Below are 72,089 nucleotides of genomic sequence, written 5' to 3' on the forward strand. Positions count from 1 at the left end.
TGATGCACCCATGTTTTATAAGAGGTCACTATCCCCCATTGGCGCACATGATGATGAACTTCATTTCTAAATTTGAACAAAAAATTGTTGCATTTGGGACAAGGACAACGTATTTGATTTTTCACACTAGGTTGAGAGAAGGCAATATCCAAAAATAATTCATCGAGGCACTTCCTAAACTCAAGAGTACGCCTATCAAAATTAACCCAATATTTCTGGTAATTGACCATTGGACTAATTTCTGCAGGAGACGAGAATGGATAGAAGGATGTAAAGAGTGAAAAAAAGAGAGCAGCATGGCATAACATAGCATCACAGCGACTATCACTTTCAAAATCACCAAAAAAAGTGAAAAAAATAGAATCAAAATAATAAAACCCAGAAACAAAAAATAGAACAAAAATATCAACTCTCCAAATAACCTAAAAATCAGATAATCAACCATGTTACACACCAATACTTTCAACCAAAACAATACCAACATAATCAACTAACAATATTTTCAACCACAATATCAGCAGAATCAAGGTTCAATATTTCAGCTAAGATTATCAACTAACAGCATATTTAACAATACTCAAATAAACTGAAGTTACCTTTAGCAGAAACGTAATCGAACCAAGCCAGACCAGCAAGAGAAGAAGGACAGCCAAATCAAACCAGCAGAGGCAAAGGACAACGCCGGATGAGCAGAGCAGCATAAACTATCATAAATCAATGCAATGTAAAATACACAAAATTATTAACAAAATTTAATCAATATCTCTATGTTACTAAGGATCAAATAGTTACCTACTTTACTCAATTCACAAACACAAAAGTATAAAAAAAGAATCGAAATCACTAAAAAGAAAGCAAAAGCTAATAACACTAATATAGTCAAACAGATATAAAACTAATATTTTAAGTCACAACATCAGCAGAATCAAGGTTCAATACTAAATTAAACTAGACTTACCTTCAGCAGAGGAGACGATCGGAGCAGACCGGCAGCAGACCAACGAAGCACAACAGAACCAGAAGAAATTAAAGACTGCTACACAACACCGGAAGAAGACCCTTTTATTAAATCTTCATCATTTCACTATCAAGCTAGGAGACAAAATTTTTAGTGCTAATAAAAATTTCTTCTGCTTTATTATGTAACTCAATTTTTTCAACTTTAGTATACAAGCCTCAAGAAAGGAAAAAGAACAAACAGAACAACATATTAAATCATTTAGTTTTACATACAGATACAGTTAGGAATTAGCATCAATTTTTCTCTTCTAAACCTACAATAAAACAGCAAGAATAAAGTCCACAAAATTAATATAGAATAACTACATATTAGAAAAAAACACCTCTACACTGAAGAATGTCAGAAGTAGAACCAAGCTCAACACTCAGCGACGGGTTGGGGCCGTTTCACCGTCGAAGACACAGGCCACCGGCGAGGAGAGGTGACCGAACGATCAGAGCTTCAGCATGAGCAGAGCTTTGACACGAACAGAGCACAGCCAGCAGAGGAGTCACCCAACAAGACGACCACAGAAACAGAGGTAGCAGATACAGAAGAGGCACGACGCGGAGGCAGAGAAGGTGGAACGCAGCGGAGCCAAGACGGCCAGGACAACACAGACGGAGGTGAGCAGTGACGCAGACGAAGCAGATTCGAAGAGCGAATGGAGGCATTTGCGACAGAACAGACACTAAGGAGGACCACGACGCTGCTGGAGACGTTTCCCAAGGGGCTACGCCGGTGACTCTTCCTTTGACAGCAGCTCCATTTTCCGTCGCAAATAGGGTTTGTAGACGGCGCGATGAGGGTTGAGAGTGACTGAGTGTGAGGCTTCGAGTGAGGTGGGGGAATGGGGGAGCCTTAGGATTTTTTTACCGTTTTACATTCACTAGCTATTAGCCCTTCGATTTTTACAGTGCATTTAGTTTTTTAAATTTTTTTTGGAATAATTTTAATTATTGTTATTTATATTTATAAGTTAATAAAAAAATTTAAATTTTACAAATTAGTTTTAAGTTATCTTAAAATTCTTATTATTAAAAATTATGTACTAATTTTCTAAAGGCATATAAATTAATATTTACATCATTTAAAAATTAATGAATATGTAAAAAATAATATATAAAATATATTTTAAAAGAATTATATAAACAATTTTTTTAATTTTTGAAACAAAATAAAATTATTTTAAAAAATTATATAGACAATTTTTTTAATTCTTAAAGTTTTTAACATTTTGAAAAAAAATTATAAATTATACATGTATTTTGGGACACACAAAAAAACTTGTTACAAACAATGTTAAATTTTGTGACAAATTGATTTTTTGTTACAAAATAATTTATGTTTTTTAGACAAAAGGATATTTTGTTACAAAACATTTGGAGTTTTTGAAACAAAAAACTATTTTGTTACAAAATACTACGAATTTTTGCAACTACTTTACTTTTTGTTACAAAATATTACAATATTTTGTAACAACACACCAGTGCGTTACAAAAACTACCATAATTTGTAAAATAATAAAATAGATTGTTACAAAATATCTGGATGTTTTGTAACAACTTGTAATGTTGTTACAAAACATAGTTTTTTTGTAACAATCAGCAACTATTATTACAAAAAAAATGGTTTTTTGTAACAATTTTAAATTTGATACAAAATTTTTGTTACAAATGTTCCATTTTCTTATAGTGTGAGCACTCTTTTGATTATCAACAACCACCACCATATGCCTATGAACCCCCTCATCAACATAGCTTTGAACCACCATACTCACAAGCCTCTTTCCACCATTTACCTCCATATGACTCTATCCCGTATCCACCATACCAACCACCTTATGAGCCAAATGAACCATACATAAAACCACCTCCATTCCAACACAATTACTCTCATGAACCACCACCTCAATATACACCATCTCCTTATCATTATCAAGATGAACCACCTTCCTACCATGAACCCTTTCTCCCAACAAATGAACCCTCCTATCCACCCCAAACCTCCCTGGAGAAAGCACTTACCGATCTAAACTCTGCTATACAAGCTCTCGTCGCCCAAATTGGACCACCGAATACCTTCAACAATCAACCCTCAAGCTCTATTGCACTTCCTTTTCAATCCTATAATGATCTCTCCATCCCATCATCACCCTCCATGGAAGAGCATCCACATCCATCAATCCAAGAGCAACATGATCCCAATGATGCTATTGACATGGAACAAGAAAGAAGGGATCATCTTCGCGAATCCATACTTCATAAGGAGCTAGAGGAGGCACTAAAGGTGAAGGTAGAAGAGACCTTTGTAGATGAAGGAGTAATTGAAGGGAGTTATCATAGAAAAGAAATCATCAATGAAGAGTACGATTTTATACTTAAACAACTGGACAAAGCAGCAATTATTAAAAAGGAAAAAGTGGTTGCAGACTTGGGAGATGTTGAACCTCCATGGGAAGGTCAAGTCATAGAGCCTCCTTCCAAGACGTTTGAAATTGATGTTGAGGAAGGTGTACAACCTCCAAGGCATATCATAGTTGAAGACTTGGAAGAGGTTGATCAAGAGATAGAGATTCAAGAAGAAGAGGTATAACCTCCCATGCCCTTGGTGAGCAATGAAGAAGAGATTGAATTGGAAGAAAGATACCAAGAGGAAGAGGTTGATATTGAAGAAGCTTGCAAAGAGGTGGTAGTTGTCAAAGAAGAACACAAGGGAGTGGAGCTTGCAAGATCATTAAAAACACCTCTCCCAAGGCCATTACCATCCAACACAACGTTCAAGTGGGTAAAAGTCTTATCCTTAACCTTTACTTTCCTACTTGAATATGGGCTTCTAGAGACGGATGGTCAACTTAGAGCTCTTTGTGGCATTAAGAGCAAGAGGAAAATGGTTAGTGGTTGGAGTTGTCCTGCAAGGTTCAATATGGTTGTATGCTCCAAGTTGAAATGCAAAGGTTGGTGTAGAGCTCGATTGAATAGGTCTAGGAAGCTGTTTGGATGCCGTAGTAATAATTCGGATTGCTTACCACCCGGATGGAATCATCATGTTCCACTTGAAGACGGGTACAGCAACAAGAATTGGGATCCAGGCATATATGAGGATCAAATTTGGGAGCTCAAAGCTTGTGAAGAACTCCATCAAAGCTTGAGAAATTTACTTGGTATTGATAGAGCTTATTGGAAGTCCAAGCATTGGTGGAAGTTTCAGGATGACTTCAAGCACAAGCCACCATGACAAGGAGCTCACCAAATATCCAACTTAAAGACTTTAACTAAAAGTGCTAGGTGGGAGACAACCCACCATGGTATGATCGTCCCTTTTTCAATTTTAATTCTAGTCTGTTTTGTTTGTATTTTAGTTTTGATTGGACCTGGAATCATGCATAACATTCATATTAGCATTACATTCTGCATACTGCATTATTAAAAAAAACAAAAATACAAGGCACACGACGCGTTCGCGTCATATGTGCCTCAAGGAAGAAAAGAGATTTTACAGAGAGTCACGCGAGAGCGTGGCTGGAGGCGTGCCACAGGCACAAACTCGCCCACGCGAATGTGTTCTTGACGCGTCCACGTCCTTTGCGAATCCAGCCATCCACGTGTGCGCGTCACCCACGCGCACGCGTGACCCCGCGAAATCGATGTAAATTGGTGCACGGCAGAGAGTTATGATGGAGTAGGGCTGGACTCGTGCTAGAAGCACAAGCCCTACCACGCGAACGCGTGCCTCACGCGTCCGCATCGTTTTTCAAGAATGGCCATTCACGCGATCACGTCACCCACGCGAATGCGTCACCCAGATTTTTGGCAAAATGAGTTTGAAACAGAGAGTTGCACGAACGCGAGGCTGCACTCGCGCCAATCGCACAAATCAGGCCACGCGATCACGTGACCCACGCGTCCGTGTCACCTGACCTTATCGCACACCACGCGACCGCGTCACTCATGCGTCCGCGTCACCTGCGCCGCACAACTTATCCAGATCAGTGCCAATTATGTTATCTTTTCTTTTCTAAGCCTAATTTCTTCTATCTTTTCTTCTTTCTTCTTTCTTTCTTACTTTATCTCTTTAACTTCTCATCCCTCTTCACTTCCATTCTATTTTACTTAATTTATTTGCATATTTTATTCATTGCATTTTTATTTTGTGCATATTTTTCTTTTTTTTCTAAATTTATTATTTTTCCATTGTTGTTACTTGTTCATATTCAACTATTGCATCTTTTCTTGTATTATTTTGGTCCTCAGTGACTTGTTTTACACTGTTGGGTAATATTATTTAAGTCAATGCTAATCTTTTACGATACTTGTATTAATTTTGCATTGACATGAATTTATATTGTCTTTCATTACCCACACTCCTCCCATTTGTTGCAAATTTTGCACTACTGGTATGCCATGTGCTTCTACTGTTTTTTCACTTGCATGTTGTAGCTACCATGTAATTGAGACCTTCATTACCTGGCATTAACCCACCCTTACTTTATTTGTTTTTCTATCTTTATTTCTAGGTTACTTTTTTTCTTGTTCCTCTTCTTTCAAGATGGCCACCGAGGAAGGGAAATGAGAAGCTTCTATATGGAGTAACAAACAAGTCCATCTGCACAATCTTTGGAGAAAAGCATCAGTTGTAGCAGCCCATCCACTTGCACATCTCAGCATGCACCGAGGACGGGGCAATCTTTAAGTGTGGAGAGGTCAATACTGATCTCTGTGGGTTAGTACCTTCCTGTCTCAACACCAATGTTTAAATTTTCTTTTATTAAAATAGTTGTTGCATTTGCATGTTTGTTTGATTTTGTGCATATTTTACCACTTGGTTGAAGTAATATTTTCTTTTTCAAGAAAATTTTTATAGCATTTCACTAATTTGAATTGAAATTTTTATTGAACTTGTTTGAAGAAATTTTATTTTAGAACATGGTTTAGAGCTCGAACACACAAAACCCGTGAGATTTTGAGCCTCTTTGATTGGTTGCATTTTATCAACCAATATTTTATTTTTGGTGTGTGTTGTTCTCTCTAAAATTGTGATCTTTGTCTTGCTTGATTCTATATTTCTATTGTTTAATGTATGCATATACTTATATGATTGAGGCCTTGTTTCACTCAGCTCCTTAACCTTTTCATTATCCTTTGCAAACCAATGTTGAGCCTATTTTACCCCTTTGTTCTTCACTTTAGCTCATCACTAACTCTAAGCAAAAAAAAATGATGTCCTTAATTTGAATCCTTGATTAACTTAGACTAGTGAAAGTGCTCATGAATTAAGTGTGGGGAAAGTGGGTTTGAAAACGTTTAGTTTGGGAATTGAGTATGTTAGACTTTGTGTGAAAATGTGAAAAATGTTCAGAACATGTTTATGCATTCAATACCTTAACCATATGCATTGAAAAAGGAAAAAATAGATTAAGAAAAGAAAAATAGAAATAAAAAATAAAAAATAAAAAGAGAAAAAGAAAAGAAAAAGAGCAAATAAACAAAAAGGGGACAAAATGCCCCAAGTTAAAGTAATAATATCAATGCATATGAGTTGTACTTAAATTTGGGATGCATGAATATGTGGCAAAACATAGTTAATGGGTAGTTAGGTTTTGTATTGTGATTACATGGATTGTCTTAAGTTAGATGGGAAAAGTTTAGGTTAATTAAGGATTCAGATTTTAGTCCACTTAACCAAATACAATCCTACATTGACCCTAACCCCATTACAACCCTCAAAAGACCTCTTGATTTGTGTATTTTGTGCATTAAATTTTTGTTGATTGTTAGATGAAAAGCAAGTCTTAGAAAGCAAGGTTAGTAAAGAATTGAGAGATCGAACCTTAAACACCTGAGCAATTAGAGTGCATACACTTCTAGTGAGGGTTCGATGCTCGATTCCTTGTTCCCTGCTTTCATGAGCTATTTTCTTCTTGCAAGTTATTTGTACTTTATTTTGTGATTTGAATTAGTGAAATCCAGTTCATATTTGTTCTTGAAATATTTATTTACTTTTTCACCAAGTAGGTAGAATCATTTTAGCATGTAGTTGCATTCACATTCATAGTTTGCATTGCATGAGTCTTGCTTTTCCCTACTCATTTCATTTAACTCCTTAAGCTAAGCATGAGGACATGCTAATGTTTAAGTGTGGGGAGGTTGATAAACCACTATTTTATGATTTATATTGTGTTTAATTGAGTGGTTTTTATCAAATTCTTGCCCACTTATTCATATGATTTGCATGATTTTACAATGCCTTCCCAAAATTATTCCATGGTTGAAAACCTGCTTCCTAGAGATCTTTTTATTGTGTATTTTAATTCTTCTTTATACCATTCAATACCGTGATCTGTGTGTTAAGTGTTTCAGGCTTCATAGGGCAAGAATGGCTTAGAGAATGGAGAGGAAGCTTGCAAAAAAGGAAGGAGCACAAGAAATAAAGGAGACAACCAGCGAACAGTGACGTGCACGCATGGCTGACGTGTGCGCGTGATTTGGACAAAATCACAGCGACGCGTACGCGTGCTTGGTGCGTACGCATGGATTGGTGTTCGCACAAACGATGCGAGCGCGTGCCTGACGTGCACGCGTGGAGAGGAAAATCGTCAAACGACGCGCACGCGTGACATGCGCGATCTGCAAAAAATTCAGGAAACGCTGGGGACGATTTTGGGCCGCGTTTTGACCCAGTTTTCGGCCCAAAAACACAAAATAAAGCCAGGGAACATGCAGAGACTCAAGGGATACTTATCATTCATTCATAATTCACAATTTTAGTTTTTAGATGTAGTTTTAGAGAGAGAGGGGCTCTCTCCTCTCTCTCTTAGGATTTAGGATTAGGATTAGGATTTAGGATTTCTATTAGGATTAGGCTAAGATTTCTACTTCTCAATTTTTAGGTTCAATTTTCCTTTAATTTATTTTCTACTTTTATTTGTTCTATTATTTTAATTGTTATTTATCTTTTCAATTTGGCTTATGAACCATTCATGTTAGGATTTTCTTAATTAATATAATTTGAGGTATTTCAGATTGATGATTGTCTTATTCTATTTATGATGCTTTTAATTTAATTTAAGATATTTTCCCCTTTTGGCTTTGGTTGAGTAATTAGAGACTCTTGAGTTATCAAACTTAGCTGATGATTGAAAATTGAAATTCTTTGCTGATTGATTTGAATTCCCCTAACTCTAGTCTTTTCTTAGGAATTGACTAGGACTTGAGGATTCATATTGATTTATCCACTTCACTTACCTTCATAGTTAAAGGTTGACTAAGTGGGAGCAACGAGCAATTCTTATCACAATTGATAAGGATAACTAGGATAGGACATCTAATTTTCATACCTTGCTAAGAGTTTTCTTAATTATTAATTTATTTTTCTTATCACTTAAATTACCTGTTCCTTATTTTAAAAATCCAAAATTATACTGTTTTCCATAACCAATAATAAAACACACCTCCCTGCAATTCCTTGAGAAGACGACCTGGGGTTTAAATACTTCGGTTATAAATTTTATTGGGTTTTGTTACTTGTTACAACCAAACTTTTGTACGAAAGGATTCTCTGGTGGTTTAGAAACTATACTTACAATGTGATTATATTTGTGAATTTCTTTACCATCAATTAATCCGATCGTCAAAAATGGCGTATCAATAGTGCACAAAGTGCAAAAATAGCGAACATATTTTTATATTTCTTTACCGATAGGAAATCAGTTCGTCGCTAATGTATGACCAGTCCTGGCCCAGCTACACGAAGATCCCTGCTGACACCAAGCAGCACTGGTTTGAGAACTAGACGGTAATTACTTTCATTATTTCTGTTTTAAACTTTTCTAACTAGTTTATATCCTCTATCATGTTTACCTAAAAAGTTTCTTTGTTGTAGCTGCACTTTATTTGGGATGCTGAGCACGCCCTAGCCATTTGGAAGATATTCGACTATAGGATGGGTTGGCGGCTCTAGCAGATGCTAGATAATGTTTGCCATGGGTGGGACCAACAGATGCGCTGGCTCCGACCGGAGGTAAAGAATGACCTATTGGCTCATAGGGAGACTGATGCGGGGTTCAAGCATCGACGTCTCACAAACCGAGCTAATAGGGCATCGACCAGGTCATCCAAGTACACCAGCGACTCGACAACCTTCAGAAGATGAAGGCCAGATAGGTATGTAGTTCCTTTAATATTGTTAATAACTTTGTTATGTTATCTGTTTTACATATCATTACTAGCCATTCTAATAATTTTGTATTTCAATACAACTGGTGTAGTCAAAGTCATTGAAATGCGAGGGCACATTGGCGGAGACATTCAAATACGATCACATGCTGAAGGAGAACAAAGCAAGATTTGTTGATCAGCAGTCTCAAGACCATTATGTGAGTAAACATACATCTGATTATCTTCTGCTACAAAATAATTTGAGATTAACTCTATATATATATATATATATATATATATATATATATATATATATATATATATATATATCTTACTAATCACAGTAACTTGTGTTGATTACACAAGAGTCCTACACACAAAAACTAGAGGTCACGACTCAGCAGTCTCAGCAAAGTAGGGAGGACGTCGCCGATGGATCTGCGTCCTCATTCGCCGACCCCATGCGGTTTGGCGCGAGACCGCCTGAGCCCCGTAAAAGAACCAAGTATACGGGATGGGGTCGTTCTTTGCTAGTAGCCTCTGCACCTCAACGTTGAGGCCGTCGTCAGGCTCCGCTACCAGTCGAGCCGTCCATCCTGAGGAAGGCGTGGATTTGTGGCTCCAGGTGCAGGAGCTCCAGCGTAGCCTTCACCAGTATGGATGCTCAGATGGAGGTGTACCAAGCCCAGATACGCACTGCTGGCATCGACCCTACTGGTGACACACAAACATCGTCACCGCCTTCTGCACCGCCAACTCAAGGCCACGGGACTGACGACGATGACGACTACCTAGATCTGTAGATATTAGCTTTTTGTTTTATTGTTTCATACATTTATTTAGTGTACTTGATTTTTATTTAATTTGTACATTGTATTTATTTATTTTAAATAAAAATTCTTCATTATTTATAAATTGACCACTAATTGTGTAAAAAGAATTTAAATATAAAATTAAAATCGACCATTTATTTCAAATTCCAAAAAAAATTGACATTACCATCGAAATTACCGTAGGAATAATCCGACGGTAACATAGTGCAAACAACATGTTTTGGTGCCAACATTACCGTTGGAAAAATCCGCCGGTAACCATTTAATTTCCTGAGCTGGTAATCCATCGTAAAATTCAACGGTAATTACCGTCGGATGAAATAAATCTGATGATAAATATTTATCGGTGATGTTTATACCGTCTGATTATTTTTTATGGTAAATTCGACAATAAATTGATTACCGTTATATATATTTAAAGAATCTGACGGTAAATTCAACAGTACTTAATGTTTTTTAGTGATATTTTGAAAAAAGTTTAGATAAGATTAGATATGATTCAATTATAAAGATATATTTTTTTGAAAGTAAAAGAACTCAACACATTAGAGTGGAGCAAGCAGTATGAAACAAACAACAAGACAGGCAGCTCCCACAAACTCCTTGAACAGAAAACAACATCCCCACATCATCTCCGGCATAGCCATCAACAACCCTAGGGATGCACACCTCTCCACTCTTCGCAGCTAAGGATGGTCAATGTGATGATATCTTCTACGCCTTTCCTTTGATTCTGAAATATCCTCCTGTTTTGCTCCAACTAAATATGACAAATGATCGCACAGAAACATATTAACCACTGCTTTTGATCTGCTTTCCTTCGCGGCTCATCTGTCCAACTTAGGAAATGGTCCTTCATTAACCCCGGGACAGCCCATAGTCGGACAACCATAGATAACCATGCACTCCACACCTGCCAAGCAAAATCACAGCCCAGAAACAAATGATGGACCTGCTCAACATCCTTATTACATAAAACACAACTATTGTCATCCTGGCTAATAATCCTGATCCGGCTTAGCCGTTCTTTGGTGTTCACCCTGCCTACCAGGACGAACCAAGCAAACAGCTCCACCCTTGGTGGAACCAAACCTTTCCAGATGGCCTTTGTGAAGCTGTAACTGGTTACCTCCTCTGATAGCATTCCTTCTTGTAGCACCTGCACAAAAGAGTTAGTCGAAAAAATACCAAGTTTATCATATTTCCACACAACTCTATCCTCCCTATTAAGCCTCACAGGTCTCAGAGCCTCATGTAACTGACTCAGAAGGTCTAACTCCCATTGAAAGAGCTCCCTAAATTCTAGACCCACTCTAGCCCATCCCAAAACCCACACTCCCCAATCACCGCCCCACATTGGTTTGAAACAGAGAAGAGCCTGGGGAATCGATCTTTTAAGGAACCACACTGCAACCAAACATCCTCCCAAAACCGGGTCCTTCGCCCGTCCCCAATCTCCATTGCCATACCTGTAATCATCTTATCCCACAGATGTTGCTCCTAAAAATCTATATGGCAAATATCCCTCCACGGGCCCCCTCTAGTAGGCAGCACTTGAGAAGATAGTAACTCATTCGGCCTCAAGTTATTACAAGAGCAGACCACCTTCTTCCACAGTGGGCACTCTTCCTTAGCAAAATGCCACCACCACTTAAACAACAGTGCTGAGTTCCGAATCATAGCATCCCCTACTCCCAGCCCACCGAATTTCTTCGGGGCCTGTACCAGTTCCCACTTCACCAACGCCATTCCTTGCCTCCCATCCTCCTTACTCCATAGAAACCTCCTCTGTAGAGAAATAAGCTTCTTAGCAACTGCCTTTGGCATCTTGTATAAGCTCAGATAATACACTGGCAAGCTATTCAAAACTGATTTAATAAACACCAACTTACTCGCTTTATTTAGCACCTTAGCTTTCCACAGGCTTAGTTTCTATTCCACCTTGTCGATTATCGGCTACCAAGTCTTAACCAACCTTGGATTAGCTCCTAAGGGGACTCTGAGGTATTTAACAGGGAGCGTACCTTCCTTGCAACCCCACAGAGTACACATATTATGCAACCACTGCTCTTCACAGTTGATTGGAATCAAGCTGGACTTATCAAAGTTGATACTGAGCCCTGACATCAACTCAAACCATCACAGTAGCCACTAATAATTCCGCATAGTCTCATCTTCTGGTGGGCAAAACAGAATGGTATCATCAGCAAACTGAAGGTGTGAAAGCTCCACACTGTCTCGACCAACCAGCAAAGGAGAAATACGCCCGTTCCTGACTGCCTCACCAATCATCCTATGTAGTACATCGACAACCAGCACAAACAAGAAAGGAGAAAGCGGGTCACCTTGTCTCAAGCCCTGTTCCATTTTAAATGGTTTAGATGGCGATCCATTAATCAAAACCGACATCGAAGATGTGGTCACACACTCCATAACCCAAGCCCTCCACCTGCGCCCAAACCCCATCTTCTCCAGCACAATATCCACAAAGCTCCACTTCACTCTGTCATATGCCTTTTGGAACTCCAACTTGATTATGGCTGCCTCCTCTTTTCTCCTTTTAAGCCAGTGCACCATTTCACATGCTATGAGAGCCCCGTCATGAATTTTTCTACCCTACACAAAGGCACACTGAGTCTCTTCTACTAGCCCAGGCATCACTGCTCTCATCATCCTAACAAGCACTTTCAAAATGACCTTATACACACACTCAACCATACTGATAGGTCTGAGGTCTTTGATTTCTTTCGCACCAGTGAACTTGGGGGCCAGCGCCACCCTCGTAATATTGAAATACGCAGGTAGCTTGGATGTCTGAAAGAACCCCATAACTGCTCCCGTAAATTCTTCCCCAATCTCCTCCCAGCACCGCTTAATGAAATTCATGTTGAACCCATCACACCCTGGTGCCTTCAAAGACTCACAATCCCACACTGCCTGCCTGATTTCCTCAACTTATGGCATCGCCTCCAGAGACACAGACTCTTCCTCAGCTATCTTAGCCACCAGACCATCTCTGAACCCCAGCAAAGGAGAACTCTCCTGATGATACAGATCTTTATAAAACTCTATTATAGCTATTTTTATTCTAGCTTGGTTCCTAACCAGTCTTCCGTTGACTACCAGAGCATCAATCTGATTATTTCGCCTTCTTACCGATGCTATATTGTGGAAGTATCTTATGTTTCTATCCATTTCCTTTGCTTGCGGAGATCGAGACATTTGCTTCCAGTGAATTTCTTTTTTCACATACCATCTCTCACAACAGATGACTAACGCCTTCTAGCCTTTATAGTTGCATCATACACTCCAGTACTTACCAAGTCATCAATCTTTTTTATCTCTTCCTCAAACTTTAATATCTTCTTGTCCATCTCACCAAAGTTGTTCTTGTGCCAACTTCTCAAAGGACCCGCTAACGCCTTTAATTTATCTATGAATTGCATCTCCCCTAGACCCCTCCATTCCTCCTAGACCATCCGGAGAAAGCCGTCATAGGTGAACCATGCGTCAAGGCTTCGAAAAGGCCGAGGACCTCCCTGCATCCGCTGCTCTACCACAATAATAGGGCAGTGATCCGATAAACCTCTTGGACCCCCTCTTAACCGAGTATCAGGGAACTCTTCTAACCATTCCACACTCACCAAAGCTCTATCTAGTCGACTGTAAGAACGACCTCGAAACCATGTGAACTTGCAATCTGTAAGCGGCAAGTCCACTAGGTGCATATCTTGAATCCACGTCTTGAAGTCCTCTGCTGACACAGTAAGCTAACAGTCCCTCTCCGTTCCTCGACATTCACTATCTCATTAAAATCCCCCAAAAAGCAACAAGGAACCTGACATAACCCACTAATGTAACTCAACTCCTCCCACACCTGTCTCTTCTCATCTCTATTATGTGCACCATAAATCAAGACAAAAGCATAGTTGAAGCTATTCTTTAGCAAAAAACCTTCAACACATAACCATCGTTCCCCCTTATAGCAGTTATTCATATTAAAAAACGTGTCATCCCAAATCATCAAAAGCCCCCCGGATGCACCGTCCGAGCCTACATATTCCCACCCTATCCTAGTACACCCCTGGATCCTTTCAACGTCAAACCTCGTCATAGTCCGTCTCTTAGTCTCAATCAAGCCTACCAAGCTCAAGTTATGTTTATATTTTAAATCCTTCACCATTCTCATCTTCCCATCACCACGTAACCCCCTAACATTCCAAGAAAATAAAGTCATTTAGAAATAATTTTACACACCTGGCTTTTACTTTTAGGTCTGCCTCGTCGCAGCTTCGCCTTTTGTTTCGCCAATTTCCTCTTTTGTGCTATTTCTTCATTTTGAGCCTGAAGGATTGCCATGATGTCATCTTCCTCGTTGCACAGCACCGCCCCTGATTCCAAAGCCAGCTCCAAGGTCTTTTTATTTTCCAACAATTGTTCCTCCAAGCACTGGTTATCCGTATCTCCCTGTTCACTTCGATTTTCGCCTGCGTCCCTTACCCCGGCACTCCCATCAGCCGCGCTCACCTCTTCCACAGTAGTGTGGTCGTCTCCATCATCCTCGGCTTCCACCGTCCTCAACGCAGCTTCATGACATTCCTTCTCAACCGGATCGTTGAGTGGAGGTGTTGCTTCGTCAATCTCAAGGCCAACCACCCCGTCATGGCTTGCACAAGCTCTGCCTCCGGTTCATGCCCAGTCGTCGTCATTGCTGCCCAGCCTTCTCCCTGGATTTGAGGCCAACCGTCGCTCTCCGTTCACAAGCTCTAATTTGGTGTCATGCTCCCCCTCAAGGCAGCGTAAGGAGTCCCCGAGGGAACCCTGTTGTGCATTCAGGAGCTCCTTGGAGGGTTGCCTACTGCGCTTCCCCTGACCCAGTTTAAGCCCAATGGCTGAAGGGATGAGGCCCAAACCGGTAGTGCCTCCTTCCATACCCGCATAGCTGTCCCTGGCCCAATGCTTAATGCAGCCCCCTTTTTTTGTTTTCTCCTTTCCCATAGAGCTATGCCTGGCCCAATGCCTAGTGAGACCCCCTTTTTTATTTTTTCCTTGTGATTAGACCGTAATGCAACGTACACAAGTCACCAGTCATGGTTCTATCTGAATCTGCTTCATAGCTGATACGGTTTTTACACTCAAAATTAGTAAGCCCTTGAATGCCACCGTTATATGGAGACGTTACTAATTTTCCGCGATTTTTTATTTTCACTACCCTTAATCCACTCATTTAAAATATCATCAGAAATTACTAATCTACCCTCCTCGTCTTCCCCTCCACAGTTCACCGCCATTAAAGAAGCTTCATCTTGCTCGACTCCCTTTGATGAAATCAGCCGCCTTTTCTGCTCCTTTTCTCCCTCCGTACTCGTACTTGCTATGCTACGATTCAAGATCCCACCGGGGTTGAACCCACTCTCCAAAAAACACTCACTGCCCTGCATGCACCCCATTCCATGTCCATATTCTTTTACCAAAACGTCAAATCCCCCGGATCCAACAGAGACATGGATCCTCTCCTGAATTACTTCCATAACACCCGTATCAACTAATACACAACCTACAGAGAAGGAAGTGCACAATTATGTCTCTTTTGCACAGCCTACTACTCCTCCCCATTGACCCCTATCAAATTAAACGTCTCGACTGACCATGCATGCAACGGGACTCCGTAACACTCGAGCCACACCCTTCTGGTCTCACTACGCTCCAACTCGTTCCACCTTCTCACCTTGTGAAAGATTTACAGGAGATAATTCAACTTAAAGGTGTAAGCTTCATCTGCACTCAGAACACTATCAAAGGTCAAGAGGACTTTAAAAGCTCCCATTTCTTGGATTTGGACTACAAAAGGAATATTCTTAGCTATCATATCCCTCAAGGAGTTAAAACTGATCGGCTTCGTCATAATCCCTATAAAGCTTCTCTGTAACCATCCAATATTTTCTGGCACCACGGCAGCTTCCAGCATCTTAGGCTCGCCAGTCCCATGGCGGGATTTTGCGATTTCCTTGGTCTGTCCCTCTTCCTCATTCAGCAAGGAGTCTTCGTCGCATATGATCCGATGTGGTTGCTGTGGCGATGCGTTTGGTGTACGATCTTCCCGTCGTCCCTTGTCACCATTCGTTGGTCCCGACTTTCTTCTGTACTTCGCCTCGCTTACATAGATGGTCTTACTTCTCAGCCTCAGGCGATTCATTTCCGCTATAGCTTTCAACGCCCCTCATTTCGTCGTGTATCGGATGAAAGCAAACATGTAAATGTTTCTGTTTTTCCATTCTCGAGACAGGTAAATATTATTGATGCGCCCAATCCAGTTAAACAACTGAAATAACTCTCTTTTTGATATATCTTCCGGAGTTCCGGTAAATTATCTACAAAAAATAGAAAAAAACTCATATTCTAGCGGTCGATTTTATTGGATTCAAGAGGAACTTCCGAAACATAAATATATACGTTATCGCTTTTTGATGTAGTTATACAGAATTATTGAGGTCTAGAAAGCAATTGATAAACCAAATTGATTGATTTATATAAAAGCTATTTGGTCAACTGTTTTAAATCAATCCAATCAGTTTTCTGGAAACCAATGAATTTAATATCGAGTGCAATTAGAGGTTAAATTTAAAATTAAAATAATTTAAAACATTAAATTATAATTAACAATAGTTTGTGCATGTTTTCTAGAACGACCTTGTGCATGGCAAGACGTTACCGGCCAAACAACTACAATAATCTCCAGTACATTGGATATGGTTGTTTGTGAACATCCAATTCAATTGTCCCTGTTGACTTGGTGGCTTCTCTTATGAAAAAGATATATTGTAACACATGGAATCCATGACCCACAAGAATCAAAATATAAAAGCCAAGTGTGGGGGCTTGACCAACGGCCCTTTAATTTGACCTCGTCAATTTTTCCCAAAGGTGGTGGCTCTGACCACAAAGGCACCACATAGTGACACTACAAGTCTTTAATATATTTTCTTATTAACATCGATCTTTGTTATTTTATATTAATTAATAAAGAATATCTTTGTCCACTAAATAATTAATAAGATAAATGGTCCATATGGAATCCTGCCTGGATGCGGTTTTTTTTTTTTTTATGCCTAAGAATAAATATAATAATGTTTCTTAAAAAAAACCCCGCGAAGATTGCTAGGGTTTGGCGCCACGTATTGCGTACAGACGCATCTGAGTCAAGAAGACTCGACTTGGGTTGAGTTGCAGTTTAGAAGTCGCAAAATCTTTCTACCGCGGTCCACGTAGACTCCGTTTATAACTGCTTTTTTACTTTAAAGTTTGATGAATAAAAGAATTTAAAATGTAAAATTTAAAATAAAAAATGTTATTTCAAAATTTTTTATTGATATTAACGAATATTTTAACTTCCTAATTGATTAAATTTTTTAAAATGTGTAATACTTTGTTCACAAAACAAATGATATTTTTATATGAATTTTATTAGGTAGATAATTTTTGTGAACAATATAAATAATAAATTCTAAAATTAGTCTAATAAAATAAAAATATAAATATTATCAAATTATTTATTTAAATTTTAATATTAAAATAATTATTTTTATACTTAATAAATTAAACATTTAATATATTTATTATCTTTATTATTTAATATTTTAATTGTCAACCCTTATATATATATATATATATATATATATATATATATATATATATATATATTACATTTTTTAATTCTTCGAAGGCGGCAACCATATTATATAATATATTGGTATTTATCTACATAGTAATATAATTATTTTTTTATTTATTGTTCATTTTTAAATAAAAACAAAATATCCGATTCCATTATTCAGTATTTATTACTGTAAAGATAAGATAGAGTGGACACCTGTCAGTTTAGCATATATATTAGAAATCTCCTTCTCTCAGTACTAGATACTCTTAATTATATGGAATCAAGATCCATGGCAGATAATGCTAAAAGTGTTGAAACCAATGACATGGTGGAGACCAATAATGCAACGCTCGTTATGCATGTTGCAAAAACCTCCAACACCAAACTGTTGAATATCCCATTGGCAGAAAATCTTCATGAAAGCCATTTTGCTACACTTTCCATCAGCGGACAAGAATTACAAGACCAGTTAGATAAACAGGAGATTCCCCAACGATTTGCAACCCCTGAAGATAATGAAAACATCCAAAAAGAGACAAAGAAATATAACCAGCGGCGTGTCGATGATTACAATGTCACATCTTGGTTATTTGCATCTATTCATGCCTTCTTCGAACACAGAGTCATCAGATGCCACTTTGCACATGAGGTATGGAGTCGAATTCATACATATTTTATGGCGATTTTGGTGAGACCCAAAAGCAAGAGAAGACGGAGAAGACGAAGCGGTCGCCGCCAAAGAAGAGGGAAGGGGAAGATATAGAAGCGGAGAGTGGAGGAGGAAGAGAAGTGTGTCTTCGTTGTGTCACTTGTCTGACTCGAGTTTTGGGGCACGCGTGCGCGTTTATTTTGAAGAGAAAATCGCTTCAATTCAAGATATATAATTTATTGTTGTTTAAATTGGGTTATTTTGGTTTTATTTTCAATCTATTCTAACTATAAATTAGTGTAGTTTAAATTAGATCGGTTTATTTAATTTTAAGAAATAAAATTTTAAAATTTTATTGTTTAATCGATCCAAATTAGTATATATTAATATGTTCATATTTAAACTAGAAATTTGGATTCTTTAAATTTTAAATTTGTACTTTAGAGGATAAAGTGTGATTTTTTATCCTTAAATAATTTCTCTCTCATATTTATTTTTGGTTTCACCTGTAAAATAAATGTTAAAAAATCATATTTTACTGTCTAAAGTGAAATTCAAACTTTAGAGAATCTAAATCGCTAAACCAGTATATAACTATATACGAATATACTCGTTGTTACCGGTTAAAATGATATAAAATAAATCGCGTGCTGAAAAGTCGAAGCTTAAGGGCTTATTTAGGAACTTTCAAAAAAAAATTTTTAGTTATTTTTTTAAACGACTTTTTAAAAAAATAAAAATAATTTTATATTTAAATATTTAATTTCATATAAAAAATATTTTTATCTATTAATTATGTTTAAATACAATATAAAAATAATTTTATTTATTTATTTATTATATGAAAAATAATTTTTAAAAAGAATTCTTTTTAAAAAAATTGTAAATATATAATTTCTTATTTTTTTAATATTTTTATTTTTACTACTAAAAATTTGTCAAATACTTTAAATAATAAAAAAATACTTTTTATTAAAAAAATATTTTTTTATTAACTTAGTAACATCCAAATAAATACTAAATAGACAACACAAGATTAAATTGAATTAACCAACTTCGATTTATGGATTTTTTATTTTTATAAATTAAATAAATATAATAATTATCGAAATAAATAATTTAAAAAATAATTATAGAAATAAATACTACTCTCTTATATCGTCGAGATAATTTTGCATGTATTTTGTTTACAGTGTAAACGAGATAAGAGAAGTGGATACGACACGTGTAAATTATCTCGTGTAAACGAGATACATGTATCTTTTTTTAAAAAAATTAAAAATAATAAAAAATATTAATAATATCAATAATCCAAACTATTAAGCATGCAAATGGTACATAAAAAGATTGATAGAAAGGATTAAAATAAATATATTTGATCAATTAGTGCTAAAAAAAGTACAAAAAATTTTTTAGATTAAATTATGATCCAATTAGATTGATTTAAATTTAAAAAATTAAAATAACCATTTGTCATTGTTAAGAGACGTTGATGAGATAATGGAAATAAAATTCAAACAACTATCGAGATAAGATAACTGTTTTTTTGTGTATTTTTTATTAGTAAACAATTTTAAACTTTTTATTTTAATAAATATATTAAAAATTTATTTTTTTATACTTTTTATAAAAAATTAATAGATAATCTTAACATACTAAATCATTTACAAAATTTCATAAAGAAATCGAGTGACGAGTTGGCTAAAAGAATTGTAAGAGTGAACTACCAATTTGACTCCTATCCATTTCTCAGAATGACAACGCGACCCCTTACCATAAAAACGACCCACTTCGATTTTTGTTGGTGTTTTTTCGTCAACTTTGAACGAAAAATGCTAACGTGTTAGGTTCAAAAATGGACAGGGTCCTAATTGTCTCTAAATTTAAATTGGTTAGGGGTATATTTGTCCCTATTCTTTAAATGATATTTTTTAAAAAAATTTATTTATTATATTAATATTTTTTTTAATAAATCATTGAATATATGGTATAATAAGTACAAACTAATTAATAAATTTTTAAATATATAAATAATAAATATTAAAATACGGTTAATACATTAATAATAATAATCCTATGATATAATATTAGTATTATAATCTAGATAATTTTCACAATAAAATAAAAAATAATAAACACATTATTTGATATATAATTTTTTTTGAGTTTTTCTCTCTTTAAATTAATTTAATAATTCTGTTCATACCATGCCCCAACACCAAGGCCCAGGACCAAATAAGATAAAAAGACCCAATCCATAGACTGGTCTCCCCTCGCAACCGACCTCCATTCAAGAGGTCGGACTCGATGAAAGCTCCACCACAAGAAAGTCGGGAACAGAGATTGGCTGGCAGATAATACCTATTTGAAAGGTAACTGCCCCTAAAATCTCTCAATCCACTTCTAGGAGTCAAATCTCAACTCCCCTGAGACAAAAGGACGGTTATCCACCTTGAAATGTGGAACCATCCCAACGGTGGTTATGAGTTCACCACTATAAGTACACTAACACCCCTCAGGTATCTCTAAGTTTCCATACTCTCAAAACTTGCTCAGACCCTTGCTTACTTAGGCATCAGAGTGTCTTTGCATGTACCACCCCCATTCCTTCACACACACAAGTTGGACGGAGGCCCCTAGACGGGAACCAGGACAAAGGGCCTCCCTCTTCAAACGATCGGGCCAACCTTACAAGTCCAGCCCACTAATCTCTGGTTACCTGTTGTAACATTGGCGCCGTTGCCGGGGACCCAAGAGATCGACCTTCGATGGCGGATAATTCGCCTGAACATGGCCACAAAACAACCGATTCAGAACAAGAAAATCTGAACACCGGAAATAACGACGCGGACATGACCCTTCACAAGGAAGCGAATGACCAGCACAGAGAAGGTACCTCTGGGTTAAAAAACCCAAAGGTAAACTCTTCGGAGGGACGCGAATCAGGAAAAGAAGGACCACTCCATGCAGCCGAGCTAATGGGATTGGTCCACGGCCACCAAGGGCGTTTGGAGCAGCCGGAACAGGAGTTAGAACGATAGCGAGAGGCGAAGAGGAACTTAAGGAATGAGATAGAGAGAGAAAAGAGTTAGAAGAAAAACTCTTGAAGTTAGAATCTTCCCTCAAAAGTCGAAGCTATCACAATGACCGAGAAGATTCGCCCTTGGGAGGAGATGATCAGTTCAGTGAGGACATAATGAGACCAAAGGTTCCAAGGAATTTCAAATGTCCTGACATGGACCTCTACGATGGGACCACGGATCCAAAACATCATCTGAGCAATTTTAAAAGTCGGATGTATTTGGCTAACGCTTCTGATGCTACTCGCTGCAAAGCTTTCCCGACTATTTTGACGCAAGTAGCGATGAAGTGGTTCGAAGGTCTTCCCCCAAGGTCGGTGACTAGCTTCGACGACCTCTCGCACAAATTCCTGATGCGGTTCTCCATCCAGAAGGACAAAGTAAAACATGCACCGAGCCTCCTGGGCGTAAAGCAGGAGGCAAGAGAACCTTTAAGAGACTACGTGGAAAGGTTTAACAAAGCATGCCTGGAGATTCAGGACCTGCCCACAGAAACAGTAATAATGGGCCTAGTAAATGGACTCAGGGAAGGCTCTTTCTCTCAGTCCATATCAAAAAAGCACCCGACCTCCTTGAGCGATGTACAGGAAAGAGCTGAGAAGTACATCAACATGGAGGAAAATGCTAGATTGTGAGAGCCAAACTGGCGACCAGGACACTCTCACTCTTTGAAAGAGAAAGAAAGAGAGCCCAAGAAAAAAGAGGAGGTCGGCCTCGAAAGGTCAAGGAGATATCACTCTTATACTCCTCTAAAAGCTTCCCTAGTTGACGTATACAGGAAAATCTGCCATACTGAAAGACTACCACCCCCTAGGCCCATCAAAAACAAAAAGGGGGAGTCGCGGCTCCTACTGTGAATACCATAAGATGTATGGTCACTCGACAAACGACTACTACGACCTTAAAATGTGATAGAAAATTTAGCCAGGGAGGGTCGACTTGACAGATATCTCATGGAAAGGTCGGACAATCATGGGAAAAGAAAGCGAGATGACGGAGACCAAAGAGATCCACCACCACAAACCCCAGAGAGACATATACATATGATCTCAGAGGGATTTGTGGGAGGGGGACTCACCAAGTCATCTCGCAAGAGACACCTAAAGCGAGTCTACCAGGTCGGGAGCGAGGCACCCGACCTTCCAACTATCTCATTCACCAAAGAAGATGTGCAAGGAGTAATCCCTGGACACGATGATCCAGTGGTGATAACCATGATCCTGGCAAATGCCCTTCTCCACAGAACTTTGGTAGATCAGGAGAGTTCAGCTGACATCCTTTTCAAGCTAGCATTCGACAAGCTAGGGTTGGATGAAAAGGAGTTAAAAGCTTACCCTGACACCCTGTATGAGTTAGGCGACACGCCAATAAAACCAATAGGGTTCTTACCCCTCCACACGACTTTTGGAAAGGGGGAAAAAATCCAAAACTCTTAGCATAGACTTTATAGTCGTTGACGTTAGGTCAGCATATAATGCCTTGATCGGCAGGACTACCCTAAATCGGCTCGGAGCGGTGGTGTCCACCCCTCATCTTTGCATGAAATTCTCAACACCTGGGGAAATAGCAACGGTACGGAGAGACCAGAAATTGGCAAGGAAATGCTACAATGAAAGCCTGAACCTGAGAGGAAAGGGCAAGGAAGTTCACACCATAGAGCTCGGCGGGGTAAGAGCCAAAGAAGAGTTGCGGCCGCAACTGGGGGGAAAAACTAAAGAAGTACAAGTTGGAGAAGAGGAAGGGAAAAATACCAATATAGGAGCCAGCCTAGGTGGAAACCTAAAATAGAAGCTGGTAAAGCTCCTACAAGATAATTCCGACCTCTTTGCCTGGCATGCTAGGGATAGACCCTGAACTCATGTCCCACAGGCTTTCAGTATACCCCGGATCGCGACCCGTACAGCAGCGTAAGCACAAGCTCGGGCCATAACGGGCTCAAGTGGTAGAAGAGCAAATACAAGCCCTCTTAGAGGCCGGCTTGATCAGGGAGGTCAAGTATCCGGCATGGCTGGCAAATGTAATGCTGGTCAAAAAGCAAAACGGCAAGTGGAGGATGTGCGTTGATTACACTGACCTGAACAAGGTGTGCCCCAAAGACCCATATCCACTTCCCAATATTGATACTCTAGTAGATTCTAGCTCGGGGTACCAATACTTGTCGTTTATGGATGCCTACTCGGGATACAACGAAATCCCGATGTACAAGCCGAATGAAGAAAAAACATCATTCATCACGCTTAGAGCAAACTGCTGCTATGTGGTCATGCCTTTTGGATTAAAAAATGCTGGAGCTACATACCAAAGGCTGATGAATAAGGTGTTCTCTCCCCACCTTAGGAACTTAATTGAAGTCTACGTGGATGACATGATGGTAAAAACCAAGGAGGAGACCGACCTCTTGACAGACCTCTCGCAAGTCTTCACTATTCTCCTTACTAAGAAAAGGATGCCAGTTCAAATGGACTTCAGAGTGCGAAGAAGCATTCCAAGAGTTCAAAAGGTTTTTGAGTCAGCCTCCAATTCTGACCTAACCTATAGTTGGGGAAGAGCTCGTCTTGTATTTTTCTGAGCAGACAAAGCTGTAGCATCAGCTCTAATACGGGAAGATGCAATCGGGAAGCATCCTGTATATTTCACCAGCAAAGTTCTACAAGGCCCTGAACTAAGGCATCAAAAACTGGAAAAGTTCGCATACTCCTTAGTAGTAGCCTCACAAAGGCTACGACCTTATTTTCAAGCTCACACAATAAAAGTTCGAATGAACGAACCCATGAAGCAAATCCTTTAAAAGATGAATATCGCGAGCAGAATGGTTCAATGGGCAATAGAGCTCTCCGAGTTCGACCTAAAGTACGAAACTCAGACGACAATTAAAGCCCAATGCCTCACCAACTTCATAGCAGAATATGCAGGAGAGTAAGAGGAAGAATCCACTACATGGGAACTATACGTAGATGGATCCTCAAACAAGATGAGAAGCGGTACATGCATAATACTGGCCAGTAAATAGGTAATGCAAGTAGAAGTTTCCTTCAAATTTGAATTCCTAGCTTCCAATAATTAGGCAGAATATGAAGCCTTGATCGCAGGATTAAAGCTAGCGGAAGAAGTCGGTGCAACAAAAGTAACAATATTCAGCAACTATCAAGTGGTGACCTCCCAAATAAATGGAGAGTATCAGGACAAAGACCCTAATATGAGGAGGTACTTGGAAAAGACATTGGAGTATCTTAGGCGCTTTGCAGAAACCGAGATTAAGCATATAACTCGGGAACTCGACAGCAAAGCAGACGCCCTCTCCAAGCTTGCCAGTACCAAACCAGGAGGGAACAATAGAAGCTTGATCCAAGAAACTCTCCCAGAACCCTCTATGGTTAAAACAGAGTCCTATTAGGACGTCCTCAAAATTTCTGGATTAGACTTCGGATGGATGAATCCCTTAGTCGAATACCTGAAATTCGACATCCTACCGAAAGAGGAAAAAGAAGCTAAAAAGATTCGGAGGGACGCACAAAACTACACCCTGGTAAAAAATATTCTTTACAAAAGAGGAATATCAACACCATTATTAAAGTGTGTCCTGACCTCAAGGACAACTGAAGTCTTAGAAGAGGTCTACAATGGCATCTACGGAAACCATCTCGGAGCTAGGTCGCTAGCCAGGAAAGTTATCCGAGCTGGATTCTACTGGCCGACCTTGTAGAAAGATGCTACAGAATTCGTGAAGAAGTGCCAACCATCTCAAATGCATGCAAACTTCCATGTCGCTCCCCCCGAAGAGCTTATTAGTATAACTTTTCCATGGCCTTTCGCAAAATGGGGATTAGACTTGTTAGGACCGTTTCCCCAAGCACCTGGATAAGTAAAATACCTAATAGTGGGGGTAGACTACTTCACAAAGTGGATAGAAGCAGAGCCATTAGCCACCATCACCGCTCAAAAAAGTCAGAAATTTCTCTACAAAAATATTATCACAAGATATGGGGTACCTCACTCCATCACCACTGACAATGGCACTAGTTCACCGACTCAACCTTCAGAAACCTAGTAGCAAGTATGAAAATCAAGCATCAGTTTACATCAATAGAACATCCACAAGCAAATGGACAAGCTGAGAAAACCAATTAAGTCATACTAGCAGGGTTGAAGAAAAGGTTACAAGACGCAAAAGGAGCTTGGGTTGAAGAGCTGCCACAAGTACTTTGGGCTTATCAAACTACACCTCAGTCTGCCACAGGAGAAACACTCTTTCGACTTACTTATGGCATAGAAGCCATGATACCAGTGGAAATTAGCAAGCACAGCCCAAGAGTGAACTTCTATGACGAGGTCGGAAATGTATGGGGGCACAAAGAAGAACTTGAGCTCCTTCCCGAAGTCCGAGAGCAAGCCCAGATAAGAGAAGCGGCGTTGAAATAAAGGATGGCAACTAAGTACAATAAAAGGGTCATTCGAAGAAGCTTCACCTCAGATGACTTGGTTTTTATTAGAAACGACATAGGAGTTAACAAATCTGGGGATGGCAAGCTCGCAGCAAATTAGAAAGGACCATACAAAATCAGAGAGGTCTTAGGAAAAGGCTACTATAAGGTGACCGACTTAAACGGCACCGAGCTACCTAGGTCGTGGCATGTTTGTAATATGAAAAGGTACTATAGTTAAAAGCGAACTCCACTCCCTAGTGTACTATTTTCCCTAACTTTGTGGTTTTTTTCCAAAGAAAGGGTTTTCCTGAAGAGGGGTTTTTAACAAGGCATCAAAGTGGGGACTAAGGGGCAACAAACTGTCAAAAACCCTTAGTAGCAAAAAAAAGTACTTTTACAAATAAATAAAGATCTTTTTCTTTCAAATATCTCTTTATAAAATTCCTTCTAACATTATCTTTCTACGAAACGCGCTGACTTAAACTCGACAAAACGTAAAAATCCCATGAACCGACCTAGAGGGTCGTCAGGATAAAATAACAAGGTACAAGTCGGTGTAAAGAGGTTATAAAAGTAGGTCATAAAATAACTTGGAGATTAATTGACTGACAAGTCGGAGATCCTGAGGAGGAACGAAATGCATCGCAAAAATAACCTAAGTTATAGAAACTCAATAGAGAAAAATTGAGTACCAGGAATACCAAAAAAGAGATAAGAAAACCTATCGAAAATGCAAAGGCAGAGGCTGTCCCAAGTCTTGGAGAAAAATTTAAAAGTAACTTAGACAAAGGACAGCCAGCCAAGGAAAAAGGTTTTCAAAAAAGCGAAAAGATCAAAAAGGTTTTTTCGAAACCTAAGCAGAAAAAGCATGCGCACAACACACAAGAAAGATATCCTAAACCCTTATCCAAAAAAAGGGTATTTCTAATATTTTGTTTATGGCCATAAAAGGCCAAAAAATTGTCAGCAAATACCACCACAAGAACATAAAAGAAAAATTGTTTAAAAAACAGGGGACCCACAGGCCGGGCCCTCATATAGCCATCATAATTTAGCTGGAAAATGGAAGGTCACCACCACCAAGAGAAGGACCATCACCACCAGAGCCAGGAAGAGTAGTCGGAGCACCATCGGGACCAGGGAGAGAAGTCGGAGCAGCACCAAGGGAAGACAGAACAAGTTGATCGGGACCCTTCTCAGGACACTTTGAAGAACTCGGGGCATCTTCTGATCGGGGGGATTCCGCTATCCTCTGTCCATGAGTCTTCAGCTCGGATTCGGAAACAGGTCGGGGAGGAGAAACAATGGCCTAATCCACCACGATATTGTCAGGATCCAGAGGAGAAAGATCCAGGTCTGGAGCAATAACCCCGACCTGTTCCTTGAAGATCCTCCATGCCTCCTCGGCTCCTTCAGCAATGGAGTCCTCCAGATCCAAATAGGCCTCCCGACATCCCGCTAACTTCTTCTTCAGGTCCACGTTATCCCCAAATAAACTTATATAACTCTGCTCCGCCTTCTCCTTCAGGCCCTCCGTCGTGACACGCTGGCCCAGCAACTTCTTCTCCCTCTCTCGGAGACGATTCCACTCCTCCTTCAACTCAGCGACCTCCACCTTCAACCGCTTTTCCTCTTCCTGATATAAATAAATTCTCCCCTATAACTCCTCAACCTTTAGGAATGAACCCAAAGAGCTGAGGGAAATCTTTTCAAAAATATCTAGAAGTTTGGTGCACACTCCAGCTACCCGGACACTCCCCTGGACCAGAACATTAGGGTGGTTTTGAACGGAAGCATCATCCATACTTATATGAGTATGGGGGTAGATATGATTCCGAACGAACTGAGGCCCGTTGAACTTGGCCTCACCCTCAAACGAAGAGCCAGACTCAGAAGTCTTACACTTCTTCTTCTCTGGCTCAGGGGAAGGACGGGGTGGAGGAGAAGCTGAGGAGGATACGGTAATAGGTCGGAAAGAGGTCCCCAAGTCGCAAGGAGGAAGAAGAGGGGGAGAGGAAGGAGGAGGAAGAGGGCCAGAAGCCCTGGCGGCACCAACCCTGGCACGAGACCTCGACTTAGCATCCTGAACCTTCTGATAGGAAGAGCTGGAATTCTTCTTTGCCATTTCTACAAAAAACCAGCATGCAATAAAAGAATCAGCATACAAGTCGGAACAAACAACTCGGACGTTAATCATGTCGGAAAACAGCAATAAAACAAACAAAAAATATAAAGCTACCTATTTGGGCCTGCACAAAGGTCGGAGACCCCTGGAGGAACTTTTTCGTATCAAGATATGGGGCTCTCCCCCACACTTCTCGGAAAAACCTCATAATGGCCGCCTCCACCTCATCCAGGGTATCCAAACTATATTTTTCCACCGGAGAGGCCTCCAACCAGTACAGGGAAAAGCGAGGAGATAAAGTTTGATCCAGGAAAAAGGGGTGGTGACCTTCTACAGCTCGAACTTTAAAAAAGAATTTTTTGAAATCATGAAAGGATTCAACAAAGAGAGTAAAAACTCTCTGGCCTTGTATAGCCCGGAAAGACACCAACTGCTGCTTGTTATTTTTCCCACTAAAGGGCTTAGTCATATGAAAGAGGAAAAATAAAATCTTCAAAGAAGTCGGAAAATCTAGTGCATGACTGATGAATTGATAAATTTTCAGAAAACTCCAAGAGTTGGGGTGAAGCTGGGTAGGGACGACACGACAATGAGATAAAACGGCTATCTCGAAGTCGGAAAAAGAAAGAAAAGCACCCAAACGGGTGAACATGATTTCATACATAAAGAAAAAATAAGGGTCTACGTCAGATGCTCTCCCAAAATAAACCCGGTCTTCTGGACCCGGGACAACCAGTTCGTAGTTTAGCTCATCCTCATCAAGAACACAGATTCTGTGATGAGTACGCAAATCAGTAAGATAATCGGTATCTACCAGAAGGCTCTCCCCTAGAACAATGCTATCAACCCATGGTGAAAGAGACTTTAGGGTAGACATCTTTTTAAAAAAGGGAGTGACGAATCCTACAAAGCAAAAGAAAAAGAGTCAAAATAGGGTCTCTAAGGGTCTGAGGCAAGTTTTTCAAACCAGCAGAAATCACTAGAACTATAGCCAGCACTCCTTCAAATAAAGACATGCAAGTAAAAAGCACTCTGTAAAGGAAGAGCAAGGAAAAGAAACTGGTCTTTTTGTCATGCAGAAGGCAGATGCAACAACACTCGAAATAAAAGGAGTTTTCTTTTTTCAGTAAAGGGTGCAAGTAAGAAATTTTTCAAAAACAAAACAAAGAAAGAGAGGGATAGTATTTATAAGCACGTTAGGGGCACGATGGTAAAATGATAGTCATTTAAGAGATGCGCCGTTACCAATGTAACTGCTCCCCACGTGTAAATGCTAAAATCCCTGAAGAGACACGACGTTTGATTAGACACGACAGTTGAGGACTTCAAATCACGTTGGTTCCTGAAAAATCACGTCGATTCCTTACCACGTCGGCTACAACCCCGAGCTGAATACTCGAGCCCAACTCACGAAAAAGCTTGGACTCGAGTAGGGGCACTGTTCATACCCTGACCCAACACTAAGGCCTAGGACCAAATAAGATAAAGAAGCCTAATCCATAGACTAGCCTCCCCTCGCATCCGACCTTCATTCAAGAGGTCAGACTCGACAAAAGCTCCACCACAAGGAAGTTGGGAACATAGATTGGCTGGCAGATAATACCTATTTGAAAAGTAACTGCCCCTAAAATCTCTTAACCCACTTCTATGAGTCAAATTTCAACTCCTCTAAGATAAAGGGACGGTTATCCACCTTGAAAGGTGGAACCACTCCAACGGTGGTTATGGGTTCACCACTATAAGTACACTGACACTCCTCAGGTATCTCTAAGTTTTCATACTCTTAAAACTTGCTCAGACCCTTGCTTACTTAGGTATCGGAATGTCTTTGCAGGTACCACCCCCCATTCCTTCACACACACAAGTCGGACGGAGGCCCCTAGACGGGAACCAGGACAAAGGGCCTCCCTCTTCAAATGATCGGGCCAACCTTACAAGTCCAACCCACTAATCTCTGGTTACCTATTGTAACAAATTCTATTTGATATCTTTACACTAAAATACACCATGAGTAGGCTACTAATACTAAATAATATATATATATATATATATATATATATATATATATATATATATATATATTATTGAAGACCATTTATATTATGAAGACCATTTATAAACTCAACAAACTCAAAGCATCAATATATAATATTATTAATCTATCAATAATACATATTCTCATAAGGTACAGATCCATGAAGATTTATCAATATAAGAATAATGTGGATTAACTAAAATTTTATGCATATTAAAACATAATTAAATGTTACATATATTTTACTCAAAATATTATTCATAGATTAATAATAGTATTGATGTTTTGAGTTTGCTGAGTTTATAAATGGTCTCCATAATATATATATTATGTTTTATTTCATTTAGTATTAGACTATTAGTAGCCTACCATAGTGTATTTTAGTGCCAAGATATCAAATAGAATTATTAATTTAGTTTAAAGAGATAAAAAAATTAAATTTGTTATTACTTAAAAATTTTACTATATATCAAATAATGTTTTCATTAGTTTTTATTTTATTGTGAAAATTATTCAGATCATCATACTAATAATATATCATAGGATTATTATTAATGTATTAACCGAATTTTAATATTTATTATTTATATATATTTAAACATTATATTTGAGAATTATTCATAATAAATGATATTTTTAAATTTGAATAATTTATTAATTAGTTTGTACTTATTATATCATATATTCAATAATTTATTAAAAAAAGAATATTAATATAATGAATAAAAAATTTAAAAAATATTATTTAAAGAATAGGGATAAATAAACTCATAACCAAATTAAATTTAAAGACAATTAGGTCCCTGTCCATTTTTGAACCTGACACGTCAGCATTTTCCGTTCAGAATTGACGGAAAAACACCCACAAAGACTGCGTTGGGTCACGAAAGTAAAGGATAGGGACCGAAGTGGGTCGTTTTATGGTGAGGGGTCGCGTTGTCATTCTAAAAAATGGACAGAGACTGGATTGATAGTTCACTCGAATTGTAACTCCAATTTGGCTAAATATTTGGGATGCATTGAAAAAGATGCACACTATTTGGAATAGAGGGGGGGAGAGTTGCTCCTGAATCAAAGAAAATCATCGGTCAATGCATGACTGAAAGGAATCGGATATGGTATTGTTAAAAATAAAAGGGATATTCCTGCTTTCAAAATATTATCAGCATATATTTCTTATTTAGTTAAATTTAAAAGTACTGATGTAATTTTGTTTTTAAAGTTGATTTAGATTTTGACTTTTGAAAGTGTTAGTACTAAAAATAAAATTTTTCGATTAAAGGATATTTCGACTGCCAAATTGTTTTGACTACAGAAGTAGAGATGGGTAAGCTAAAGTCAATCGAAGAAAGAAAGGGTAAAAGTCGTTGAATTCGAAAAGTAGTTATTGTCCTTCCTTGAACATCAAGACTTGTTATTCGACCTTCAAGTTGAGTGGATAACATTAGTCCAAAATTTGAGAATCAAACTAAAGAAAACGTGGGACTTGAAGATCAAAGAAGATTGGGTGTAAAAACTTGAGAATTAAGGTTCTTTATGGTCAAGGCAAGATTATGGTCTGAGAAAAAGGAGGAAGTAAGATCATGGACAACATAATCTATATAAGTCTATCTTCATAGTCTATAAATAGGAGAAACTCAGAAGAGTTCTGGAACTTCAATAAAAAATACTACATCACACAAAACTCTAAAAAAATTCTCTGTCCAAATGATGCAACGAAAGATCATGGAATGCATGTGTATGTGAGTGTATGAAGTCCACCTTCATTTTATTTTCTTTTTCTTTTTTTTATTTCATTTCATTTCTTTGCTTTAACTACTTCATTGTTATTTTGCTTTCTTTCAATTTCAATTTTATTCTTTCATTTATTTAAAGCTTTTATTTATTTTGTGTATTCTTTTTATTTGCTACAATTTATCACCAGTATTCCAATGCATTTTGTTTCGATATAAATGCTAAGTAATTTTTGGGTCGACCCCACTCTTTTTTAGAGGAGTCGTATGTTCTCCTCGAACTGAGATCTTAATACAAGCTTGATTCCACACCCTGTCGAAATTTACCAAAAATCAAGTAAAACAAATTGGCACGCCCGATGGGACACTGCATTAAGTAACGTGTCAAATTTGCATGCGATTATGCAGTGACAAATTAATGATGTCTCATAAAGCCTCTACTTCGACGGATACGTCGAATAATGACATTAATGAAAATACAAGAGGCCCAGAGATAGAAGCTGGTCCATCAGGTTGAACGACGAACCCTGTTATCACAGAGAGAATTCCTCGACTGTGCCCGCTACTTACCCCCATATGGGCTGTCTCCAAATTACTTTCTACCATTGGAGAATCCCAATATGAAATATATAGGAGGTACAACCACTACAAAGAACAACCCTTTGTATAATCCTACACCTCCTCTAGGATATCCTTCAATGGGTATGCCAGCCGATTGTAACCCTAATATGAAAAATTACAATACTTTTCAGTACTTGATGAATAATCTCCCATATCTAGGGTTAGTACCCATGTCCTTACAATCTAATGTAATGGTGCCAAATGTTGTTTCGACATAAGTCACAAGGGAAAACCTAGTAAGGTTGCCAGTTAGTGGAGGCTGTGTCTTCAGAGATGTCGAGACAAGTTTCTATCAAAATAACGTCTCCTGATACAGTTAAATTTTTGGCTGTGTTTAGACAACAAATTGAGGACAGCTATCATGATTTGGTCAATATGCTTATACAGTAGATGGATACAGTTTTAAATCCTATAATAAAAAACAATAATGCCAAGATAGAGCAGATAGCTTAACGTATCGATGATAATGCAGAAGTAGTTAATCGACCGTTTATACCACCGATAGGTGGAATACAGGTTAATAATCCTCTCTTAATGTTAAACAGAGGAGATGATCCAAATAGAATTTTAAATGAGGCAAGACCAAACAATGTTGTTCAAACTTATGGTCAGAATATAACCTAAGCTATCGAACAGATTTTGAATCGAGCAGGGTTAAATATATGGGTGACAAATCAACCTTATTTTATATTCTCTTTTCTAGATTATGTTTTGTAAGTTTAGCTTTCCAAGCGAGTCAAAACTCCTAAATTCCTTACCAAGTTTGCAGGAGAGAATGGAGAATCGACAATCGAGTATATAGCTCAATATATAGTCAAAATCGGTGAATCAGCTGGCAATAAATATTTGAAAATAAGATATTTTTCCTCTTTTCTAACAAAGAATGCATTCACATGATTTTCAGACCTACAACCTAACTCAATCCAGAATTAGGTTCAATTAGAAAATTTTTTTCATAATCAATTCTTTAAAGATGAAATAAAAGTAACTTTGTCTGATTTATTCACAGTGAAAAGGAAAAAATTTGAGTCGATCGATGACTATTTGATATGGTTCAAGAATATGAGAAACAAATATTTTACTCTTGTTCCTCCTATTCCTGAACTTGAAATAGGCAAAAAGGCTATTAATGGTCTCGACTTTAATATTAGAAAGAAATTAGTAAACCAACAATTCCTCGACTTGACTCAGTTAGCTGATAAAGTTAAAAAAATTGAAAAGTTGAATATAGAAAAAGAAAAACTTGAGTCGAGAAAAAGGAAATCTTTCTTTAATAAAAAGTTAAATTATGTCGGCTGTTTGAGTGAAGAAGAGTTGAACAATAAGTCTGTCTATGCTGCAGAAATAAAAGATGGATCCCATATGTTTGTCGATCTCTTAATCCAACAAAAGACAAAACTACTTTGTCAGGAGGAAGAAGTTATTCTTTTAATTTGACAAAAAGCTGAACAAATCTTCGATATGTTATTAAAAGACAAACAACTTGTACTCTCTAAAAGAAAAAGAATGCTATCTGTTTCTGAAATTAGGAATAAAAAGTTTTGTGACTTTCTTTAAGCATTTGGTCATTATACTAATAATTGTATCCATTTCAGGGACCTAATACAGAAGGCTATTGAAGATGGTCGACTAAATTTCGTAGAGAAACTTGAGATGAAAATGGACTTTGATTCTTTTCAGGTCACGTCGAACTTTGTAGAAATAGAAGAATTGACTTTCTCAATCAACATAGCCTCTGTCAAGCCTACAAGAAAAAATGATCAGCTCGATATGTTTAAAACAGAAAGGCCCATTTATCCAAAAGCAAGAAATGACGTATTGGATTTTTTTGATAAGGCAAAGAGAAGAGGAAGGAAATATTGCTATTTGTCCTTGATGCAGTGCTTTATTCGACACCTCAACTGTTAAGGCTATTGACTCATACTAAAAGAGTCAAGAATGCGTTTCTCAAGAGGAACTAAGGCAAGCTCCACTGAAACAAAAAAGTAAGGGTCAAGACCCTGCAAATATCCTTGTTAGGCAGCAGATGCGTACAGTGTCACGGTCGATCAGAAATTTTATGGGGTGTTAAGTCGAACTAGAGTTCCACCAGCCAATGTGTTGAACGATAAACGGGTGTAGAACAATGCTCCAAACTATTCAAAAAATTATAACTTTAACGTTACCAAAAGAGGTTGGGAAATTGGACTGGAAGCTAGAAAAGAAGCGCTTTTCGACGTAGGGTCAGCAGAAGAGGTGGTGGTCGAGGTAGATCTTGACAAAACTTGTAAAGAGATGTTTTGATAGGAAAACAATAACAAAGATGCCAACAACAGTGTTACGAATGAAGTTTTCCTATAAATAGATAGTGTGTCAATTGTAAAATATAATGGTTAAAACTTTACTCATATATATAAAATACATTTAAGCTGCATGGATATTAAATTAGTATATTTGTGTCCATCCTGACAGAAAGAACACAGAAATACTAACAAGGGACATAACTTATTTTTCATTTTTTTCTATCGTTATTCTTGTTAATTTTTTAAAATTATATTTTTTATTATTATATTTTTCGTTTTAAATTTTTTGAATAAAAAAAAAGAATAAATTAGACATTCATAATTTGTTTTAATTTATCACCAAATAGGATATAAAAACATAAAATTTTATGTCTCTGTTTTTTATGTCTTATTCTCAGTGTCTTATCTTATCCTGGTCTTAGAGACAAACACGGCCTTACTAATCTATTCTTTCCATTTCCTTCTAGGGACACAAACGATTTACAAGTTGCCTGTTACAAATATGTTCTTGCCTGTGTTGTTTTAATTTCATTTTTTCTATTCAATTTTCCTATAATGTTTGAATCTTTGTCCAGGTCAATTCTGTGATTTTCTTTATGTCTGCAAAAAACAAACACAATTCTTAATACTTTGAAATCCTATAAAGATTAAGGTTTGTTCTAGATGAATCCATTCTTTTGCCAGATTTTGAAATTCTGTAAAGACAAAGAGAGTACTTGATAATATAATTTGATAGGATATTATCCTCTTTGACATATTTCTATTCATATTTATGTTGTATTTCACTTTTTTTTATGTATTTTTTTTACAGGTATTCAAGAAAACATTAGATTTTAAAAGTGCCTATAGTATAAGGGAAAAAAAAATCTTAAAATAAATATAAGCAATCTCATACCTATGAAAAAGAACCTCAAATCCAAGCTTCCAGAGCTAATTAAGAATCAATAAACAACCTGTTGAAATACATTTTTAATGGAATGTGTTGAATATCGAAAGTTTATTTGATTTTGAATTTCTTAAAGTGGTAGGTTCCCCTTATGGGCTGGCAAAAACGACATGCTTAATGGAGGGACAAGAATGGCCACTGCAAAGTTGAACTGAAGGCGTTAGTTGGCCATATGGATTGTGGGCTACCCTGGACTTTTATGTCCCTCACTAATCGCAATTTCAATTTCAAAATTCAAATTAACAAACGAGGGAGGGTTATAAACTGATAAATTTAGTATTAAATGATAAGCTGTTCATTCAGTACTACAGGCTATAAACTGATATACATGCATGTGATTAAAAAAATTGAAAGTGCATTCTATACCAAACTTGCATTCCATTATCATTGTACTTGATGGGTGCTTAACCTAATCTGTATATTAATCTTAATGCTTGCTGTTAGATTTGTGGTTGAGTTAACATATATTACTCATGTGACGTCCAAATCACTTTAATATTAAGATGCTATATTTTCCAATCAACTATATTAGATGACCCTAGAAAATGAAACCTAGACAGGAATTAAGAATTCTACAAATTCAAGTAGTTTTATATAATGTGTTTTCTATCTTGCTAGAAAGTGTTAGATTCTCACCCATGATTATTAATATATTTTTCAGATCACAACGAATTCCATTGAAAAACGAAGTCACTGCTTGCAAAATTCATGTTCTTCACTAGTTATTTAGATTGGAAAATTCTATGGTGCTAACAGTCAAAATAAGCATAGCATGCTGAACATATGTGTTTAAAACAGAGAGTGACATGTGGGAGTTTTATTTTTTTATAGGAGCATTGCTATAAATCTTGTTTTGTTCTATTCCCTTTATTACAAAGCTAATTTTAATGTCAGCAACTATTTTTTTTTTTTTTGGAACTGATCTTGAGTAACTCTTGACCAATAATTATTTTTGGTATTGGCCTGAGAATTATTTTAAATGATTAATAGAGATTGGATAACAATAGTTGATGATTTATTGGCTACTTTTTCAAGTTTAGTTGAAAATGTCTTTTTTTTTTCTTAATTAAAAAGTAGGAATGTTTATTGATTTTAATAGTTTTTATTTATTTTAATTATGGTGAACAAGTATAGAAAGTTTTCATTTATTTTAAGTTTTTAGAAAATAGTAATTAATGTGTGCACGCAAATATTTCTATTTATGTTGAGAGAATTTATTTTTTCGTTCATAATTTATTTTGTTTTAAATTTTATTGATTTCTATGAGTAGTTATTGATTGGATGAATTCAATTTAAATTTAAAATTTTATTGACTGAAAAAATTTAATTTAAATTAAAAAAATTAAACCAATATATTTTTACATTATATTACACATTTATTTAAATTTAAATTAATATAATAAAAATTAATATAATTTTATTATGATTTAGATCGTATCGACTTATATAATTCATCTAAATTTTAAGTTTTAATAGTTTTATAATTAAAAATTATTAAATATTTATTATTTTCAACAAAATATATTAATTACCTTTTAAATAGACTAAAAATATACTACAAAAACCCCTTTTTTTTGTTTATTAGTTTGATCTCCTTTACAACGAAAAAAAATAGATATATGGTAAAATAATAATAATAATAATAATAATAATAATAATAATAATAATAATAATAATAATAAAAAAAGAAGGTGATTTTGAGATACATGCATGTATAATTTTTTTTATTATAAATGAGATAAATAATATTACATAGATTAATAAATATTTTTTTAAATTTTATATTTGATAAATAAAATATTTAATTTATTTATTTTAAAAAATCCAAAACATTAATATATATAAGATATCATAATATAGTCCAAAATTTAATTAAGTATTACTAACAAGTATAGCTATATTTTTATTTTTGGCAATCGTAAGTATAATTGCCTATTTACTTAGTGAGTGAAAGGAAATTTCCAGCCTCTATTAGTCATTCACAAATAAATTTTCAACCCAATACCAAAAGCAGATATTGTCCAAGAATTACACAAAACATTAATTATTAATAATTAATTTTGTAACAAAGGAAATGGAATGAAACGGTGTTTAGTAGATTCTTATAGAGAAACTAAATCTCTACGTATCACTCTCCTCTTTAAACGCGCATATTTAGCATAGTATGCTTATTTTGACCGTCAGCATCATATAACTTTTCATTTAGATTAGGTTAGTTTTCTTTCTCTGTAAAAGGTGATTCACTTAGAGAATTTGACTTGAGAAATATGATTTTATTTTATTTATATTATTCCTCAAGAATGTTCACTCGTGTATTGTTCTGTCTAGACTTGTTATACATACAAATTTTTTTGGCATACAAATTTATACAAGTTGGTCCAAACCTAACAAAAACAACTCTCAATTTAGATTGCATGTAAACACGCACTTCTCAACTCTTGAATAGCGCGAAAATCATTATGACAAACGGTTCTTCTCCCTCAATCAAAACCGCAACACTCAAAATTCAAACAAGAATAAAAATCTCTCAAAATCTTCACGAAAAGTGAAGGAAGTTTCGAAGTTGAATTAAAAAAGAATTATGAAAAAATGAAATAAGAAGATGAAGAAGAAGAAACAGCAGCAGAAGATGAGAAGGAGAAAGATGAAGAGTTTTAAATTATGCAGAATTTATCAATACAAATACACAGAAAACTTGTTAACATAATGCTGTTTTTTTATTATTCATTTCTTTCTTTTAGTTGAATGAAATAAGTTCATCTTCTTCTAAGTAATTTTGCAGCATTATATCTTTCTTCTTCTTCTTCTTTGTTTGATTTTTTTGTTTTTATTCTTGTTAAAAGAGTAAAATAAAAAGAAACTTGAAAGGGTAAAACAAGAAAGAAAAGATGAATAAGAAAAAGAAGAAGAAGATAGTGATGATGATAAAGAAAAAGAAGTAGCAGAAGATGAGGAAGAGGAAGAGTTTTGAATTATACAAAATTTATCAGTACAAATACATCGAAAATTCTTAACAATACACATAAATGTCTTAGTTTTTTACCGAAATTTGTTGCAAATATACAAAAATATTTTTTTTAATGTTGCATTTTTTTTCTTTTTTTTCTTATTTCTTTTTTTTCTTTTAGTTGAATGAATGGAGGTTCATCCTCTCCAAGTAATTTTATAGCATTATGTATTTCTTCTTATTTTTTATTTGATTTTTTTGTTTTTGTTCTTGTTAAGAGAGTAAAACAAAAAGAAATTTAAAAGGTAAAACAAAAAAAAGATGAATAAGAAAAAAGAAAGAAGACGATGATGATAATGAAAAAGAAGAAGAAGTAGCAGAAGATAAGGAGGAGGAAGAAAAATAGTTTTGAATTATGTATAACTTATCAGTACAAATAGACCGAAAATTTTTAACAATACACATAAATATCTTAATTTTACACCGAAATTTGTTACAAATACACAAAAATATTTTCTTTAATGTAGAACTCCTACATTACATTCAATTCACGATAAACAATAATTTTCACAAATAAAAACAATATTTTTCACATACAGAATTATAAACTACTAACGAAAATCTTAACTAGAATCGAACCACAACTCAACCACTTGATTGGATTCAAAACAATAATCCACTTCGCTTTGGTTCAATTGGTCATCTGAACTTAAATCATTTATTATCTTCAACAATGAGATAACTGTTCAAAACTGATTTCAGAGTTTGATTTCAAAAATGTAGAGAACGAAGAAAATCGTAAAAAACAAAGAAAAAGAACACAGAGAATGAATAAAGAGAAACGCAGAGAACGTAGAGAAAACGTATGTCAAAAATGTTAAGAAAAATTCGAAAACGAAAATAAAATCCTTTTAAAAAAGGCAGTTATATATACTCACGCTTTAATAGAAAAGTTAGTTAGATAATGACGTGCAAGGTGAATTAAATTAAAAAAATTTGTATAAATTTATTTATGTAAATGACTTGTATACGAAGAATATTTGTTTATATGGAGACTCAAGATTTTCTTTCTTGCTGCTTAACACTGTGTTTGAAACAAAAGAAAATTAAAGGAAAGAAAATGGAAAGAATGAAAATGAATGAAAAACTTAATTTTTCTTTGATTGGATGTGAAAGAAAATTGGACGAAAAGAAAAAAATTGACGTGGGATCTATGTTTAACTTTTCACTTCATCTATGCCAAGAAAACTGAGGAAAATTTATAAGTATAATATTATAAATTTATCCTTTGTTATATTAATATATTATAATTTTTATGTAATATAAATAAGAATATTAATGTAATTTTATTTAAGTATGATTTTCTTTCTTCTTATTTTTTTTTTCATTCAAACAAAAATTTTTTTTTATTTTTTTTATTTTTTCTTCATCTAAACAAACACAAAAAAAATTAATTTTTTTCTATTTTTTTTCTTTTATTTTTTTTCACCCATTTTCTTTCTATCTATTTTCCATTTTTGCATCAAAACAAAGTGTAAATGTTACTTGTGATCATGTCGATTTTGGTTTTTCTTTCATTAATGTCATTCGTCTTTTGAATCGATGACATGCATATGTTGATGATAAGAGAAATTTTATATAGACGCATATTGTTTTTATTATTATTATTATTAGTAGTAGTTATATTGTAGGGCTGCAAGTTAAGGAATATATAGTAATACTCTCATTAATAACTTGTTTTAACTGGAGTATAATGAGATTCATTAGTTAGGATATTACAAAAAGTCACTAAGATAATAAAGCAAAGACTTTTGTATATTTGAGATATACAAAATAAGTCAACGTAATGTGTTTATTGTCGATAGCACCATGACTTGAGTGTAATATTTTATTAGTGGGATTGTTATAATGACTTTCTTTTTTTATTTTATTTTACAAATCTGATGTTTTTTCATTCTTCTCTTATTTGATTTGCAGATTTAAATTCTTTTTTCAATTTTTTTTTCATTTGACCTGTAAATCTATTTTTTTTTCTCCACTCATCATCAGTTTTTTAATTTTATTTTTCCCCTAAAATTATATGTTTGCATTGATTTTTTTGTTTGAATCTATTATTAGATTATAAAAATAGAATTATAAATTAGTTTTTTGTTCTGCAATTTGTTTTTTTTTTTCTAAAAAAAGTAATAAGATAGAGAAAAAAAGATAAAGGATAAATGATGAAGATGATAAAATAATACTATTTTTTTTAATATTGAGGATAAAATAGACTTTTTTAAATATTGTTTTATTTATTGTAATTGTCAAACATGTAATTACATTTTGATAAAAAATTCAACTGAAGTTAATTTTATGTAAAACTAATAATTAAAAATTATTAAATAATAATTTAATCAAATTTATCATATTATTTAATAATTTTTAACTTTTAACTTGTGTATGTGTTTCTGTCTCTCCCTGTTTTAACAACCTTTGAGCGAGGAACATTATCTAACCAAACAGAACCTATTTTTAATTGAACATTTTTTAATCAACAATGATCACGCCAATATATATATATATATATATATATATATATATGTGTGTGTGTGTGGCAACACGAGTAATCTTTGGTAAGGTTTGGTGGAGAGACAAAGATGAAAAGTCTGAGATTGAGAGATAGAGACTAAGAGACAGGAATTGAAATAAATCTCAGTATTCTGTTTGGTACAAAATAGAGAATAAAAATTGAAATAAGAATGAAACTCTAATTTAATTTGCACAAAGAGTAAAATTGGAATTAATTAATTGAAGTAAAAGTATTTTAGGTATAAAATGTTATTAAAGTTTCAGTCTCCATCTTTAAAAATTTCAATTCCCTGTGTTCTTACGTTTTGAAGATACTGAAATACTGAAATTTTAGTACCAGTCTCTGAACTAACAAACATAATACTGAATATCAGTCTCTCAATCTCTATCTCAATACCTCAAAACAAACGCTACCTTTATGCTTCCTTTTTTTTTTCCTTTGATATGAGAACAATCAATACCTCTTCGTAGTTTATGCTTTATTTTGCTTTTGTATTTCCAATATTTAAAGAAGAGCACCAAAACATAGTTTTTGCATCTCATCTCTTTGCATTATATTTGAGGAATACCCCTATAGAAACAATCGCAAATTCACATTGGACATTCTATTAAGCTAATTCAATATTTTGTGTATTTAGTTTTATTTCTTTTGTCCGTTACTTTTATATTTTTTTTGGGATGTTGCATGTGATTTTAGTACAATTATAGATAGTATTAAATGAAAAAGTAGGTTAAGATAAGAGTTAATTATTCAGTAAACTATTATTATTCACGACTTTAAAAGATAAAAATAACATTTTAATTAAAAAATATGAACTAAATCAATCCGCGTCAAATTTTTCATACGGTTATTTTGACAAAACTATCCAATTAATGACTCATTTTTTAGATAGTTTGGTTAAATTAATGCAATCTCTAATCTTTAATAGTATTGTATAAATTAAGTTAGTTAAATATTCTACATTATATGTATATGTAATTCAACAAAAATTGTTATTTTCAAAATTTAAAATCAAAACTTTCGGTGATTATTGTTCAAATGCTAATGCATAAATTTTTCTTTAAAACTGAAGCCATTTCCTTAAAATTAATAAATTTTCAAAAAAAATATTTTTTTATTATATTATACACACATAAAAATTAAAAAATCAGTTATATATATAAAATATATATTAACATGCTAAAATCACTGTTTCTTTGTATTTAATTATTTATATACATTTATAAGAAAAATACACTATGTATTTAATAAAAGAGCAATGCTAGGAGGCCAGCAATTTTTGTGATTGTTAGCCATCAACTAGCCATCAATAATGATTTGATGGTGTGAGATTGGTGTGAAATTTCATCCAATGGCTCACCTTCCTCTGCTGGTTACATGCTGGCCAACATTCAATAAAACTGCTGGTCTCCTAGACTTTTCCTTAATAAAATAGTATATATAGAAAACAAAGATACAATTAAGGCTATTGTTGTCTTTATCCATAAATGAGAGTTTCTTAGTAAGAAGAAGAAAAAGGAGAGAGAAAGGGTTGCGACTTGGAGGGTCAAAGGAGGAAAAGTATATATGTCTAATCTAGAAACCACCCACTTTCTCACTCCACAATCTCACCTTCCCTGTTTTTTCGTTTTTCAATTCAAACTCCAAAACTAAAAAGTCCTCTATTTTAGTATTTTGTTTTTTTCCCCTAATAAACAATAAAATAGAAAAAAACAAAAAAAGGAAGTTGCTTTTATATATAGTTTCGTTTCTCTTCGTCTTCTCAAAACTATCTCTCTCCGTGTTCATCTCGCGTTGCATTATAGTCAAGGCGAGGCGAGAAAACTCGAAGAGAATAGACTAGAGAATAATAGAATTAGAATTTCACGCATTGAAGAAGAAGAAGAAGAAGAAGAAAAAGGAAAAGGAAAAGAAAAATACCCAGAGAGATAGATAAAGAGAAAAGAGAGAATACAGAGAAAGCAAAAAGCCCAAGCTACCCCTTTGATCGGTTTCGGAGAAAGGGGGAACTTGGTTTCTTTTGTGAATCGTCTTCTGGCTTCTCTCTATCATTTTTATCTTTCTGGGCTTCACTTTTTTGTCTTAATCAAATCCTCTTCTCTCTGTGTTCTTTTGAATAATACTCATTTCTTCGCGGTGGGAATATAAACAAAAGAAGGAAAGAAAGAAAGAATAGAATATTGAAGTGGTGCTCACAACATCGTAATCATCATTAACAACGCCAGAGGAAACAAAAAAGCTACATAGCAAGTACAAGGATGAAAATGTCGCTTTACATTGGTCGCGAGGCTTCCAAGGTAGGTTGGTTGGTTTGGTGTTCTCAATGCTTATTGTAGCATGTTCTTATTGTTATGTTATCATGTTTTATTATTGATTATGGATAAAAAAAATGAAAGTAATGAGTGTTGTCTTTGAATGTATGAATAATGTGTAGCTATGGAAGAGAGCTTCTGCGGAGGCAGTTACAGAGGGAATCCTCCTTGCCGATAATTGGAAGTACCTTCTCGCTGGTATTTTCTGTCAGGTATCATGAATTATGAAAATATGAAATACATCTTTTTTAAAGAAAAATAAAATTTAGTTTGTGGGAGTAGTTATCGCATGTGGTTGTGGAGAGTCTGGCAACGTTCCTTGAACGCTAAAAAACGTGTTTTTTTTTTTTGTGTGAGTGAACTTTTTTTTTCTTTTTCAATTGGTGTGCTTACTTTAATAACCAAGTCATTTACGGTTATTGTAGAAATCGTAATTGCCTTAAATTTGAATAACAGAAACCTCTCTTCATAATTGTGTTCCCTCGCATTTGAAATGCTCATCATTGGCACACAACTAATGTACTCCAATAATTTTATTATTATTTTCTTCTTAAAATTTAATGGAATTCATTCGCTAAAGTTGCTTTAAGAATCTGTCAAGCTGTTTTGAATTTCTCTTTTAATAAAAATAAGAAAGAATCTAATTTAAATGCGCAATTACTTTCTTTTAATACTTGATGTCTAAAACTAAATATGTATTGAGCTTTTTTATTTTTATTTTACACAGTACCTTCATGGTTTGGCTGCACATGGAGTTCATTATTTACATAGACCCGGTCCTACATTACAGGATACTGGATTCTTCCTTCTTCCGGTTTGTAGTACTCTTCTCTCTCTCTCTCTCTCTCTCTCTCTCTCTCTCTCTCTCTCTCTCTCTCTCTCTCTCTCTCTCTCTCTCTCTCTCTCTCTCTCTCTCTCTCTCTCTCTCTCTCTCTCTCTCTCTCTCTCTATATATATATATATATGCACACTGAATATTCCATTCTAGTTGGAATTCCTTTTGAACTTTAATTTGGTGTTGCTGATGTCACAGGAACTTGGCCTCGAGAGAGCTTATGTTAGTGAAACGTTGTTTACCTTTATCTTCGTATCTTTTATCTTGGTAAGTCTTCTCTCTATCAACACAAATGGTTACATTCAAAACTAATTAGTGTTTGTTTTTTAAAATAGGAAACATTCCTTTTATTTCAAATTCAATGCCATTTTCACTATTCTTTATTAGGTATATTAAAAGATAAAAGTATTTAAATGTAAGAGTAAAATATTATTTTAGTCTCTAAGGTTTGAATTAAATTTTCGTATATTTTATTTCGTCCAATTTCAATTTCTCAGTCAAAATTAAAACACAGAAATGAGTTTTTTTTCTTTCTTTTCTTCCAATTTTTTTTTTTAATGTGGTTTATGCTTCTGCAGTGGACATTTCACCCATTCATATTCAAGAACAAAAAGATCTACACAGTTCTACTATGGTGCAGGGTTCTAGCTTACTTAGTTGTAAGTGTTTTCCTTCTCATTTGTTTAATGAAGCATTTTGCCTAACATTATTACTTTTATTTTTACAACGATAAAAAGATGAGTGCTTAGATTCAATGATGACAGATAATTTCATTATTGTGTTCAACATAAAAATGCAGTCCTTAACCAACAATAATTGTAACGTCTATTATTAAAGCAATGCCATGATTTGACAAACAAGTTATACTTCCATGCATTTGTCTAATAGCTTTAGAATAGAAATGTGAAGAGACTTCTGTGGTCCCTTTATTTGATTTGTTCTTTTCCCTGTTAAGTTGTGCAAGTTATGTTTAATGCTTAATATAGTGCAACTAAGCCTTATCTGACTGGATGGGGTCGAAAATTAAGTTTAATGCTTAATATTTTGAGTATTTTAAGAATCAAAATCAAAATGAAGTGTATTCAAGAACTTGCAAGAGAGTAAATTTGTAATATATTGCAACTTTCTGATTATTTTTTTGCTCCTATGTAATTCTTTACTGCAGGTTTGTCAAGCTCTTCGCGTAGTGACATTTTACTCTACACAGCTTCCTGGTCCAAATTACCATTGCCGCGAGGTATATCCAAATCACTATTAAAAGTTTGTCAGTTTTCTTTTATGCGTATGAGTTCATTCTTTCTTAAACAATCTTTTAAGTTTAAGAGTTTTTCTATTATGATACAGGGATCTCCTTCTGCTAGGCTACCTCCTCCAAAAGATGCAATAGAAATCATAACAATTAATTGTTAGTATAGTATTATTGCATTGAATTTGTTTAGCTTTAATGCCATCTCGCGATTGTTTTGATTTAGTTCTGATTTGATTTTGTCACTGCGCAGTTCCTGATGGTTTGGTACATGGCTGTGGAGACTTGATATTTTCATCACACATGATCTTCACTCTTGTCTCGGTTATCACATATTACAGATATGGCACAAACAGGTACAACAAATTTCTATCAGATCGTGTTGTGTTATGTTATAAGTTTTGAATGATGACTTAATTGTGATTTTTGGGAACCTCCACAGGTTTATTAAGCAGCTAGGGTGGGTTCTTGCGGTAATCCAGAGTCTTTTGATCATTGCATCGCGCAAACATTACTCGGTCGATGTAGTTGTTGCCTGGTGAGGAGCCTTTTTCGACTTCTACCTGAACTGATTCTGATCCATGTCCTTCTTGTTAGTTAATGCTTTCTTGATTCCTTGCAGGTACACGGTTAATTTGGTTGTATTTTTTGTTGAGAAGAAATTGCCAGGTTAGTGCATTTGTACATAATAATTGTTAAAATATTACATGTTTGTTGAACACTTACATTTTGGTAATCTATGTTCATTCATTTGTTTGTACATTATAAATAAAAAAAATATTGTGAAATCTGTAAAGTAGTTGGAATAAGTAGAGAAAAAAATTGTGCTGTCTCTGGACACAAATATAGATACGGCGAGATATAAATCTATAAGGTAGTTAAAATAAATACAGAGATAAAAAAAAATTATGCTGTCTCTTGATACAAATATAAAAATAGCGAGATAGAAATATATAAGGTAGTTGAATTAAGTACATAGACAAAAAATTTTGTCCTGGCAAAAAGTGAGAACAGTATAGATGAAAATTTTTGTACTGTCAGCGTCTCATTATCTTCGTATTTGTGTTCTAATTACAAGATGTCTTACTCTCAAAACAAAATGAATTTAGTGTTGGTCCTGACCAAGTTATTATTATTATTGTTGCAGAATTGCCAGATAGAATGGCCATGACCATGCTACCATTGAGCACCAAAGACAAAGATAGCTGGTCAAAAGAAGAGAGCCACAAGTTGAGCATGAGTGCTCTAGTAGACCCTTCATCAGATAGGGTAAGAATTAAGATGAAAGAATAATACTAACCAATCTGCTTTCTTGTTTATGATCGCGACATAATGCGCTTGTTTCTCTTTCTCTCTTGGCTTTCTTCAGAATCAGAGGCTTAGATCTCCGGCAAACGGCAAGACCACCATAGAAGACGGCAATGCACTCCTCATTGCTGATTCTCAATGACCAAAGAGGTTGATCGTTGTTGGAAAAGCCACAACGTTCGGTTAGATTTTTGGTTAAAATTTGTGGAGTTGTTAAGTAGAGCCTTGGTTTTGTGTAAGCTTTTTCATTGTAATTAGAATGCGTTTAATTTGTTGCCATGTTGAAGCCCCCGATTCATTCATTTCTTTTATGAATTTTGTAAAGCTTCAACAGGGGCCACAGAAATTTTTTCTTGTCCATATTTTTGCCTCCATTTTATTATGTGCATAATGTGTTCCCACTAATCTTTTTTACTTAAACCATAATTGTGTTAGATGGTGATTGTGGGATGAAATAATAACGAGAATCACATGCAACGGCAATAATTGAATTCAAGACTAGGACAATTGAGAGAATTTGTTACTCTTAGCACAAGCATTTTATGAAGTTGAAGAGTGGTGAGAAAAGGTCATAATATAATGTTGAGTTTAGTAATTACCAAATAATAATGAAGACTTGAATAGTTTGTAAAACTGAAATGAAGAACGTGTGCAATTTTTTCCTTTTTGCCCCCCAACCATTGAGGGTAAAAGTTAAGTTTATGTAGTTTTAACAATGCTAATCAATTCTTGATTTCGGGATTTTTAATTAATGTAATGTAAACTAAATGTTATCAGGTTTAAAAATAGAGAAAAACCAACCATTTTCTTAAACAAAGAAACTAAAGTTGTACCCATAAAAGATGAGTTTTGTCATTTGTGTGATAAAAATACTAAAATTCTAATTTTTTATTAATTTTTTAATGAAAATTTTAAATTATCCCACCTTTTTAAAAGAGACGGTGGTAAAATTGAAGTTAAAAATAAATGGTTAGAATAATTTAAAAATTTTATTGAAAATCTAATAAAAAATTAAGATTTGCGTATTTTTATCACACAAAAATTTATTTTTTATGGGTACAATATTAATTTCTTTATTTAATGAATACTTTTATCGTAAAATTCATAGACACATATGACTGTTTTTCCAAAAATAAATTACATAAATTTTTGATAAGTTTGGATAGCCACACGCTTTGTTACCATCAATATTATAAAATTTATCCTTAATCGTTTTTTTATTAAGAAATGATGTATTCTTTATTAATAAATAAATGTTAACTATATTTATTATATTTTAAATCAATAATTTATATTTAAAATTTAAAAAATTTAGAATGTTTTATTTTTTTTTTTTTCTTTTACTTTAATAGCAAGAAGCATTGCACTCCTTAATTTTGTTAAATGCATTAACATTCGTCATAATAATACTTCTGAATTCTATTAAAATCATTATAACTAGTGTCGTTGCTTATTTCCATTTTGAAAAACGTTGCACTGTCTTACGAACTTTGTATTTTAGTATAGAAGGCATTTAAAAATATATCACCTTAATGCTCTTAGGAAGTTTGTGTGCTAAATCTCAACTAAATTGAAAATAAAAAAAAACGTGCATACAAAAAATTAGTAATTAAATTAATTATTATATATTTTTGTATAAATATATGTGATGTATTTTATTTTAAATGTGTATTCAAGATTTTTGTTTTCTTAAAGTTATGCAATGTAACTATAACTAATTGTGTCCGCAGAAAGATCAAAATGAAATAGATCAAATTATTGTTTTCAGAATCTTCACAATTAAATATGAATTTTAGATTTTTCACATTATCTCTTATTAGTTTTGATAAGTCAAAGGTTAATTTATCATAGATCTAAATTTTATTTAAAGATTTGTCCTGCTAATGAGTTGCTTCATATCAATATAAAATTCAAACTCTCTTAAACGGATAAGTGAGTTGACTATTTGACCAACTCAAATTGGTTATAATTAAATATGACAAAGCTATCCAAATGCTAAAATTCCAAATTACCCTTTCTTTCTCTCTCTCTAAATACAACATTCAATTCAGAAGAAGATTTAATAACAACAATAAAAACAAAAATACTTTTATATTCAAATTTAAAAGCAAATATAATAACAAGAATAACAATAAAAACAAAAATAGTTTCAAATTAAATAAAAATTTGAATGTCGGAGGGAGACCATGATAGTGAGGTAGTAGATTTGTTAGGACTTGAACTGAAAAAGGTGGAGGTAATACAACGACAAAACTGGGTTGGAAAATTGCTCCAAGCATTTTGTGCTTCATTCTAACCTTAGTGTCTTCCCTCGCCAGCCTCCTCACGGCAAAAGCAGCGGCGACTCGCCTTACCAAATCTATCACATGAAGCTGAAGCTCTTATAGCTTTTCTGTGCCTGCATCCAAAGTTGCCATCTCAAGAGATTTAAGAGCTTGACTTAATGTTGCACTTCGGGTTCATTAAGGTTGGATCTTCAAAGTTGGTCATGGATCTCTCAATGGAGGAGGACTTTGTCATTGTCGTAGTTGAAAATACAGAGAATGAAGAGAGAGAGAGGGATGCGATGGAAGAAGAGACTAAGTTACCGTTTTCTCACCCGTCATCATCACATTACTCTCTTGCTCTCTCGCTATATGTAAATCTTCAACTCCGACAACCCTTCACCACCCTGCAGCTCCCCCAACTCCAACTCAAAGCCATTCTCCTCTCTCACTTTTTCGAAATCAAAGCCACACCATGGGTCCATGTATGGCTCTGATATTTGAGTAAGTTGCACCCCTTTTCTCCTACAACTCAGCACCAACGTCATCATCATCACCTTCATATTCCACAACAATCGCCCTCTTCCTTCTCCATATCAGTTCTTGTTTCCAACTCTTGGCCCACCACACAACCCTCTTCCTTACCCTCTTTTTTCTTTTTTCTTTGCCTGGTGATGAGCGGATATTTTATACGCTTTTTTGGTGGTATTTTCATGTAGTTTTTAGTATGCTTTAGTTACTTTTTAGTATATTTTTATTAATTTTTATGAAAAAATTACATTTTTAGACTTTACTATGAGTTTGTGTGTTTTTCTGTGATTTCAGGTATTTTCTGGCTGAAATTGAGGGACCTGAGCAAAAATCTGATTCAGAGGCTGAAAAAGGAATGCAGATGCTGTTGGATTCTAACCCTCCTGCACGCGAAATGGATTTTTTGGAGATACAGAAGCCCAATTGGCGCGCTCTCAATTGTGTTAGAAAGTAGACATCTTGAGCTTTCCAACAATGTATAATAGTCTATACTTTGCCTGAGATTTGATAGTGCAAACTGGCGTTTAAACGCTAGCTTTTTTACCATTTTCTGGCGTCAAACGCCAGAACTGGCATAAAAGTTGGAGTTAAACGCCCAAACTGGCACTAAAGCTGGCGTTTAATGCCAGGAATAGCCTATGCACGTGAAAGCTTCAATGCTCAGCCTAAACACACACCAAGTGGGCCCCGAAAGTGGATTTATGCACAATCTATCTTAGTTTACCCATTTTCTTTAAACCTAGGTTACTAGTTTAGTATAAAAACTACTTTTAGAGATTCATTTTATACCTCACGATATTTTACATTTGAATTTGTATCTTCTATGACATGAGTCTCTAAACCCCATGGTTGGGGTGAGGAGCTCTGCTATGTCTCGATGGATCAATGTAATTATTTCTGTTTTCTATTCAATCACGCTTGTTTCTATTCTAAGATATTCATTCGCACTTCAACATGATGAATGTGATGATCCGTGACACTCATCACCATTCTCAACTTATGAACGCGTGCCTGACAACCACTTCCGTTCTACCTTAGATTGAGTGTGTATCTCTTGGGTTCCTGGTTCACGAGTTTGATTGCCTCTCCTGACAATAGAGTGTTCAAATCCGTGAAACCAGAGTCTTCGATTGGCAGCACTCTTGAGATCCAGAAAGTTTAAACCTTGTCTATGGTATTCCGAGTAGGATCTGGAAGGGGTGACTGTGACGAGCTTCAAACTCACAAATATTGGGCGCAGTGACAGTGTGCAAAAGGATCGATGGATCCTATTCCAGTACGAGTGAGAACCAACAGATGATTAGCCCTACGGAACCCGTAGTTGGACCATTTTCACTGAGAGGATGGATGGTAGTCATTGACAACGGTGATCCACCAACATACAGCTTGCCATGGAAGGAGCCTTGCGTGTGTGAAGAAGACAACAGTAGGAAAGCAAAGATTCAGAAGACAGAGCATCTCCAAAACCTCAACCTGTTCTCCATTACTGCATACAAGTATTATTCATTTCATGTTCTTTTACTTTTTACAAACAAAACTCTTTTCATTATTAATCTCCTGACTAAGGCTTACAAGATAACCATAGATTGCTTCAAGCCGACAATCTCCGTGGGATCAACCCTTACTCACGTAAGGTATTACTTGGACGACCCAGTGCACTTGCTGGTTAGTGGCACTGGAGTTGTGAAAAGTGTGAATCACAATTTCGTGCACCACCTGGTCTATTTCTTTCTCTCTACATTTTTTCTTTAAAAAAATAAAACATAAGATTGAATGTTATTGCAATTTGTTGTTGTTGAATGATAAGATGCTGGTGATGGTGGGGTTGTGCGATTGCAGTTGGAGATGAAGAGGCAGAAGGTGTTAGTGACGGTGGAAATTTAAACCCCACTAAAATTAGTAAATAATCAGTCAATAAATTAAATTTTAATAAGAAAAATTAGAAATGAAAATCTTATATTAAAATAGGATAGAGCTCTTTAAAACGAAAATTTTGATACTAATTTCAAAAAATTTGGCCTGAAATTGGACCGAAGGGGCGAACCGGTTGAACTGGACCCAAACCAGCCCGTGGGCCCAACCGAACCCATCACTTAAAAGGGCAGAAGCCCATCTTCTTCCCCATTTCCGCAAAAACCAACGCTGAATAGCCAAGGGGGGGGGAGAGCTTCCAAACCCACACCACAACCTTAATCCACTATAACTCCTTCATTCGAGCTCCGATCGCCGTACCGTTTGTGGCCACGCGTCCACCGCATCGAGCTCTACGATTTTATCAAATCAATTTCATAGGTAAGCTTCAAACTACCCCAGCCTCTCTACTCCTCAATTTTCGAAATTAAAGTGAACCCATGTTGAGATTTTGTTTAATTTGGTACTCTAGGTTCAATTTAGCTTGTGGAGCTTGACATATTTAGTTCGTGGGCACGGTGAGAGTCCTAAACCCTAGTTATTTATTGTTTGGATTATGTTTTATATTGAATGGTTGGGTATATGTATGTATATATATGTGTTAGGTGTATGAATGCATGATATGAAGACCTTAGAATCATTGGAAGCTTGATTTGAGAGCTTGGTGGAGTTAGAGTTGAATCTTGGTGATTGAAATCTTGCCCTTTTCCCTTGTGGATTGCCTTGGTTAATACATTGAAATCGGCTAAGGTATGGTTTAGGTTTCACGTGTATAATATATAATGTCGTGTGAAAACTTAGGCTAGAGAACCATATGATAAGCTGGAATGATTATGTGTATTGGATGATTAGTAACAATGATATGGTTTGAGTATGTGTGGTGTTCCTTTGGTTTTGTTAGTATTGGAATGATGAATGATGATGTGATGATGTTTGAAGAGCTTGTGATTATGGCATGATGTAAATAAACATGGGTTGGTTTGTTGATATTTGATGATAAACTTGTGAAGTTTAGGTTGAAGTCAGATGTTATTGAATTGAGAAATGGTAGGATTGTAGAGATTATTGTGATATTGTCAAAAGTGTGTTATATTGATGATTATAGATTTGATGAGCTGGGTTGGATAGAGTTTTAAAAAGAAAATGAGGTTTTGAGGTCTTTTGTGAAATTTAGTTTTTGGCCAAACTTCGGCGACCCATAACTTGGCTTTCGGACCCCCAAATAGTTTCAAACTTATTTTGTATGAAAATTAGGTCCGTGAAGTTTACGCCGTTCGAAGAACGGAGGAAAAATAATTTTAAACGAAAAAGTTATGTGCATCGGAAGTTTAGGATTTAAAATGGCAAATCTACAGATTTCAGACTTGGTAAAAGTTTTTGGAAAAACGTACCGCGTACGTGTAACATGAGACTTTCGCGTACACATAATCCTCATTCACGGATGGTAGCTACTGCCTCTTGCGCATGCGTGCGCGAACGAGCCTATGCGTACACGTAATGGGCTAAAATTTACACCCCCACGCGTACGCGTGGCCTACGCGTGCGCGTGACTTGAGGTTTATGCGTACGCAAGATCTTCATGCGCGACCATGCGCTACTGCCTGGCGCTAATGCATATGCGTAATCAGGGAATGCATACGTGTCTTGGCTTAAACCTTACCCATGCGTACGCATGACCCTACTTTCTGCAGAAAACTAGATTTTGAGTTTTAAATTGAATTTCAAACTTCTAAACCTCTATTTTCCTATTGTTAGTTCTAAACTTGGTTAGGAAGCTTAGTAATGAGGTGAAGTTAGTAAATTAAGATAACTTGAGGGCAGTGACGGATCTAGAAAATTTTGATAGTGAGGGCAAAAAATATATATATATATATATAATAATTTTTATAATAAAAATATTATATGTATATAAAAATTAGTTATCAAATTATTTATTAATCATTATGTATTTATATATAAATATATATATATTATTTAATTTATTTTTAATGTATATTTTTTATTTCAATATATATATATATACAGGTAGTTATTTTTTATGTACATATAATATGGTTAGTTTTTAAAATATCTAATTTACAAATTAAAACACTAAAATAATAATTTAAATAATAACATATAACTTAGAATTTTATTATTTAGGTTTCGTATTTTAAAAAAATTTAGTAATCTTTTTTCTTAACAATACAATTGAAATATCTGTCTTTTTATATAAGATAATGCTACATATTCATGTTCTTTTGTTAACCAAGTCCACCCAAGTTAGTCTAAGATAACAAAAATCAGTTATTACTAATATTATTTTAAATATTATTGTTTAACTTGGTTAGACTTAGTTCATGAAAAGACTTGGATGTGTAGTATTATTCTTACATATATATAAGTAAATACTTATTTAGAAATTTACTTCTCATACAATTAGAAGCCAATTCTTATTGAGATTCATAGTTGAAAAAGTTCTTTCGATTAATGCAATTGTTATAGAAAAAAATTAAAACTAATATAAAAAAGATAAAGAATACTCTTTCGAATCGATTTCTAAAAAAACACAAATTTCATTTAAATTGAGAATTGATCATTCTAATGACATCTAATATGAAATTTTTAAATTGAGTATGAAGTACCAAAAATTGAATAAAAAATTGTTGTGGGGTCAAATTCAATAATTTAGTGGGAGCAAATAAATATTATTATCATATACTACTCAAAATTTTTTTAAATTGTAGTGGGGACAATTGACCCCACAAGTATATATATGCATCCGTCCCTACTTGAGGGTGAAGTAAATGTTAAAATGATGAAATCATGTAAAAAGGAGATGCATGCATGAATGATTGAAGATGCTAAGGCTTGAATAATTGATTTCTATAAATACTATGAAGTGTATGAGGCTTACACATTTAAATTATCTGAGATACGGGTTTCTCTAGGTAAAGTACCGTGACTTGCAGCCACATGTTTCAGGTTGAGACTCGATACTCTGTTGACCCTGCGACGTAAGATGTGACCGGGCACTCTAAATTCCCGGGAAGGTTGACCCCCATTGAGCAATTTATAATATGAGAAAAAGCTATGCATAGACTCTTGGGGATGCGCGTCGGGGGATAGTCCAAAGGTTTAGCAAACTAGACTTGTCGGGTTGGCTTAATAACTGACAAATGAGACTCATCAGCCATAGGATAGGCATGCACCATATGCATATTACCTGAATTACTTGTTTGTGCATTAATTGATTATTCTTAAATGTATATGCTATGCTAATTGTATAATTGTTATCTGCAGTACTTGTACTCTTCTTGTGTTTGATTTTATTTGTTTAACTGTGTGTGGTATTACATTGGAGATGGAGGTACAGAGGAAAGGCGAAAGAAAATAGGATTAAGGTTAAGTTATGTTAGGCTTGGATATTTCTAGAAAGCCACGCCTTTTATGGTTTCTGTTTAATATTTTAAGGCTTTTTAATCTGAGTATCGGCGTTCTAGGATTGCCTCTGGCATTCCCAGGACCTTATATATTATATGCGTGGCACCTTTACCATGCTGAGAACCTCTGGTTCTCAGCCCATACTGTGTTGTTGTTTTCAGATGCAGGTTGAGAGGCACCTCACTAGGCGTCTGGACTTCTGAAGCGTAGTAGTCTTTGGGTTTATTTTGATGTGCAACTTTATATATATATATGTACTTAACTTTCTCTCCAAGAAACTGGTTTATTTTGTCCCTCCTAGAGGGTTGAGGAGAGTTAAGTTTTCAGTTATGTATTTTGGATTTTCGAGATATGTATATGTATGTAAATATTCTCCGGTTAGCCTTAACTTCGCAGGCTGAGTTAGGAGCTTGTTATTCTGTACTTTTGTCCCTCCATTCCCGTTTTCTACTTAATTACACCTATGATCTCTAGGTTTCTTAGCACGCAAGTAATCTCGTTTTCTGAGCGATGCGCTTTTTATTTTGCGATTTTGTTTTATCTATTTTCCAAGGCTCCTCGTATATTTCTCTTTTTCAGATACTATTGTGTATATATTTTGTTTTAGAGGTCGTAATACCACACCACCTCTACTTTACGGCTTAAGCGTAAAGTTTTGTATAGTAAGGTGTTACAGGAAAGATAGAATTGTGGTATTGAGAATTTAGGAGGGCAACAAGGAGAAGGTGGTAGTGATGACGACATCGCAGTTAATGTTGAGGTGAGGGCCGGGCTACCACTACAAGAAATTATCAGTATAGCGACCGACTTAACGATTGATTCTAGTAGTCGCCAAAATCTTGGTCCCGAAATTTAAAACAACGACCGGTGTTGATCGCTAATCATTAGCGACTGATTTAGTGACCGATTTTCAACCAAGACTACCAAACCTTCACCAAACAAAATTGGTCGCTAAATGGTGACCGAAATTTCTGTCCCTAAATCGATTGTTGAGGTAATCGGTCGCTAATTAGCAACCAACCATTAGTGACCAAATTTTTCCTTGCTGATAACGACTAGGCTTTTTAGTGGCTAAATCGATTGCGAATGCTAATTTTTTATTTACCTATTTTTTACTAAATTTTACTTTTATTCTTAAACCCTGATTTTTATATATAATTATAATTTAACAAAATATAAAAAATCATCAAATATAGATATATAAAAAGTATTACTTTTAAAACTAATTATATCATTTTTATTGTCTCTAATTACTAATTACATTATTTATATATAATTATAATTTAACAAAATATAAAAATGATCAAACATACATTTATAAAAGTATAGCTTTTAAAATTAATTACAGCATTTTGATGTCTCTAATTACTAATCACATTATTTTGTAAGGTTGGATCGATATTCAATTTTTAATTACTAAATTCTATTAATCTTCAAATTTTAAAAAATAAAAAGAAAAAAAATCTGTTAGACCTTAGCTTTTTCATACCTTTAAATCTATCTTTAACGTTAATTTATTTATTATTAAACGATAAAAAGAAAGTAATTAATGATTAATGCAGCATAGTATAGTTTCTGCATAAAATAGTAGAGTTGTAATAGGCGTAATTGTAACTTATTAGTTAGATAATTGGAGGTGCAAACCTTTGGGTGAAGCAGATTTAGTGAAGAATTAGATCCGTTATCATCACAAGCATAAAGGCAACGAAGTATTTTAAACATAATCTCAGAGTAACACTAGGCTCTTGAAAACATAAAAAAATGCAATATAGGCATAATGATGTTAAATGAAGAGTATACACATGTAAACATACGTCAGGGATTTTTCTTTGAATATTATAGGAGGAGCAACTGCAGCTAAGATGCAGAATCCAATGTGAATCTATAAGCAGAAAAAAAAATGATCGTAATATTGAAATCCATCCTACGTTGGAAGCATAGCTTTACATGCGTTAACCATTAAGCATAATAGAGGCAAAATTACAACCATTCAGCAGAAAAAATAAATAAATAAGAAAAAAAATAACCACCACTTTAGATATAAGAATAAAACTGCATATTGTTGTGTGAAGAATACATAAAAATTTTTAATGAACTCAAATTTTTTTTTCCTTGTACAATGCCTAAGAAGGAGGAGGAGGAAAAATGCACATTAGACCATATATGTGCTAATTTCCAAATGGAAACTAAGATGGTAACATCAAAACATAATGATAAGTAAAAGAAGTAAATCCATAAGACTGTTGAAAGTGGCAAGTTAAATAGACTCATAAACTAAAACACAGTTTCTGATATTGTAGTCTTGCTCATAAACAAAAAAAAAATGATAAATAAAAAAAAAATTAAAGCACTATCTTTCCTGCAAAAGTAGCATAGGGCAGATTCAAAATCAACATAACATTATTCAAAATCAACTGAAGTTCGACTTAAGATGTTTTGTTCCATTACAAGAAAAACGTGGAGTAATATCGGATTTATCGTCGAATTTAGTGTTGCAAAATACCATTGGATCTAAGATATAAAAGAGAGAGTACTACAATAGAATAGCCAAAATACAAGGGATAATAAAAGATCCTCTGCTCCATCACCATCTCGTAACTCACTGAGGTGGGTTACGACCTGCATCTAAAAAACAACAACATATGGTTTGAGAACCGGAGGTTCTCATTATGGTAACAATGCTCAGTAATGTAAGATATACGGTTTCGGGACGCCAAAGGCAATCCTAGAACTTCACATCAAGCATAAGATTCAAGCTTATAAAACAATTTAATAAAGTCTTTAAATGGGTTATATATCTTAGGGGATTTCTAAACTAACAATAACACTTCTATCTCACAGCCTTCACCGGTCTAACCTCCATGCGATCCCATCGCCACCACCAACCGAACCTCCTCAGTCCCAGTAGAAAACACAAGTAATTACATCCAAGTAATACACAAGTAATATTCATGATAGCAAGTAAATCAAGAAGTAATTAAGCATGTTATACAGTTAGGCATAGGATGCAAGTATACAAAGCAAGCAAACACATAGAAAATGCACATGATGAATGGCTGTCCTATTGACAGTGATATCACTTGTCGGTTCAACTGCCAACCTGACACATCCCCTCTAGATGTTGCCTTCAAGTCACGTATATAAATATGGCCCCTGAGATATAGTGCCCTAGCACACTCTTACGGGATGCGAGCGGGATACTCAGCCTCAGACCTCACATCTCAACGTAAGCGGGATTAACCACCTTCCTTACGCTACCGCCACGACCTCAACAAGAGAGATTAACCACCGTCCTTGTCAAACGCATGGCGACTTAACTGTCTCAGCATAAAACAGTATACAACAATAGTTCTCATTGATCGCTCTCAGTACTCAACAAATACCTCATTCAACTCCGAGTTCTAAACTTTTCTTAACCATCAATAGTTCTCAAGTCCTCAAATTCGTCATCAATATTGTACTCTGTCACAATACACAACTAGCCTGTCCTTAGAACTTTAGAAACCTAAGGCTCCGTCTTCTAAACTCAAAATGGAAAATTACCAATTCAAATAAACTAACTCATCTTTACTAGTATTAGAGTCTAAATTACTAGCTAAGGGTCTTAACTAGTAGTTAAAGAAGTTTAGAAAGCTAGAGAACTCTTAAAAATGAAGAAAAAGTAATTTTCAACAAAATAGGGGTCTCGCGTACGCGAACCTCTGCCCCACATACGCACATGATTCAAAAAGGGTGGTCGCGTACGCGACACCCTATCCGCATACGCGAGTATCCAAAATAGAATGGAATCCTTGCATCGTGTGTTAAAAACTCACATACACATGGGTTAAAATTGAGCTTCTGCGTACGCATGCGGTGCCTGGTGCGAATTTTTGGAATGTCCACAACTGTACCGGCAAAGTGCACCGGATCGTCCAAGTAATACCTCAGGTGAGTGAGGGTCGATCCCACGAGGATTGATGGAGTAAGCAACAATGGTCGAATGATTGGTTTGGTTAGGCAGGCAAAAAATTTTGTTTGGTAATTTGAAATCGCATTAAACAATAATTCAAGAGTAAAGAAAGCAAATAAGCGACTTGGTAAGAAATCAATAAGAGAAAGCTGTTAAGATATCGAAGATGTTTACTTTTTCGGATTAATTTTTCTTACCAACTATTTTAATCATGCAAGATTCATTTCATGGCAAACTGTAATTGAATAAACCCTAATTTCTTAGTGATTTAGTCTCCTCTAACCTTCATCAACCGCTAATGTCTTGGTCACCTGATTCCGATTAGAGGGTTAAGTTTAATTCTAGTTTATGGCCACAAAAACCTTAATTGTCCAAAGCTAAGAGAATTATATGTCATGTATTCCGATTAGTTCTAATTAAAAACTCAATTAGAGTAATCAGTTCGTTACTCTCTAGCCCAATATATAATCCATTAATATCCTCTTTGTGCATATAATAAATTTCTTAAAACATAATACAATGTTTGTCAAATCTCCACTGATATATGATTCGCCCAAGAACTAGCTACAAGTAGGAGGAGTAAGAAGACAAAAATGGCATAGATTTTGGGATCACAAAAACTTTACACTTTTGGTAACAAATTTATATATAGGTCAATTTAATTTGAGTGGATTTCTCTTAAAAAAGTTCTTTCTTATTCTGATAATGTATTTAACGTACAGTTGCATATATATCGTATCAATTACATTATAAAAAAGTATAGGCTTATAGGATTAATAATCTTTGCACATTTTTTTCGTCATAAAATAAGAAAAACTACAAGGGAGGAAATTGATTTTAAGAAAATGAGACTCTCATCTAAATCGACACAAAATGTTTTATCCTAAAGCCTCGAGTGAAAAAATATTAAAAATAGAAAGACACATAGAGCTGATGAAAGAATATGTTGTTGGGAGAGGGAGGAGGGGTGCTAGCTTACTATAAATTAATTTCTTAACCAGCGCAACGACAATGTGATCAGTTTATGTGTTGGTCTCCAACAATGCACAGGTAAAGCAATAGTTTTCATATAAGGTGAGTGCTCACAAACATATTCATATGATACATAGATCTTGTGGTATCAAAAAAAAAAAGAAACATGTTATCTTTTCCTTCGTCTATAGCTCTTCATTCTTTGAATCTTTATTAGAGTATCTCCATTCCTATAATTCAGGGAGCACTCAAACCTCAAGTATGTAAAATTGTTGTCCAATGCCCAATTAGTCTCATCCTCTTGAGCATCAAATGATGTGATGAATAATGTCATAATCTCGCAGTTATACATTGAACTAATGGTTCATATTATGAATTTTAAAAACTATTATCAATAATTTTCTCAATCGAACCATCTATCTTTCTGTTTATCTATCTATTTTATAACATATAAAAGTTGATATCAACCTTTTTCGCAATGAGTTTAAACTGTCTTTTCTTTGCTAATGATGTCACGTAAATAGTTCTAATGTTTTGGCAAAAGATAAGAATCAACCAATCATCCTTTAATAAAAAATTTTAAAAAAGTTAAAAAGAAAAATATCTTATTTATTATTATTCATTTAAAATATAAAGTACAAATTAAATATAATGCAATAAACATACATTAAAAATGTCATAATAATAATTATAAAAAAATTTAATTACAAATATTTAAATTCTACAACTTATACATCTTAAGACCCCTTACTATTATCCTATTTGCTCTATTTATACATGCAACATAAGATTCTTACTACTATTTATTTCTTAATCTCTCATACCAATTGTCAAATATTCTTCTAAGTAGGTTTAAATTTGGAACATCTCCTCACCAAGTACATTCAAATATATCATAATTATAAACTTAATTCATAATTTTACATTATATTTTTTGTGTTTTTCATTCTCATTCATTTTTTTCTAACTTTTCCTTTAATTATTTACAAACTAAAGAACACCACGTGAGAACACAAAGTATGACAACTAAGATAAATTTGAAAAAAATAAAAAACAAATAAAGATGTAGCTTTGTACAGTACAACTCTAATATAAAAAATCTATATTTTTTTAATAAAGAAATTCAATTTTTTTTTAATAATAAACTATATTTTAATTTATATTACATTTTAGTTGAATAATTATATAGAATTATATATCCATTGTAAAATAACACTACAAGAAAAACGTTGAATACCGTTAGATTTACTTTCAGAAAATATCAGCTGGTATAAACCTCGTCGGTAAATATTTCTTGTTAGATTTTTCTGGTCTGACAGTAGTTACTGTCGAATTTTCTGACAGAATTTAGAGAATACAAAAATATATCGTGGTCATGTTACCGTCGGTATAATCTGACAGTAACATTTTGGTGCCACTTTGTTCGTTTTCCTGCCATATTACCGACGGATTTATCCGACAATAATATCGCGAGAAATGTTATATAAATTTTTTTAAAAAATAAGGTTACCATCGGAATAGTCCGACGGTAATTCCGATAGTAGCATTTTTATTTTATTTTTTAAATTATCGTTTTACGTCCATTTCTAGTGTACCTTGATAATTAACAATTGAAATAATGCTTCAAACCTGATGTGAAGTACAAAAAATTTAAATTATAAATACCAAATGATAGTAACTGAAATATCTAAATAATGCTAACTATATTACATTCACAGAACTATGTTTATATTCACTAAAACATATATTATAGATACTTATTATTTCTTAAAGAAATACATATCACAAAACTATGTTTATATTAACACTCGGATTCATCATCTTCTTCCTCTGGTTCACTATCCTCCTCTTCCGATGTAGTTTCTTGATTATCATCGAACTCGTCTTCCTCTTCTTTATCGTCATCGACCCTGTCTTCTTCTTGAAGATCATCGTTCTCTGGTAGAAGTGCGTCAGCATCTAGTCCAAGGTCAATGATGTCATCATTCATATCAGCAGATCTAAGGGAGACCGGCCCACCAGTATCAAGCACCATTTTTGAAGGAGTTGGATTGTCAATCTGGTAAGGTTATTGACCCTCTATCATATCATCAGACATGATACAACCTCTTGGCTTAGTCTTAACCATAACCACCTAACTAGACTTGCATGAACCCAGATAAGGCAAATGGTATGATCTATGTCGAGAAATCTTCGATGGCAATCAAACCACGAATTCTTGTTGCCATTTGTCAGCCAAAATGCCTTTGTATATACTCCATACAAACGGGAAATCAATTTTCACTACATTTAGAGCCAATTTTCAAACTAGCTTCTTTGCTTCGTAGTGGTTTCGGGGGATGCTAGATGACCCTATAGGTACTTGTTCGTTGTAAAGGGTGGCCCACTTATCAAAAGACTTTTGGGTATGATTTGACTCCGACTTAATACTCATCATTCTAACACACGTAGACAACTCCGAATGAACGGATCCATCGTACAAAGGTTTCGCAATAGCTTCTAACAGATGATAAAACCTCTTCGCTTCTGGGTTAGTCTCTTCTTCAGGCTCTTCCAATTTCCTCTCATCTATTGAATCACACACCATCTCGTTGTATCTCTCTTGTTTAGCCTCCCAAGTCATTTCATCGATGTTTAGGTCTCTCACCACCAGAACTCTCGTTGATTGACAATCGGACCTATTCAAATTAAAGGCAGACCGGTTAATTTTCTGCTCGTCCACTTCTCCGTATTCTGTCCGCACCCAATACCCATCCTTGAACCCATTACGATAGAAGTGAAGTGTTATGTCTGCAGATCCTAACCACTTAGTCAGTCAACACTTTTGACATAGACACCTAGAAACCCCTTCAAATATAAACAGCTCTATGTTGAAAACATGCACGACAAATGCATCAATCCCCTCAAAAAATTCAGGTTTTAGACACCCCCGGTCCATCATTATCCTTATCATACATCTACAGATGATGACTTGGAATCATATCGAAACACACACCCTAGAATTCAACGAACAACAGAAATTATTTAAGTTTCTAGAAAAATTTGGCAGAATATCCCCTATAATTAGAAGCTCATGCTGCATACAATTATTATTTTCTGACAAACCAAACTTGTTTTAAACAATTTAAACAATAATTTGGCAGAACATCTCCTTAATTTAGCGACTTCCATGAAAGAAATACAACAGCTTTCATATAGGAAACAGCTGCAGGCATAAATCATTAACATATAGGCATTCAATAAAACATCAAATCCTAACCGTTCTAGAGTGCAACCCTATATAACTCCACCATTTTTCAGCAAACAAGGGTTTCGATATGGCGCCACTAGGCGATCTTCTCCAACTTCCGTTCTAAAACTCTATCCTAGGAAAAGTAAGTGTAACATAAAATTTAAACAATTCATTATATTCAGAGATAGAAAACGAACCTGGAATATTATTGCACAGACGTACTCCTAATAAAGACAATGTACATATATGTATATAGACATGAGTATAATAGCCACTAGTCACGACTTGCGAAGTTTAGGCCGACTAGGATACAGTAATAAAATTAGTTGACAACAATAATTTTCTTATCTCTCCCAAAATATACATCAAAGACTCTATAGGCAAGTTTTCAAAAGGAAATAAATACATAATAAAAGGTTTTCAAAATAAGTTCGGAGAGATTCTAACAAAAGTAAAACAGAGTCTAATGATCTTCGCTATCTCGCAGATAAATCACAATTCATTGTTGAGCACTTGGACCTGCATCTGAAAAACAGAGAATATATACAGAATGAGAACCCCCGACCCATGGGTTTCTAGCACGGTAAAAGTTTCAAATAAATACAAGGCACTATAATAAGAACTTACTAAGCATCCTAATCTTCCTTTCATCAATTTTCCACCCTAGGTTCTCACTAATCCATAACTTAGGCAACTGTCCTAGAGGTTACTAAGTCTAATTCAATTTATCATCTTTTCCAACTTTTCAACTTTCCAATTTCCCAATTAGAATAGAACCAGCACTAACTAATTTGACTCAATAATTCCATATCAGCCATCTCGTATCTTCACTTGGAGCAAGTGAAATCACTGCACTGCGTCTACCCAGGGAGCTCAATTTATCTTATTTAATATTCATCATTATTAATCAATCATTTCATCATCTCGTTTCAACAAAGACAGCCCTCGGCGTCAACCAACACTAGCATAAGGGACCTCTCAGTTGTACAAACACAAACAATGCAAATAAGTAATACACAACTAAGATAGTTAATGCAAGTAAGCAAGTAGGAGTTAAGCATGTAACATATTCAATTAGGCAAATTCATATAATTAAGCAAACCCAAACAAATCAAATATATGTGAATGATGTAGTGAGAGAATCAAACAGCAAGCCAGAGAATCCTCAATCTCAACTTGCCTATACGTGAGTGGGATAACAGCACCGTCCTCACAACACAAAACTTATTGCCTGCTTAATCATAATCACAACACAAGAGTGGAAATCATCTACCTCAACTCGCCTATTCATTCCGGCATATAGGCTGTGTTTGTTTACAGAGACAGGACACTGAGACATGGACACAGAAACACAAAATCATGTTTGGTAGAGGAGACATGGACAGAGACAGTGTGTCCAAAGACACTGAATTAATGTATTTTGTATCCATCTTGACAGGAAGGACACAGGGACACTAACAAGGGACACAACTTATTTTTCATTATTTTTGTTAATTTTTCATAATTATATTTTTTATTATTATATTTTTAATCTCAAATTTTTTGAATGAAAAAAAATGAGAATAAATTAGATTTTCATAATTTGTTCTAGTTTATCACCAAACAGAATACAAAAACATAAAATTTTGTGTCTCTGCCCATCAGTGTTTTGTCCTGTCCTGTTCTCAGTGTCTTGTCATGTCCTGTTCTCAGAAACAAACGCAGTCATAGTGCCCGTCATACTTCACCATCATCCTCATTATCAATCTTGTGCTAACCATTATTCTCATTATCAATCTCATCTCAATTCATATTCAATCTTAATTAAGTTCATTCATCATTATCCATTCACTCTCATCATCAATTATCTCATTCATAATCATCATATATCACTTAACATCTTGTTCATTTCTCTCAATTTTACTAACTCAGTTCATTTGACTTTATCCCTAACTTGTCCATCCTTAATTCCACCGGATCTAGACTCATATCAAAGTTTATAAAAGTTTAGAAGGCCAAAAGAATGGTTGAAAGCCATAAAAACATATTTTTCCAAATTCTGGGAGGTTGTGCGTACGCATGCAAGTGGTGTGCATACGCATGGGCTGAAAATTTGGGTGTCCACGTATGCATGCAAAGGTCCGCGTATGTATAAGGTGAACATTTAGTAAGTCGCATACGCATGCATGGTGCCGCGTACGCATAACCCTAATTTTGGACCATTCCGTGTATGCATACAGTGTCCGCATACGCAAAGACACTTGGCAGAGGCCAATGCCCGTGTACACATGTCAAAGGCCACGTACGCATCCATATTAGAAAACAGAAAATCTGATATGTTGCAGAAATCAGTTTTTCAGTCCAATTTTCAAAACCTCGTAATTTTTTCCACAAAATTCCTTTTTCAACCATTCTTGAACCGTTGGAAAGATCGATAAATGAATTTTTATAAAAATCTAATGTTAAAAGTTTTCCAACTCCGAGGGCCAAGTTATGGCCTGTTAAAGTTGGTCAAAAATCTTTTTATACCAAAAAAGTAGAATTTACCAATTTTTCCAAAGATTCATAAGCCTCTACTAAATTCAATCAACAATTTTACCACAAACCAACCCATTTCATATTCTTACACTTAACCAAATTCAAACCTACTTCATTTAATCTTTTTCACTCATAAATTATTTTTTCAGCCGCAATATTAGACAGATCTCAGCCTGTATTGCTAGTCAAATTTTCAGTGTGCGTTTCTACACAGAAAACTATGTTTTTCAATGTGCGTTTTAAACTATTCTTTCTTTGTCCAAAATTTTGAAAGTTAAAAAATATAGAATATTATGTTTTGTGATAGTAAAAATTTCTATTGAGTGTTTATATTGCTAACAAAAAAAATTCAAAAAATAGTAATTTTAAATAAGTTTTTAAAAAATTAAAAAACATAACAAAGATATATATATATATTCTTAGGATTAGTTTAAATTCACTTTTGAAAAAAAGTACTTATTTTTTTATTTTTTCAAAAAAGATATATTTTTACATACAAAAATTATTTTACAATTGGATAGACTTTTTAAAAATAGTTTTTAAGTATTAAAAATATATTTTGCTTCTGCTTTTTTTAAAAGTAAAGTATTATTAGCTTTTAGAAAAAGCAAATAATTTACTTTTTTTAATAAAAGTATTTTTTTTTTAAAGACGTATCCAAATAAGTTTTAAATTAAATAAAAATACTTTATTTTTTAAGAAAATGACTTTTTTTATTCAAAACACCCAATCCAAACTAATATAATTAGAAAAATAAAATATTTTCGTTCCTTAAAATTTAAAAATCTTACGCCTAGTGAATTGTTATTGTAATTTTTTTTGTGATCCACATAAAACTTAAAAATACATGAAAAAGAAGTCTAGTGATTGAATTTTGCTTCGACTTTTGGTATGTACCTTCTAAATACTTATCCAAATGTTACTTACAAAAAAATTCAAATCAAATACACCAAGCATTGCCAAATAACTTAGATATATCTTTTGGAGTTATTTTGTAACCTACATAAACTTACAGGTATTGTTTTAGTAATTTATCATACTATTTTATTTTATTATGATTTTTTTTTTTTAAATCTTAGTTATTGTGTAAAAGGGCAGCCTGAAGGCGCAAAGACACTAGTTCAGTCATTGTTCCCTGATGTTAACCTCGAAGCGCATACTTTAAGTAAACAACGAAAACAATCTATAACAACCACAAAAGTAGCTTTCACCAATATCATTTATAACCATGTACCAAAAACAGAACCAATAATTAAATTTATATAATGTACATTTGAATATACATTCTAGTACTTTGTCCAAAAATTAGATTGATCCTGAAAAGATGGAACAAGAAAGCCTTCTAAGGCTCTCACTACTAATTTAAGAAGAATTCACAACAGAAAATTCTTCATGGGAGGAAAAGATGTTATACACTGTCATCTTATTGATTCTTGTGTTGAATTTTCTTGTTTTCTTCCCAACTTTTCATCCCTTCTCCATTTTTCTCTTGTCTGCTAAATTATTTCCTAATCAACTTTTTTAATTTACAATGAACTATGAATAAAAACCGCCTCAGGTATCTATGATGACGGCACATTGAAATGGAAAAGCCATGATATGACGAATGCGAAAACCATACAAGCAAGAAGAAAGTTTAGGAAGCGATGACCATGCCAAAATCTTCGAGCTTCTGCTGGAGTTGCATGTGTTGAAAGTGCAGCTATTGCAGCAGGGTTGTTCCCGTCACTAGAATGGTCAGTTGTGCCATGAACATTCCGTGCAACGTAATGACAAATTTCGCAGGTCCTACTCAAAAACACACAAAATTAGAGAAACATACAAATTTTTAAAGTGAAATGAAAGGTCCACCAAGGCAAACCACTACTATCACTGCAATTATTGCTGATACCCAGACCAAAATACAGTAACACTGATGCAATTCAAAGAGGTCTGCTTCTAATAATCCTTTTTTTTTCAGTGTCCGCTTCTAATAATATGTAATCAGAATATCACAAAAAAATCTGATTTCAGCTTCTTTGTAGAAAAAATCTTCATTTAGCTTTTTCAATTATAAAGAAGATTTGAGTTGTAAAGTCACTTTTTCCAAAAACAAATCGGGGAAATTATGTATAACAACAACAATGAAGTCTTATCCCACTAGGTGGGGTCGACTATATAGATCAAATGATGCCATTGAACTTTGTATGTATCATGTTTACAGTACCACTATTTACACGTAGATCTTCTTTGACTACCTCATGTATGGTCGGTCTTGGAGAAAAACGTAGGGGAAAAAAAAAGAAGGGAATAGGGTTAGTGTGCTTGAACTTAAAAGCATCATAACAAAACCCTGGAAACTTTTTACAGTTCTCAAACTCCAACATACTTTGCAATAAAAGAACTTGATCAAAATCTAACAAAGTTGATCATCATAACTTTCTATACTAAGTGTTCATGGCATAAAGATATGACACTAATCGGAATAATTCTCAATCTTATAGTAAATAGTTTATTAACACTAGTTAGCTCATCTTGCATCATCTTCTGTGTACAAGAGAATAAATTACCTTCAAACAAACTAACAACTTTCTTTGCAAAGCATGTTGCACTTTACCCCCAAAACCAAGGAAAAGAAGACAGTATCATGAATTATATGCCACAGATTAAGGCATCAAATACATCCATTAAAAATTATTCTGAAATGGGATAGATTCATATTCTGTTCCATTAACGGATTTTAAATTAGCCATGGAAAAATATCGCACTCGGATGGATTTAGATAAGACAATAAATCTTTTCTTACACAAATTGCTTTCCAATTTGACATTAAGGCATTGAAAACCACCAATCCATAGATAAAGTATGCCCTACCATGTATTCATAGAAAGTACAGAAAACTTAAAACTCAAAAAAACTTTGATTTAGAGTTCGAGAACTATAATTAAAATCAAGGATTGGCATGTGGCACTGAGAAAAAGGTTTTCAACTGTCATATTAATATATTATCTGCAAGTAAAACAACATGGAATATTTTACTTCATAAGATTGGAACAAGGATCTTGTCAATTTTTACTGATAATGTAGTAGTGCTCACAAGTCACAACAATTATGCAATACAAAAAGTTGATCAGTATCAACCATCTTAAATGATCAGATAATTAGGACCAGTGGTTTATTGATTTAAATATTCTAAGGTGGCACATCACTAATCAACAAGCATCAAACTAAGATATTTAGATACAGGAATATGAGGCCACAAGGCACAAGGGTCAAATCTCCACTTTGAAAGAGATTAAAAACAATAAGAAAGAATATGAAGTTTCCTAAATTTCAGAAAAGGGACAAGAAAAAAATTCCAGTGGTGCTTTAGACATGTCAGCTTAATGAGTGTGGGACAGAGTTATGCTTTTACGTATGCCATTTCTCTTTTTCATCACATTCTTTAAAATATCTTAATCTTCTTCTAAACAACTTTCCCTTTGTTGAAGAAATCATAGAGAGACATAGCATGTTACCAATTTGTGTCTTTAAAACACTATAAAATATATGTTTTCAAGCACTTTTGTCATCATCATCTTCAGCTTTACACTCATCACTCAGTTAAACAATCCACAACCCTAATCCTCTATGATTTCTTTTGGAAAAATAAAATCCCCTCCAACAAGGAAACCATAGCTGTAAGTAATTGAGAATATTTGTCAGAATCAGCATCAAGACATAGAACAAGTATACATATAGAGCAGTACCAAACAATCCAATTCTCAATTCCATGAATCATAAACAAGAGGGTGTCCAAAATATCCACAGAATCAATCAAATTCAGCATTACAAAAACATAAAAAAAAAAAAACAGATTTTGCAGTTAAAAAGAGTGAAGTAAAGATGGGATTTTATACTCACAAATTCCCCTTAATCTTGAACCATGTCTCAGCACATATTTTGTGAGCAGCAGCAAGATCATCTTTACAAGCACAACCCAATTCAATTGGAACACCAGACTCAGAACTATCACTCTCCAAACCCATGTGACAAATTCTACAATCCCTCTCCACTTTGTGATTATTATTAATAATATTATTATCCAAATGCACTTTGATTTCAGGAACCGCAGCTGCATTTCCCAGCTCCACAGAGAAATCAGAAGCAAAAGAAGCCCTCCCAGAATCATGAACAACAGCAGCAGCTTCAAGATCAGAGACACATGAGAAGCTGCAATCATCAAATGCTGAGCCACCATCACCATGTGTTGAATAGAAATGAGAGTGGCTTGAACCACCCTCTTCTGCATCAGATAAATACACGCTACCATCATCATCATCACTCCCAACACCTCCAACAACAGCATCATCCTCATGATTTCCTTGCTCTAAATCAATAACATGGGACATCTGCAAAGTTGACATTTTTCTGACCCAGAAGAAAAATAAAAGAAAGAAAAACAACAATGTTTCTCCTTTTTTTTCTCAGACGGTGGAAAGAAAAATATATGCAATGCCTCAAATTCTAGAACTTTGGGCTTTGTGTTCAACAAGAAATGTCCTTATGTCCATATATAAAATATATTTATAAATTTATAATATGCGCAAAAAGACAAAAGCACACGAATAAAATGGGGGTTAAGGAGGTGAGAAACTAGATTAGGTGTCAATTGCATTCAACCCCATTCGAGTAAAGTTCCTAAAGTTTAAGTTTTGGAAGAAGCTGAGGTAAATTGCATCAATTTCCTACTGAGTTAGAAAAAAATGGGATAAGGGTATATGAGAAAGTGAACGGCTGTGTTTGTGTGGCGAAACAGGGACAGAAAGTATTGGAATGGTTGAAGAAGAAGAAGGAGAAGAAGAAGAAGGAGGAGGAAAAAGAAGACGACAAGGACTGAAAGGCTGCAAGGGACACAAGACGTACAAGACTAGAGAAAGAGAGAGCACACACCGGAAAAAGGTTGAGAAACTAATATATATATATATATATATATATATATATATATATATATATAAAACACTTTAATATTTTATTATTTAAAATATAGTTAAACTTAAATTAAATATTTTATTATTTTATATATATATATTTTTTTTTACGAAAGATAAGGAGACTCAAGTTCGTAATTTTTTTTAAATGAATAGAAAGAGACTATGTCATTTGAACTATAGTTCATTGGCTACTTTATAATATCTTTTAATTTTATTACATTTTTAGTTTTTATTTTTAAAATTAAAAAAATATTACTAAATATTGAAAAAGTATAACTTTAATTTTGATTAAATTTTTTAAATATTATCATAATTTCATAGTCTCTGTAAACACCAGAAAATGCATATAACGTGTGAAATTAAATTCGTACTAATCACCTAATTACCAATTTGGAAAATAATTATCTAATATATAAAATAAAATAATAAAAAATCAAAGCATTTAAATTATATATTTAAAGTTTTAAGGTAAGTCATCACAAATAATAATACTAATAACAATAACAATAGAAATAATAAAATAAATAAATAATAATTAGGCGAGATAACAATAATAATAATAATATCTACACAATCAAATCAAATTTAATACCAATAATATTTACATGTGATTTTTTAAAAAAAAATATTTATTATATAATCCTAATTTTTTTTTTCGTCGAATGAAATTGTCAAATCCAAATAAAATTTTTGACGGTGATAGAAAAGATAATTTTTTACAAGATGATATCATGATTTCACCAAAACAGTTTAAATATTTTTTATTATTAATTAATAAGGGTTAAGTACGATTTTGATTTTTAAGATATAAGTCAAAAATTTTATTCATTTTTAATTTTTTTTGCATATAAAATTATTTCTAAAGTTCAACTTGGTTTTAAAATTGTCTTTTTAGACAAAAATACCCTTCTACTCTAATTTATCTCAATCCCTCATCTTCCCCATTCACTGCAACAAAAGGAGAGAAGAGAGACAGAGACGCTGGCGGCAGCAACATGGAAGAGCAGAGATGCAGGCGACAGCGACGCTGGCGAAAGTACACACTGGCAATAGCCATCTGGACGAGAAGAGACGCATCCGACAGCGACGTAGGAGGGCAGACACGCAGACAGTAGCGACGCGGACGAAAAAAGACGCAGGCAGCAACAACTCGGACGGGCACAGGTGGTCGTGGCAATGATGCGGGTGGGCGCAGACAGTCGTGGCAGTAACGCGAGCAGGCACAGGCGCTCACGGTGGTCTGAGTCATCCTCTTCTCATCACAGTGGTCACCCCCCATTCGTGCTCCCTCAAGCTCTGTCCTTCAGCCTCTCTTCAGATAATTTTCTGAGTATCTGGTGATGATTTTTGTTGTTACTTGTTGCTGATTTTTCTTTTTCATTCTCTGTTAGTTTTTGTTTTTGTTGTTGCTGATTCTCTTCGTTCATCCCTCTCCTTTTCTGGTTCGATCTCTAAAAAATTGTGAGATTTGTGTGAGAAATTGGTGTTGTTGATTGTAAAATTCTGATAAATTAATTTATAAATTAACTATAAACAAAAAGGTTATGAATTTAATATTTATAATTTGGAGAATTACC

At 34.6% G+C, this 72,089-nt stretch overlaps 3 protein-coding genes across 3 annotated transcripts; 1 reads left to right on the top strand and 2 right to left on the bottom strand.

The window, feature by feature from the left end:
- Window positions 1–12,140: 12,140 nt before the first annotated feature.
- Window positions 12,141–12,566, bottom strand: LOC140184141 (secreted RxLR effector protein 78-like). The gene has a single exon (XM_072234434.1). The coding sequence runs from the start codon at window positions 12,564–12,566 to the stop codon at window positions 12,141–12,143; it is 426 nt and encodes a 141-aa protein (XP_072090535.1).
- A 30,087-nt stretch (window positions 12,567–42,653) lies between these two features.
- On the top strand, window positions 42,654–47,163 carry LOC112796867 (phosphatidylinositol:ceramide inositolphosphotransferase 1). The gene is made up of 12 exons (XM_025839525.3): window positions 42,654–43,354; window positions 43,492–43,581; window positions 44,097–44,183; window positions 44,403–44,471; window positions 44,783–44,863; window positions 45,370–45,441; window positions 45,549–45,609; window positions 45,704–45,806; window positions 45,893–45,988; window positions 46,073–46,119; window positions 46,598–46,719; window positions 46,820–47,163. Exons 1-12 carry the CDS (start codon window positions 43,316–43,318, stop codon window positions 46,898–46,900), a joined length of 948 nt encoding a protein of 315 aa, XP_025695310.1. The 5' UTR covers window positions 42,654–43,315; the 3' UTR covers window positions 46,901–47,163.
- Window positions 47,164–66,802: 19,639 nt separating this feature from the next.
- LOC112796868 (uncharacterized) lies at window positions 66,803–70,491 on the bottom strand. The gene is made up of 2 exons (XM_025839526.3): window positions 69,443–70,491; window positions 66,803–67,348 (listed from the first exon to the last, which is right to left on the bottom strand). The coding sequence occupies exons 1-2, from the start codon at window positions 69,943–69,945 to the stop codon at window positions 67,123–67,125; spliced, it is 729 nt and encodes a 242-aa protein (XP_025695311.1). The 5' UTR covers window positions 69,946–70,491; the 3' UTR covers window positions 66,803–67,122.
- Window positions 70,492–72,089: the final 1,598 nt, after the last annotated feature.

This window comes from Arachis hypogaea, chromosome 4, assembly GCF_003086295.3.
Source record: "Arachis hypogaea cultivar Tifrunner chromosome 4, arahy.Tifrunner.gnm2.J5K5, whole genome shotgun sequence".
NCBI lineage: Eukaryota > Viridiplantae > Streptophyta > Magnoliopsida > Fabales > Fabaceae > Arachis > Arachis hypogaea.

Excerpts from the sequence above, each read along its gene's own strand:
- LOC140184141 (XM_072234434.1), bottom strand. The coding sequence starts at position 12,566 with ATGGTGCACTGGCTTAAAAGGAGAAAAGAGGAGGCAGCCATAATCAAG.
- LOC112796867 (XM_025839525.3), top strand. The coding sequence starts at position 43,316 with ATGAAAATGTCGCTTTACATTGGTCGCGAGGCTTCCAAG. Across the intron at positions 43,355-43,491 it reads TTGGTCGCGAGGCTTCCAAG|CTATGGAAGAGAGCTTCTGC; the intron begins GTAGGTTGGTTG and ends AATAATGTGTAG. Across the intron at positions 45,989-46,072 it reads GTCGATGTAGTTGTTGCCTG|GTACACGGTTAATTTGGTTG; the intron begins GTGAGGAGCCTT and ends GATTCCTTGCAG.
- LOC112796868 (XM_025839526.3), bottom strand. The coding sequence starts at position 69,945 with ATGTCAACTTTGCAGATGTCCCATGTTATTGATTTAGAGCAAGGAAAT. Across the intron at positions 67,349-69,442 it reads TTCAAGATTAAGGGGAATTT|GACCTGCGAAATTTGTCATT; the intron begins GTGAGTATAAAA and ends GTTTTTGAGTAG.